Source organism: Tetrao urogallus, assembly GCF_951394365.1.
Source record: "Tetrao urogallus genome assembly, chromosome: 1".
Taxonomy (NCBI): Eukaryota; Metazoa; Chordata; class Aves; order Galliformes; family Phasianidae; genus Tetrao; species Tetrao urogallus.
This window is the reverse complement of record NC_136813.1, coordinates 88,043,007-88,114,722: the sequence shown is the minus strand read 5'-3', so window position 1 is coordinate 88,114,722 and position 71,716 is coordinate 88,043,007. Positions and strand designations below refer to the sequence as shown.

Here is a 71,716-nt window from a genome sequence, read left to right as displayed (position 1 = left end):
ATTTTACAGCTTAAGAAGAAAATGTATATTAGTGATCAGGTGAGGGAGCTGGTAAGTATTTTGGTGATTCATATTCCCAGGTTTGCTTTTTTTGCCTGCTTTGTTCCTTCTGATACATTTAATTTGCTTATCTAGTCTTACTCAATTTCTGATTTTTTTTTTTTTTTTTTATTAAAAACTTTGGAACCAATCATTCAGCCTAAATATTCAATCCAGAGAGGATATTCAGTGATATAGTACCTTGAAGTCTACTTGCTGTCATATGGAAAGCAAGCATCTTACCACATCATGCCCATTTTCCTTCTGTTCTTCTCTAGATGCCCTGAATGTGCTGTTTGCAGTAGCTGGCATCCTTCTCCTTCCCATCTGCACCTTGTCCCACTCCTCTCACATGGGCAGATGCACCATCACTGGAAATTAGGAAGATGGCTTTGCAAGGAAATCTGAATAGTGCATCATCTTTGCAGTCTCCTGTTGGGCCATTGAAACACCAAGCCATCATTTTAACTTCTCCCTTCTACTGGCTTTCTTCTGCAAGTTCTCTTGCCCACACAGAATTCCTGCTTGAAGCTATTTCTTCAGCATTTCTACAAAGTTATACATTATGTTCCTCCAGAAGGTTCTGTGGGAATTAACTTTGCCTCTGTCCTTGAGCCCATTCTCTACCTGTTCTTACTGCTGTCTTGTTCCATCCTTAACAAATGTTCATTAGCCATATACGTGTAGAACTCTGTAATCTGTCTCTCCATTCCTGTTCTCAGGAGTCTGTCCCTAGGGTGAGCTTCACTAAAACAGAGATTCATGGCCCATAAATTTAAACAAGATTTATATTTAAATGCCAATTTTTTTGTTACGAATTCAGTGGTAAATTATTGAAAGTCTTTCTTGTGTTTCTCCTTAGCACTGGAAAACAGCTCTCCAAAAATAGCAATGCTATGGTTTTATGTATAGCTTTAATTTTTATGTATAGCTTTAATTTTCCTTCTTGCAGCTTCTGTGTTTTTGGGTTTTTTTTGGTGTGTGTGTGTGTGATATTTACAAAAGCCATAGTACTGGATTCCCATGTTCATATTGAAGCCTTACCTAACTTAACAATACTGCTGCATTGTTTCATTTTCACTTCATTGTTGTTGCTTCTCATTTTATAATAGAGACTGAGAAAGTTAAGCTAAAATACCCAAGGTTATAATTTGAAGAAGATTATTTTGATTGCTTTGAATCATTTTCTGGCATGTGCTCAGAATTTAGATGGCTTTAATTTATTTTGATTTATTCCGCTTTCCTTATAAAAATCAAAGGTTGAGCTAGAGTTAACTATGATTGGCTTTGCTGAAGAAACAGATGTTGAAGAACCTGAACAATAAGAAATAGTTTACCTTGGTATGTAGTGAAATGCGTGACCAGAATTCGTAGAGGAAGACTGATGAGAAAAAGGGCAGAGTACTGAAAACTGAGTTGTCAGTGGGGAAATAGAATTTTGCAAAAATAAGATCAGCTTAAATATGAAGCACTTCAAATAAATATCCATTAATTTGAAATCTGATGAAATCTGATTATAGTATGTTGCACGGTAATTTAGTGTTGTAATATTTAGAGAAAGCATGAAGGAGAATACATTCTCATGTAATGTGGGAAAGCGCCACTTGAAACTGCAAGTGCTAAAAAGGAGTTTCAGAATGTCTCAAAGATGCAGATAATTACCCAGCAAATCCTTTCTTTAAAATTATTTGTTTGCAGTTTATTAGCTGTTTTTCCCACATGAAACAGAACTCCACTGAAGCACAAGCTGAAGAAAATATCTCCATTCTATTGTCCTATTGTCTAACAGAACATTGTTTAATTTTGAGTACTCCAGCAGCAATAATAATACTCTTCCTAGGAAAATGACTGGAAGCTGAACTTTCATAAGTATCTTAGCAATTTAGGAGCTTAAGAACTATTGAAAATTATCTTCCCTTTTGAAATATTAAGTGTGTTAAGATAACTAACTTTTAAACTTTTTAAACACTGGAGTTTGTGGTGCTAAATAATCGAAAATAGCATTTTGTCTATTGCAAGGTTACTTCATTCTTAAATGTCAGAGGAAAAGTGAATTTTTTTAAAAGAATCCCATGATTCTTTTATATAAGCAAATTTTCAATGTTTATCTGCTGTAGTGTGATCTTTGTGGTTAACAATGAAGAACTATGGTTATAGAAGAGATGTGATCTGAACACACAACAGAAAAATATCATCAGTTTTGGCATAGATTCATGACAGACCATTTCTGTGACTGAGTAACCTCAGTTTTCAGATGAGCGTTTGTGCATACTCCTGTAGTGCCATAAAAGTGATGTTTGATGTATGCTTACACATGCTGCATGAAAAGGTCATCAGGGACCAATGGAGCTGCACACTGTGATTGAATTTATGTGCTGCAGTTCTGCTCCTATCGGCAGGCCAGATGAAAGAGATAGTGAAGGCAAATAGGACAGATTTACTCAGCATTTCAATGATTTTCTGATGAAACAATTGCCAGATAAACCAAGAGTTAAATGCAACTTGCTGCTAAGGAATGTAGTTTGCCTTCTGCTGAGGTGAGTAGAATGTGAGTCAACCAAAGCATTCGGCTACGGCCCGCTTCCAGGTTTGAGGCTGAAACAAGATACTAGCTTGTCTACACCTGCTGTGCATCCATCATTTCTCGAAGTGCAGAGCCTTGTAGGTACACCACCTACAGGTGAATGGAAGCTCGTGAAGACACTGCTTGGTTTTGGACAGGAATAGGAAGAAAACCCAGATCCACTTGTACTCATGCCAACTTCAGTTAATACTGTAAAATTGTGAAACATTATGTTCGAAGTACGTTGTTTTTTTTGTTTGTTTGTTTTGTTTGTTTGTTCGTTTTCTCCTGGGTCCTGGAATTGCACAGGAAGTACTCTGGAAAACCAAAGATGGAAAAATGGAGCCTGTATTCCAGGCCATGAACTAAAGGCTCCAGGTCTTTACTAAGCTCTGGCCAATAGCTGGCTGTGCATTTGTACTTCAGTGGATTAAACACGAGCAAATAAAGTCAACAGAATGCCCAAAGTTGGTTTTTGTTTGAGAGGAATTTATTTATTAACAGCCTTTTTTATTTTAGATTAGGTAAATAATTTTCCTATAACAATAATTTCTCATATATATTATTTAAAATTTAAATTAGTTGTCTGAATACAGGATTTTCTTGTGCTTCCTTAGTAAATATGCTTTCATCATTGCCCATTCACAGGTGCATTGAATTTATTTCTAGGGAAATGCAGAAGACTTAAAGGTAGGTTAATAAGCCAAACTATCACTTTTTCATACATATCTCCTATCTTCTCTTACTGTTAGAATAATTAAGTAGATGTGATTATGAAAACAAGTAGGTAATTGAACTTTGTAAAGATTGTTTTCCTGATTTCTCTTTATTTACCGACTAAGATGATTTGTGCATGCACTTATGCAATTTTACTAATTTATTCATAACATTATATGTACGTATTTTAGGGTAGGTATACATTTCTTACTTACTAACTCAACTGTGTTATCATTTAACTTCCATAGTCTAACATTCTGCAAAAATGCAGAATGGCAGGCAGAAATGCAGACAAAAAGTACTTGATATTTCAATAAAAAGATGTAACTGTGCCTTGGAGTGGTTTGGAAAAAATCTCTTTACCTGTTTGTTTTGCTTAGTAGCAGGAGTGAAACACTTTTGAAGGTTACAGATGTCTCGAAGAGAAGAGTTGTGGGGCAGCTTTCACTTTTAACTGAATGAAGTTTCCATTTACACCATACAACTGAAGTTCTGACTGCGGTAGTATTTCTTAATCTGGAATTCTCTTTAATTCTCTTAAACTGGAAATTATATTTCCGATTTGAGGCTTTGAAGAAATTGGAATTTGTAGCTACTGGTAAAGCAATTTCTAAATTAAGTCAAAATGTTCAGTCACGTTTGTCTAAAAAAAGTACTTTAATCTGTGTTCTTCCATTTGCAAGATTAACTGGAAAAAGAAATGGTAACAGTTCTCTCTCAGGCTCTGTCTGTAGCCATTAATGATTTTAAAATATAATGTTACTTACGGGAAACTGTATAGGCTGTTAAAATGCTGTTATTTGGTGGTTCTGATTACGGTTAAAATATAATATTGATATTAAAAATTAAGATTCCTTGATGATTTTTGTAAAGTAGTGGTACTAGAGAACAGAAAAACAGTTTTAGATAGTTTTATGAGTCAAGTGGACATTGCTGATTCATGTCATAGTGATTTTTAGGCTTATGAATTCGAAAATTCTTGGTTTTGTCTTTATTGTAGTCATGTAAGATTTGTTCTGTGTGGTACAGCATGGGAAATGCTAAGTAAAAGCAACTGGTGAGTCAGCTGCCTACCTGCAGTGCTGGTGACTGGAGGGTCAGCAAGCTCAGAGGAAAGTGTTCCGTTCTGAGGGCTCAGACACAGACTGGGATTTCCAAGAAGAGTGCAGAGTATTTGCTGCCAGGTAGTTGAATTGCCAAGAAAAAATCTTGATAACAAATTCAGAATTTATTATTGCTGAATGTTTCTCTAAGGTACCCTAAGGTACTGCTGGAATACCCGGGTATTTCCATCTCTACACTCATGTAACCCTCTCCTTTTCACCCATTGCTTAAGGCTGTCAGCTGTGATGGTGTCTTAATCATTAATTTCTTGGACAGCTATTCAGTTATTTCAGGTGGACACCTTCTCAGGCACAGCTCCAGTTTCAGTAAGTTACTTTGTTTTTGAATGTGAATTTGGTGGCAAATATGTACAGAACTTTTCAACTCACCTCCTTCCCGCTGTGTATATAGATATATATAAGAGATATGTATATTTAAGAGCTTTTTGGAGTTCACAACAGATTGAACTGATAATTCATAACCTGATGGATAGAAACTGTAGAGGGAGGAAGGAGATCTGGGAAGAGCTTTTGCAATTCCGTATTTGAGATTATCTGAGATTAAAAATTTTTGTTAAGAGTCAGTTAGGGAAAGAAGTTGAGTTTACAATTACCAAATCCCAGGTAGGCCCGTGACATTTTGGTATGAACGCTTCACTAGTCAATTTTTATGGAAATGTTCAGAATGCCATATTGGGAAAAGCTTTATTTTAGCTGTAACGGAGTCATGGTAATAACTGACTCATATTGCAAGGGAAAAGATGATGGCAGCTCACTGCACTGCTAGATATCTCCAGCACAGCTTTATTTTATTTTTTAAAAATCTCTTATCTATTTGTTTTTACTAATTGCCCACACTGACTGTCGGTGAATAAACTGACATTAATGTGATGATCTGAATTTGTTCATTACCAGCAAAGATGTCCAAAAATTTTTTTTAAACCTATTTCCAGAAAATATCCAGCTGAACAAAACATCTTGTTCCACTATCTGAATGCTTTGCTGTGTTATTTTGGAAATGCAAGAGGAAAAAACTGTGAAAAGACAATTCTCTTCCGATTTATCAAGAAGTCTTTTTTTAATGTTCATGAGTTTTTTCTATTAAGCAGTTCACTGTATTGATCTAGTTCTAATGAATTCTTTTTGAGAGGTCGTTTTTTTATGGCCACAGGTTTTTCGTTTGTTTTTAGCAGATCTGAGTGTTGGCACAGAGAATGAACAATCATTGAAAAAGGAAAAGGAGATTCTTACTTAAATATTTGAATTTGAGCCACATTTGTCTGCCATTATTCAGGAAAATTTCTTTGCAGTTTTTCTTCCATTTCTTCTCTGGCAAATGAGACACAGCAAAGTTTGACTTTTTAGTAACAGTAATGTAGTAGTAGTAATGTAATAGTTATTGTATTATGTGATCTTGCTGGGATTTTTCATGTTCATTCTGACTTAATGTCTCCTAGGGCTAAAAGCTTTTCTAGAATCAATACCATGGGTACTAGCAGCACACAGCTGATTTCTTCCTTGTCGCGTAAATAAAGGCCAAAGATCCTAAACAAAGTCTTGAAAATTTGCAGTGTCTTTTGTGCATTGAACATCTTCTCCATTTCTTTTGAATTCAGTAAGTTTAAAAGGAATGTTATCTTTTGCTTGTATAATGCATTTCTAAAGAAGTAAGTGATAAATGTGATTCGAGTGACGAATTTTCTCCCTTGTCCTTTCTCATTATGCAGATTTCAATTTGATGATATGAGTAGTTAAAAAAAAATATTGAACTTTAAAAGCAGTGGTTTTGGTTATGCATTGCTTTACAAATGATGTTTTATGATTTTATATATATTATGTGTCTGAATGAGAAAAAGATGTGTATGTATAAAAAATAAAAAAATGGCAGGTAGCATCATTTAGTTTTCAACATGTGATTCCTGCCCATTGGCCAAGACTTCTGTTGGGTTTTTTCTGTATACTTATATGTATTCCTTATACTTATTTGTATTCCTTCCATTCCCTTTCCAGGAACTTTTTGTATTTGCTATGAACATCTTCTGCTTTTTGATAAACGTTAACTTTCTAAGAACACAGATTATTTTCTGTTCTTCTAAAAATGAGCTCATTAGAAATGAGGAAGGACTGTTGACCTTTCTGCTAAGGGCTGAATTACAACTTTCCCTACAAAAGCTGCAGCATAAGTACAAACTGTGCAGCTTACTTTTCTTGCCTCGCTGCTATGCCTTAACAACTTTTCAAGAAATCTGCCTTTGTTTTATTTGATTAGAGTTATGTTCTTGGGAAGATTTCTTTGGTATTTGATGAACTCTGCTAATGGTGCAGTTGTCCAGCACCACTTCTTCAGCTCAACAGAAGGTTGTGCCTGATGTGGATCTAAGTGGGTCCAAAGAAGTGGATCCAACATTCCATACTGCATTGCCATCCTTCCTGAACTACCACCTCATGCACCACATTGTTTATCCTTTAATACAGATATTTCAGGGAGAAATTTGGGTCCTTCAGGTTTCTATGGTGGGGAAGCAGGCAGGGTGGGTGGCTGAGAGGATTTGTGCTCACGTGCCACCCTGTGTTTTTGCCCGAGCTGGAAAAAATTCAGAGGACTCCAGTCCAACGAGCTTGAAAACCACATAGGGGAAACTGGTGAAGTAACAGCTCTCTACCAGTCCTTCCAATTTAAACCTTCCAGAAAAGTTATTGCAGTTGTTTGAGTAGTTTGAGGAGACTTCAGTGCAAACGGATAGCAAGATGGTGCTCATAACTTCCAGAGGGATACCCAAGACCTTTAGCAGAGGATTTGGAGCTCCTGCTGCCTTCTGAAATAATAAGAAGAAAAAGAAGAAGAAAAAAGAAAAAGAAGTTGAGGAGGCTTCTCCCGGTTTTACTCCAAGAAAAAAATCTCAAAGCAGCTGGTATTATCTGGAAGTCCTGAATTTATATACTGCGTGGATGACACACATGTTAGAGGGGATGAAAGAAGAACTGTGGTTTATACTTGTGAATTCGCTTGAAATAGAAAACAGATTTCACACTTGAGATGAAATAGCAAGATACACAGGTCTCTTTGGAACACTATCTTTGTGTATGATTTCTATGTGCTGTCTACATGAAACTGCATTAGAGCACCGGCGTGTAGGCAATAAATGGAAGAGTGGCAAGTGGTAAAATAAGTACTCTGTTACACTGAGGTTAACACAAGATTAACGTTTCTGAAAATCTAGGGAAGCTGAAAAAATAGGAATGAGTGGAAATAATATTGAACCAAATACGTAAAATGAAATGTACTCTAGAATGTGCAATAACACCCCTTCTCTCCAACAGGCTAATCCTAGAAGTTTAAAATTAACTCAGGAAGCATAAAAGAGAATCATTTATTATAAGTAATAAATAGATTTCCTGTCTTGTCTTTATAAATTGGATAGCAGAATGCTGCTTTCCAAGTAATTTCCAAACAACACGTTTATGAGCTGAAGGAACAAGAGTGTAAGAGAAGCCAATGTTTGTTCTTGTTTACTTAAATCTGATTTATAGGCTAAGTAGTGTCTGAATGAGGTAATGTAGTTTTTAACAGGGCTGATATTCTGAAAAGAAGTGTATTTTGGCAGACAAAAATTACAGTAATAGTAAGAAGTGGATGCTTTTTGGTGAGAATCTGCTGTTAGCTAAAGTGTCCTACCCTCTCATTGTCATATAGACATTACATTTTCAGCTTTAAGCCTCTAATTCACTTCAACTTCAAGTATTAAGAGCAAATGGTATAAATTCACCATTCAGATCTCAACAAGCCAGAAATCCCATGTACCCCCTACCTCTGCCAGGAAGGTAGTACATCCATCCATCCTTGTAAGCTCTGCACCCGTCTCACGGTGAAGCTGGCATGACATAAAATGACTTGGCTTTCTTCCACCTCCCAGGAAGGCTGCTCAGGTAAGTGGTGTTCAGAATGCATCAAGCCCAGACCTTGCAGGATTTGGGGCCCCAGGAGACGTGCAAGCTACTTGCATTCAGAAGCATAGACAAAGGCTGTGGTGATGCACCTCTGCGGAGGGCAATTGACTGCTGGACAAGGTGAGAAAAATGAATTGTGTGCCTCCCCTAGCCTGAGGATTGTACCTTTATCTGACACACAGCCAGGCATTGCCCAGGTCAATATGATAGAGCCTCATAGGGAGTGAAGAATTTTCCATTCTTTTGTTTAAAATTTATGAAGGAAGGATTTAAACTTTCTTTGGTCTAGTGAAAGAATTCAAGTATCCATCTGACCTTGGCGTGGGTGTTGGGACTTTGCTGTTATTATTATAGCTAAGTTTGTTTCTTGGGAGACGTAGGGCAAAGATTTGAATTTCCCTGTTCTGAAGAAGGCACTGAGTCCAGGTCTTCCTTTTCCTCAGTAGTCTAATGCTACACAGTTGAGCAAAATAGGAACTTGTGCCATGTTGCTGAAAAGAAGATAGATGTATTCCCTGTCTTTAGAAGGCCTGAGCTTCTTCTTTACCTGGAGCAGAATATGGGCAACACCAGAACTAGGCACCTCTGTGCACCAAAGCTGGGCATGTAAATCCAGAGCCTGTCATGAGGTAATTTCAAACAGCCCATCAAACATTTTCCCTTTTGCAAGCACACTGTACTGCTTGATTTAGCAGCTGCCTGCTGGGGACCTTTCTATGTCATAACACGTCCTTCCTCCATGTGGCAAAAGATTCTCAAAGCTCTGCTAACTCAGGGCTGTGTAGTCCATTCTGCATGTGCTGCAGGTCTAGAGACGTACAAGCTTGTAGCAAGGCCATTCACAGAAGCTGACATTTCACTTTGACCATCAAAGTTACATTTCTTGGGATGTCTCACGTCAGTGGTTGTAGTTTTGTAGAACAAAGATTTAGGGAGATTGAGAAGAAGTAAGAGATGACTCTGCAGTACTATGCATGAAGTCTGTATGGATATCTGCAGCGTTCTTGTTTGTAGAAGGAACCGAGTGCTAAAGTAGATGGCTGCAAGTTCACATTTATCTCTGGAAATTCTTTTGATCCTGCAAATTATGAGATACACTGAGACAAAGACATCAACATGTATGAGTGAAGTATATGGAGATATAATGGATCTCGATAAATTATGCAGCCAATTAAATAAAAATATTGCATTACTTATGTTCCTTAAATGTGATTTGCCAACAATATTCCCATGGGGCACTGATATTTCAGAGTATATTGTTTAGGGTTAGGAGATGAAGTTCTCAGGTTGTTATAATGAAAACGCCACTCAGCATATACGGCTTGAAAATCCATTGTTAATTAACAGCATTCAATTCTTAATTGTCTTTTTACCAATTCAGTTGAAATCATTGACACAAAATACATTGGTAAACTGCTTAATCAATCATTGTAGAAAAATAGAGGTGTTTGATAGGGACATTCTAGTACAAAGTTTATGTGAAGCTTCCTCATTGAAAGCTTTGGAGGCTTCTGTTTTTTTAAGCTTATCTTACAAAAATGAGATTTCATAAACTTTACAGTCCGTGCTACATGAATACCAAAGACATTAAAATACAGAAGGGGAGAGGAGAGAAAAAGACAAACACATACAGCTTAAGCTTGAAGTGCCCTATTCACAAAAATATAGCTTACACATGCGCATGCCCCAGTGGCTTAAAATCTATTTTTTTTGTGCTAAAGGACACAAAAAAGGTTTCAATAGGGCCCTGAGCTGCTGTTCTAATTAGCACAAACTTTTCTTAAACTGCAGCAATGAATTACGGAGAGGCCCGGTATATTCCGAGAGCAAAAAGCAGGTTTATCCTCAGAGGAATGGTTTGCTTTCAGCTCATGCACCTTTTGCCAGGACTCCAGACTGACACACATAGGCTCTTGGCTACCCACGTGCTATCACTAGGTTCTCTGCTGCAGAGCTCCTGTCTTCCAGCAGAGCTTTGAGGTGATCCTGCCTTAGAAGCGCTGGGTGATTACGGATAGGTTGTGGTGGGTCAGCAGGAGGACTTGGCTTGTTCTTTTGTTGGGGCAAATGACCAAGCTTTAAAATGTCTGCAGCAAGTGAGTTACATATCTCATGAAACATCGGTGTAAATAACCCTTACCGAGTTGATAAAATCAGCCGTCCTGGGTGGATGGAACAAAGATCCATTGCTTGTGTAATCCTGCTCTGTGGAAGCCTTTACAAAGGATGCTCAGAGCTGAAGCAAGGCTTCCTATTCAACCTGCCCTGCCCATCCCCAGTGTGCAAACCTTTACCCTTCCCCTGTTCTTCCTCCTTGGCATTAAGCACAGAGGGAGGACCTGCAGAACCCCATGGATTAGCCACACCTGGTGAAAATTAGCAAGGGGCAGTTGTTTAAGCAAGAAATAGGTATGTACTGGAAGTGAAAGCTATATCACAGTGCAAAATTTCCACCTGCCCACTGAGTTTCTCCTGAGGGTTTTGAGGTTTTTTTTGTTTTTATTTTTTTAAAATTTTCTTCCCATTTTAGTGTAAATGTTTCTATACAAAAGATGCTTTGGACTCCCTTCAATATGTTCCTTCTTTCCAGAGTAGGCAGGTATAAAAGTAAAAAAAAAAAAACAACAAACAAACAACAAATTAAGGCTGCAGCTTCCTTTTCCTTCACTGACAGAAATGTAGTTGCGGATGGGCCTGGAGAAAGCCAAATGAGAGCAACATGACCTGCATTGAGCAGGTGGCACTTAGCACACACAGGCCTGGCATGACCCACAGATTGAATGGGTTGGCTCTGCTCTGGATGCAGACATTGCAGTGTGAGCTATGCAAGCTGTCTTTGTCCCGTCAATTCTGAAGTCATTAAGTTGGGGTGTATAGGATTTACAGTGGTTTATGGCAGGCAAGGAGCTGACGTAGGGACCCCCCCTCTCCTTAGCACAGGCGGCAGGATCCGTGTGTTTTGCTGAGAAGCCCTGGTGAAGCCTGTCACCCAAAGATGGCACGCGGTTTGTGACTTTTTGGGACCCACTAAGCACCGGTGCTGCTGGCGAGTGAAATTCTTCCAATGCAGCTTCAGCTGTTTCCTTCCTGGCTGGGTAGCTGCCATCTGCATGCGACAGGCCCACTCGGTTTCCAGTGGCCTGCGCTGTTCGTGCATCGAACCGCTTAATTGAAATCCCATGGTTTGAGTGGGGAGAAGGGAGATGTTTCCCTAGATATTGCACATAAAGGCTGATACCTCTGCATGAAACATGCTTGCTAGATTAGGAGCGCGCAGAGAAATTCTTGTTTGCCACAGTCTAAATTTAGGTCGAACTGCTGAGAAAATACCCAGGAATGATTTGCCTTATTTGTAAACATTTTCACAGTATATCAGTAAGTATGTTACAATTTTTCTACCCTGCCCTCTCCCAGACTTATGGCTTTTTAGAGTCAATAAAATGACCTGTTTGGGAAACAGTGAGGTACTCTAAAATAGCTGCCAGTCTGGTACACTGAAGAAGATGTCATGCACTAAAAGAGCCATAGATATAAGGGGGGAATCAATATGACACTCCGGATATTAGAAGAGAAGTGCTTACTCAAGGGGTAGCTTGTATTTGCATCCCAATGTTTCTAGAACTCATTTTCTAAACCTATATTAATTACACATCTATGTACATTATTTAGAAGTTCTTTACTACAGTACTTTTGTACATGCTTTGTTTATTACTAAATGTAAAGAGAAAGTAATTACATAAGGCATATGTACAGTATCATGTTGGGGCGCAGATCCCTCTGCTCACCATCCTCTTAAAGCTGCAAGGCCCGTTTTACAAAGGCTTGTCATCCAGTTTGCAAAGCTGTCCTGAAATGCATAAAAAAAGCCTGGAGCCAAGGCCCATTGCTTTGATGAGCATCAATTAGTCCTTCCTTTTTATTTACCTTGTTTATATTCTGATGGTTTTTTTTTTGTTACTTTGAGGAAACCTGGAGGTCTGAACTCAGAGAAGTGCAGAGGAAGCCAGCAGTCGTTACCAGGGTGGGGATGGAGATTCCAGTGTATGTAATGGGTATTGCAGCTTTAACCTACATCTTAACTTAGTCTGTGAAACTCTTGAGTTTGAACTGGGCAGGTAGATATTTCACATCTGAACTATTTATTTTCCCAGAATTAATAATGACAAGAAAGAAAAATAAAAACGTGAAAGAAATAAAAGGGGAACATAAAGGGAAAAGATAAAGAAGGTCATGTGGCCCTTACACCTCTGGTTCTACACTTTGGACTCGTTCTCTAGGTTTGCCACATCACCATTTCTTTCATTTTGGTCTTCTTGATTCTTCTCTTCCTCTTCAGTTTCCAGCTCAGCATGCTGGTCCAGCTTGCTGGAAACAGACCAAGTCAGGGGCAGTTCTGCTCGGCTGGCCATCTCTGCCAGCTCTTTGGCACTGTAAACTGGGGTGTTGGTCTCATATGTTTCATGAAAACTATTGTAGTCAACTTCATAAAATCCATCCTCCAGAGTGAGGACAGGGGTGAAACGATAACCCCACAGGATCTCACTTGTAACATATGAACTTCGAGCTTGGCATGTCATTCCTGTAACAGAGAAGGAAGAAGTGCTGTTATAACGACCCACTGCTTTCCCAAAACCTTAATTATTTTTTCAAATAGGCAGAGAAGTGTATGTAAAATGACACATGCCAGAAAAGCATTAGGCTGGACCTCATATGAGGTTGAGCTTAGAAAGTAATTTTTATGGTGCGCAGCCTTCTTCTATGTTCATGTATAATAGCATGCAGTACATCTGTGACCAAAGTCTTAATGTTTTTTATTAAATGCAGTTCTTCTTCCTGTATTTAATCAGTGAATGACTCGCCCACTGCTGAATCTCAGACTGCTTGTTGAGAATGTGTATGGCTTCCTTTTGTCATCCTTTTGTTCCCTGACAGGTGACTTGTGTAACAAACCCACACCACCACACTCAGCAGTTGCCAAGGCTGAGGAGCTTCTGGAAAATCTTTTCTCTGTTGGAGCTAAGTCCTGATCCTGTGATCCACAGATTGACTTGGTTTCCCAAGGGGTTGGAGCAACCTTTTAATTACGCTGCTTTGACATTTGGACCGGTGGTCAATGTACAAACATCAGCAAAATTCCTGGGGGACATTGTAATAGTATGTGGGGTTGAATTTAGATTAGTGGGGCTATCTTCTTTGTTACCTTCCTATCACAGCTCTGCTGAACATCACTCTGGCAGCTGCTGTAGTGCAACAGGTTGGTAAGGTACTAGATTGCATTAAGAGACATGAAGATAGGCAGCTATTCTGAGTTCAAGGTCTAATTCAGGGTGTCTTTTGGCTGAAAAAAAATCTGGACGTGGTGGGGAGCTGTAACTTGGAGAACATGTCCCATCTGAAGCAGACAACTCAGGGAAGCACAACAATAAAATATTGTTGCTCAGTAATGGAGGAGGAAGCTCAGCAGACTAGGAAGAAAGGAATTCATGAAGCAAATGCATATTCTCAACAAAATGTGTTTACATAGGGAGGATGTGATGGCTTTCCTTTAATTATTTGTACATTATTAGCTATGTATTCCTAAGAAAACCTCAGTTAAGTACTGTATGTCAAATACTTATTAAATACTGATATATAACCTCTGGATAAGTCTCCCACACATCACGTATTTACAAGGTAAACAACAAAATCTTTCATTTTGTGGATACAGATGACATTCTATATAAATGAATGTTATTTCTCTACCAACTCCAAACAAGGAGAGTTTCAGGAAGAACAAATGCAGGTAGCTTAATGTTTGGTCTTTTTCAGGACTGTATTGATGGCTCTTGGTAATTTTTCCCTCATCCTCTAGAACCATTTCTTCAAACTCAGGTAACTCATTTCTGACGGGTGAAAGCTGCTGTTCTCAGTACTCAAACTTTTGCATTTATACCATTATATTTACAATATTATTTGCTGGCTTTTCCCACACTGTGGTACTTCTCCAGAACTTCTCTCCACATTGCAGACACTCAGGAGTGGTGACTAAAGCTTTAGCATGAAATCCGCCTCACTTTTACTACTTGCTAGAAAAGTGAACATACTTCTGCTATGCTTACCAATCTTAACTTCTCTTTCCCTGACTGGCCTACTCAGGCCTTTGTTTTTCTTGGTTTTGCAGCACAGGTCATGTTTGCATTTCACTTCTCAAATAACGCACAAACGGAAATATAAAGGTCTTACCGTTTTACTGTTCATTTCACAGGTGTGTAGGAAGGAAGGACACCAGATGTCGTATGACAGAATTACGCATAGCGAGATTTCCTGTACGATTTTTAGTCTAAAGGAGATCATCTTCCACACAAAATGACAGAGGAACTTGACAGCTCACATAGCACTATACAAGACACAAATGCACTAGATGTGCAGCACCTTCCCAAAGCACCATTTCCTTAACTAGAATTGTTAAGGTTGGAAAAGACCTCTAAGGTCATCTAGTCCAACCATCAACCCGTCAACCCATTGTTACTATGCCCACTAATAATAATGTCCCTGTGCAGAATTCTGGAATGGATGCAGTGTTTGATAGGACCTCCCTGCCTCAGAGATGGTGGCATCACCAGACTGGAGGCGGAGAGGGCTGGGAGCAGCCAGTACTGATGTATTCCTTCTGTCTCAGATCCATCTCTGGTCTGGCTTCCCACCAGATCCTTTGGCATGATGAGACCATTTACACCTGGATGGGTTGTTCTGAAGGAGTGTGTCATTCCTGACATTCATGTGTTTCTAATTCCTTTTCTGGAGAAATTTAACTTTAAAATGAGCAGAAAATCTGGAGTTTTCATTAAAAAGGCAATAAGATTAAATTAAAAAATACTAAAGTGCCTTCAAAACAGTATTACCTTCCTGCATTCTAACCAAGTACACACTGTTCCTGCTGTTTTGTTTAGGAAACATTAATTTGACCACTGAAGAAGAAGGGAGCAATTTTCTGCAGAAGTCAAGAAGATTAATCAAAATACGCTTGAGTTACAGTTCATTAAAATCTAGCTGAATTTGAAATTTTGATCCATCTCTGCATTTTAATTTAGTCTCCCATTCCCACAGTGATTTAATACCTGTTCATTTTCCATAGCTAGACAAAATAATTTCAGAGCTGGAATGAAAAAGTCAGGACTTTTGAAGCAAGCAAGTTCAAATCAAGAAAAAGACAAAATCAATCAACGGCTGCGTGCATGTGAAAGTCTTTAAAAGCTTAGATTGCTATTACAAAAAAAGTCTCTAAGCGGACTACAGTGATTCCAGAACAAAATGTCCCACAGTTGCAGAGACCCTTGAAGTAATTGCCAGTGAATCTGCATGCATCTGGAGGCAGAACAAAGATCTTTCTGAAAGGCTACATTGCATGGGTTTACCAGCTTGTGTCTGTGCTGGCACAGGTTTCCTTAAACTTGTTCCTTTATCATATACTATCTAATACACACATTTTCATTTTATGTCATCATTTTAAACTTTGCTAAAAAAGAAATGTGAGTCTTATGATTTGCTCTAAATTCTGAAGTTTGTGGATGAGGCAACATCTTGCTTGAGGGTGTTTTAAGACTTTAGGCTTACAAGTACTGCATGGTTTATTCGGTAAGCATGTGGTTTATGTGTAGCCAGAGATCTGGTGTACAATGGCTTTAAAAATAACTGTGATTTGACATTTTGACTACTGTTTCACTTCAACTGGATCCCTTCTGGGAAGATGAAAACTGGATGCAGAGACTCTGGAGCTTCTTAGCTCAGCATTAATTGGACTTCTTCAAAACCAGCACGAAAATTAGGAGATCCAAATAATTCATTTTAGATTAATTAAAACTCTAACTGGGAGGAGTGGTCTGTTCAAGAAGGAGCATTGCAAACCAGTGAAGACCTTGAGACTGGATGCTCAGGCCCTGCTAAGTCCCCATGTCTGAGGGGTGTCAAGTGAAGCCAGGGTGTCTGATGGTGACCGAAGGACAATCTTGGCTTCATGGGGCAGCTGCCAGCCCCTGCAAATCCTTATGAGGCAGCTCCACAGCCTCCTGCTCCATCTGTCTCTGTTCCCTGGCATGGTAGAAATGCAGAAGCAGGATTAGGTTGCACTGCTGTGGGCTTTATCTTGCACCTGTTCATCTAGCTGCACACTGGACTTTCAACACTCTTTGAGCTGATAAGACCTCTGATGGTTCCCCTTGGCTGTCTCACTTCTCTAAACTCAAATAATTGGCCCTTGTATATGTTGAAACTTTCTCTCAGGTCTTAATAACAGTGTTTTGGTCCATTTATTTAATGTTTACACTGGCTGCAGCATCATAACTGAGTGTTGTCAGGCAAATTACCTCTGAAGTAAAATTAATAGCCATATTACATTATTATGATGGTTATTATTAAATTATGCTTAATGTGCAGTTAGAACCTGGTGAGCTGTAGACACAGTCATAAAGACTGCCATTTTCTTCTGAAAGAATTGCACTGTTGTGGATGCCATTCCCATGCTCTCTTATCCCATTTCATGGGTCAGAACTATGCAGTGTCACAACTGAAGTTTGGTCCTTTTTACATTATAATGTAAAATTATGGGTTTTGGTGAAGGAGGTTTTTTTTTTCCTTTTTTTTTCTTTTTTAAGTATACAAGCTAACACTGCAGCATTTTCACAGTTTTGCTTTAACAGGAACAAAAAGATCCTGCTGACAGTGCTGGGATTAGTTCCACATATCTGAAATCAGACATTAGTTACTATTTTGGATAATCCCATTACCATACAGCCAATTCACCTAACATTTCATTTATTCCCTAAATGCTTATTATTCTTATTCATCAGGTGAGGAGCTGAACAGCATGAAACCTTGAGCTGCACTGCAAAGTGAAGAGTATCTTGTGATCCAAAGGCAGTTGACACAGCTGTGGCCATAAGGTATCTGTGCCAGGGTGAGGATGCTCTGTATTTATTATAGACTCATGGAATCATGGAATGGTTTGGGTTGGAAGGGACCTTTAAGATCATCCATTTGCAATCCCTGGCTACTGGCAGGGACACCTCCCTCTAGACAAGGTTGCTCAGAGCCCACCCAGTCTGGCCTCCTGGCCTTGAGTTCTTTCAGAGAGGGGGCATTAATGAGTAAGGCTGTAAAGGGCTTGCTCACATCCATAGCATTACATCCAGGCAGCCTGGACAAGAAGTTGGAACTGTGTTCTGGCACCTGACAGATGTTCCTCTCCAGACAACCTAGGAGAGAAGGCTTTTTTCTCCGAGGTCAGGCTCTGTTACGGGCTGCCCAAGGAGGGGTGGAGTCGCTGTCCCTGAAAGTGTTCAAGAAACATTTAAATGTTGTACTGATGGACGTGGTTTAGTGGGAAACATTGGATAGGTGGATGGTTGGATTGGATGATCTTAGTGGTCTTTTCCAACCTTGGTGATTCTATGATTCTATGGACAGGCTCAGTTTCTGTGCATCCCATCAGTAATTTTTCTTGCAGCTAGAATGTGAGGTTTTATAAAGCTTATTATTTGCAAGTGCAGTCTACGAAAATGACAAAATAATTCCCTCAAGCTGTTGCTGATATGAGGGTAAGGTTACAACCCCACCTTTCACTGCCTAGAGTTAATAACAAAATTGATGACACCTCCACATTCATTACTCATAAAGTTGCCCTGTGCAGTTATTTTGAGGTTACAGACTGTTTGTGTTGTCTGCTGCTATTTGGGCTTATGCTTACCACTGTCTTGCAGTGGTATAAAAATTTGGTGTGGTAACCCAGAGTGACTTGATGCCTTTCCTCACAGCACTTTTAATTTAAGATTTCATGATCACTTACACAATGATATGTTGTGTCGTGTACACTTGCCATATATTATTTTAGCTTGTGATGGGAGTAATCAAAAATAAAACACTGTCAAAATGTTAAAGGAAAAAGAATCATAGAGTCAAATACATGTTTGGTCTGAAAAACTGCAGTATTCAGCTCTAGGTCAGCCTACTGCAGATTACCCAAGGGAACAGCCTCCCTCAGCTTTTGTGCTATTTGGGCTAGTTTTCATGACAACAGAACATTTTATTTTCAAATTCTGCTCCTGTGATAAAAAATGACTTGTAAGTTATGTGATTAAATGAAATGGGGGAAGTTGCAATTATTGCAGCCAATTTTTGACTGCATCTTCTTGGCTGATGGTCACAATGTCAAATAGATTGTAAGGTCCAATTTAATGGGGATTTCCTCTGAGGCAGACTTCCTACTGAACAAGATTGAACCAGATTCAGTCTTTGCATGGGAAGTTTGCATCATGGTTCAGCTTGGAGTGAGATCTCAGCAACACAGGAGTGGAGCGTCCACAGAATATAGTGGGGTGCCCCCCATTTCTGTGGTGAGGAGAGTTTTGCTCCTTTACATGAGTAGTGAATTTTGTACAAGGTCTCAGCTGGGAGCCGAGACTTCCAGGTGTGTGTGGAATGTTCCTAGCACATTACCTTCAATCTCTGTTTAGCTGTAACATACTCTTCTGAGTATTACTGTAGAGATTTCAATTTACTTTGTCTAAAAGTTCGTTTGTGCAACAAGAACCTTTTAAAACCAAACACAAACGTTATAAAATTCTCTACTCCTTGAGATTAACTTTTGTAACCTCTATACCAGCACTCATGATGAAACTATTGCTGTAGGAGTTATGAAGAAATAGGGGATTCTGACTCACAGCATCAGAGCCAACTTCTGCACCTTACCTTGTGCACAGGTCAGAAAATGGGTGAATTTTGCATAAATACCTTGATGATGGTACTAATATTGAGGTAATTAGATGAATGTGCACCTAATGTATTAAACTGTGGTGTGGCACAATGATTTTCTGTGCTTGTGCTTGAACATTGCTCCTGTGTTTATTAAGTACCGGCAGTGTGCTACAAAGAGAGATTCCTTTATTCTAAATTCTATACGCATTTCATCTTGGATCAGTCAAAGCATCCTGCTTTCATTCTGACTTTTCCAAAATTGATGTATTAATAGAACATGAATTGGTATAAGATGATCATATTTTAGTCTTTTTCAAAATACTAAAAAAATGCACATTCTTTTTCTCCCAGTGGGGGATTTCAATATGACTGAGATGATATTTTCCAATGGAAAAATGGTCCACTAGAAATATTTAACTTTGTTAATATTTTCCTTTCAAAAATTACAAAATCATAGGATATCTTGATTTGGAAGGGACCCACAAGGATCAGTGAGTACATAAAATTTACTTCACTGAATATTTTGTATCTAATTCTTTGCTTTCTGATTACATGTATCTTAGTCTGAGGAAGGTAGAAAAGCTTATCCCAGTCAATCTCCAAATGTGCTGCCAGTTCTAGCTACAGTACCCATATACATTCTCAATAAACATCTTCTCAGAGACACAGTAAAATTACTATTCAGCCAATATTTAACCTTCATTTAGCTTTATATTCAGGCCATGCCCAGCAAATCAAGCTTCCTGATGTGTATGAATTTAAATCATTTTTTTCAGCTGTGCTTTTTCAAATGGACGATGATTGCTTTTTTTTTTTCTGCTGACTAAATCTGGGAAATTCAGTATATCAAACAATGCAGCATCTGATCATAGGGAGAAATACATGGCAGAGGTGGCTCTCAGAGTTCTCCCTTCTGCTCTGCCCTCATGAGGCCCCATTTGGGGGCCATTTTGCTGTATTGAGTCCAAGCCTGTGGCCCCCAGCACAAGAACATGTAGAGGTGTTGGGTCCAGAGGAGTGCAACAAAGATGATGAGAGGGCTGGAGCACCTCTCCTGTGAAGATGCTCCATCCCTGCAGTCGCTCAAGATCAGGTTGGATGGTGCCTGGGCAGTCTGAGCTGGTAGGGGGCAGCCCTGCCCACGGCAGGGGTTGGGGCTGAGTGGGCTTTGAGGTCCCTTCCAACTGAAAACGGTCTATGATTCTACGAGAGCGGAGATCCCAATCAAGCATCATCCCACCAGCATGTTGCGATACCATGCCACAACTGGTTACCTGCAGCATGGCCTCAGGCTGGGAGGAGCAAAAGGGAGCCTCTCTTCCTCTTAGAACTCTGAGTCCCCTGTTCTCACCTGTCTAAGGGCTCTGTAGGAAAAGCTAGATTTGGATAACAGAAAGATGAAGAAGCCACTGTCTGAGCTGTTGCATTACTCATTTTGGGGAACAAAGAGTAGACTAGACTAGCTCAGGTTCCTCACTGTTCTGGAAAGACTCAAAAGCTGAATGAGATCACCTCCTAAACAGCTGGTTCCTGTCTCTCCGCACCTTGCTGAGGAGGTAGAAGATGGAAATGGGAGGGGTATGAATCCCAGGAAAGAAAATAAAAATGCATCTTCTAACTCTTCAAAATCTAAAATTTCTTAAAACCCCATCCATTTTTGAAAACTCTAGCTTTTATATGCAATTTCATAAAATCTGCTTATTCTCCAAAACATTCAGGCTAATGCTGCAGGCATCCTTCACAGACGCGCTTGAAGCAAGCATCCTGGGCCAATGCTTGAAGGTGGCATTGGACAGAGATGGATGTTCTGTGGGCTGTCTGCTGAGAATGTGGATCCTTGTGCTTTGATTCAGAAAGTGGGAAAAGCACTGTTTATCTCAGAGCTCTTTCAATGTGACATCCTTTAAGACATATAAACAGGGAGGCAACACTATGGAAAAATATAGCTCACTGCTATATTGGCTCTATGCTAAACAATGCATAGCCTATGAAACACCCTCAAGGAATGTATATTTAGCACACAATAGTAACTAGGACTGAGAACAGACCGAGACATGTTTGGACATTGCTGAAATCCCACATCACCATTATGCCAACGAATGGCTGGGAAAAATAACAATAACAAAAAAAAACCCCACAGTAAGAATGATGATTTCTGTGAAAACAACATTTTTATAATGGATTGTATCTGCTGCATATTTGTGCTGTCATGCCTTCAAGACAAGAATTTTGTTAAAACGCAAGTGAACTTGCTCACCTCTTGCAACACAGACATCTTAAACATAATTTCAGTTTACATGTCTGGATGTTTTTTGTTTCTCTTCTTAGAACGGTACTTAAAAAAGAGTAGAACATCCACTCTTTGCTCTGTGGTAAAGATTAATGACTTAGAGCTTTTTGTAAAAATGTCACATTTTACAGTGGAAATGTTTCTGAACCCAGGATTGCAGACAAAACACTGTGAGCACACAGCGTGGCATGCTGTAAAATGTAGGAAACAAGAAAGATCACTAGCTTTTTGACAGCAAAATATGAGTCACCCACAAAGTATTTGGTGGCTCTTTCTAGATTTGTGGCTAATGGCATTGCTGAAGCCTGGTTTAGCTGTTGTGAAGCAGGAGGAGGAGATGAAAGAAGGTTGGGGTAAAGCACTTGTGTCTGCCAGGCAGACGCTTGTGAGATGTGATGTCTGTAAATGCATCATTAAAAAAAAAGAATAAAGAAATAAACGATGTTCTTTCCAAAATCGCTTGGATTTTTGGTAAGCAACAAAATTTGCTGGTAGAATTGACTGGGTGGTTTTGTAACAGTGCATCCTTTTAGGTGGGCTGGAAAATAAGCTAAACTAAACATGGGTAGGTGGTACTTGCTTTTAGCAGAGACAGCTTGAAGAAATCAATTTCCTAAAAATATCTCAGTTTCAGGGATGGTAATTTCGATTTATATTTTACCAGAAAGAGTCCCAAGAGGACTTGTACAGATTCAGAGGTGCTCAGTGGCTTTCATAAAAAAGCTCTGGCTCTTGACAGGACCACTGGAACTGTCACATGTACTGTTTGAGAAAGCCAGATGGGAATGGAGATGTGAGGAACAGAGAGTTGAAAAAGTCCAACCCTGTACTCTGGTTAATAAAAGCACAACTGCTTTCTCATTCTTACAGTAAGTAAGTAAGCAACTAATGAGCTAATGTGACTGCTTCAGGAGGAGGAGGAGAAACACCCGAGTTAGTGTTGTTAATATGGACCTTCAGTCCTTTCATTTACACTATGGGAGAGAGTTAAAGCAATCAAATAATTGTTAGTGCTATTATTTAGGACAGGTTATCTCCTTTATAAAAATCTTTTAAAGGGAAATTGTTAAATAAATTAAAGTTAAAAATTAACCTGTCATAATGATGATTTTATATTAAAGTTTAACTTAGTTGTATGGATTCAGTTGTTACATTATCGCAACAAAGGAACCAACCAACCCCTGACTGAAAGCAGCCCAGATTTTTGATGAACTTTTGCTGTTCTTTGCCCTTCTGGCTGTTATGCGAAGAAAATCATCTGTGCTGTTAAAATCCTCCCACTGAATCTCAAGTGAGTTTTGATTTTTTTCTATTTTTTCTTCAGTTCATAGGATGAGACTTAAGATAAGTTGATGCTTTCAGGTTAATAATGTCGGATATCTGTCAACTTTAGCAGCATATTTTGAAATTCAGTCCCGAGCAAAAACTGGTTGCCTTAGGGAATGAGATGCAAAATCTTTCACTTCTGAAGCACTGTTTAATATTCAAGTTACGTCAAAACCTGTATTCATATTTTAGCAGTGTGGCATCCTGTCTTGTAATAGGTGCTATTAATGTACCTGCTAGAAGATCAATAATCGTTTTAGAAAAATTAATATTTCATTTGGTTTTAATTGACTTTGGCTTTGTTTGAGATGGCAAGGATGGAGCTGAATCAGATCTTTAATTACTGTCTAGAATTTAGCAATGAGTCCAATAAAGGAGGATAGCAGCAGTAAAACTGGGATTTTAGGGAAGCTTTGGTACTACTCTCCTGATACTTTTATTCTGGGGAAAAAAACAGAAACCATAGATTTCAGGCTCTAGGGTTTTCAGTCTAGCACTTTCCTCAGTGCCCAAATTCATTTAAAAGGATTTTAAAAAAAGCAGAACCCAGCAAAAGGGTATTTTGCTCCATTCCCTGTTCATGTGTTTTAAATATTTAAACTAACTGTCTCTAAGTGAGGCAGATAGATCAGTCCATGTGCTGTGCCTGATTTTGTGGCAAATATTTCAAACTAATGATGGAGCATGAAAAATTTAGTTTCTTTGACTTTCATACCTCATTTATGGAAGAAACGAAGAATCCTTAGGACTTTCTACCACCACAAAAATTCTCCATAGTCTAAAGAATATTTATCTAAGCTGGTGAGAAATGTTAAGTGTATTAGTACAGAAAAATTACTAGGCTTGAGAAGAGGTGGGTAGAAAGGGGGTAAGCTGTCGGATCAAGAAAGGAGAAGATGATGTTTGCACCCAAAATTGTACAGTTCCTAGAGGAGACGTACCTAAGATCCTGCAGGGGAGGATCAAGCACAATGAACAGGCTTTTGACACACTTTGTCTAATGGCCTGCATAATTTCATATGGTTCTACTGAGGGATTAATTTTTGTTTAACGTTGAGGTTAGGCTTGGTCTTAAGCAAAGCAAAGATGCTAAGCTTTTTCTATGAGAATAATGGTAGCAAAGCGCTTCTACAAGGAGTACTTGTCTCAGGATGCTGTGGTGCTGTGTGAAAGCTGATAGGAATGGAGAGGATGGGCTATTGCAGCCCTCCCTGACCACGTGAATGCTTTCTGCTTTACCTCTTTGGATTGTTTCATTCCTCTCTAGCAGTCATGAGGTGGCACTCTCTTACCAGAAGAGATAGCTCACAAGGATTATGCTGTATGCATGTATTTAAATGAAGAAAAACAAGCAATGCCTGGAAGATGTTGTTAAGAGGTTACTGCAGAAGATCTTTTTGAAATGTTTGGGCAGGCAGGCAGTTGACGTACCAGCAGAATGGTGTGTGTTTGTGGCAGGAATCTAGTAGTTGGAGGAGGAATCTTGCTAACTTCTAGTTGAGCTAGAGGTTAGCAGCCTACTCAATTTTCTTCTGACTCCCATATAGATTTGAGGCATTTCTGTGCACCAGCTGCAGACTATATTCTTCTTCATGACAAGCACAATTACATAGTCTCTTTCTTGCAGCTTTTTTTTTAACTGCTGCCAGACCACTGCTAATTTGGAGCACTTCACAGATACATGGTTTGTGTAATGAGTGCTTGGCTGAAACTGGACATCCTTCACTCTGATAATGTCACTCAAAAAATAAGCTAGAACAAGCTCTTAGTTTCAGAGGCAAAAGGGAGAAAAAATGTAGTCTGGGCATTGCTGGCTAAAGAGCTCCACTCTGATGTCTCGTATGAGTGTTTAACATGAAGTTTTAAAAAATGCATGCTGCAGCAAGTGAAAAACACAAAGCCAGATTCCAGTCTCAGTCAGAAGCAGTTCAAATCAGGAACAGCTTCCACCAAGGTAATGATGTTCCAGAATGCGGACGTGACTCACATCTCCAGTTACAGACATTCATGGGATCCTTTCTAAGTCCCAAGCAACAAAGCAGATGCTTGTTTGTGAGCCATCAGCCCTGGGCTCCTACTGAGTACCTAAGCAATCTTAGGTACTTAGCCTCCGGGATGGAAAAGAGAAATAGCAATTGGCACAGTCCTTTCGAAAACTTACTGACCCCTTCTCTCCTTCACACTTGCAGTGAACCAGATTTGGGTACTAGGAGAGCACAGGGATGACTTTAAAGTCACTTGTGCTTCCTTTAAAAAATGTATACGTATATCACAAAACCTGGGAGGAAAATGCAAGAGTTTGAAGATAAAGCAGGCTAGAAAAAGGGATATGTGTTAGGGAGTTCAAGAAAGCATAGAAGGAATGCTGGGTCTAACCAGACCTATGCCATGTCCTTCTCTCCCCTTGTTCTATGATGAACATTTTTCCTGGATGTCTAATGAAGTACAGTGCAAGTGTCTTCATTTCATACTCCAGGCAGAGCTTTATTTTTTAAAAGAGAGAAAAGAAGCAAAGCCCTGCTCCTGGGATGAGTGGTACTTTACTAGTCCTTCCTTGACTCCTTTCTCTTGCCTCTCTTCTGAGTACCATTGTGGATCTGAACCTTGATGTGGGGGGGGTGCTCATCACCCCCTCAGGCTAAGCTCCTGACTGTTAAATATGAAGTCAGCTTAGGCAGAACCCCAAAAAGCCCAAACCCAAATATTTCCTGAAGAAGTCACTTAGAACAGGCACAAGCTATGCGTGTATATGCTTAGAGCATTAGATGCTATTTGCTTGGTACAACCAGGATGATTTGCTGCCTGTGTTTCCTGTCAATTTTTAAATCACATTTTTGATTTTAAAAAACTGTGATTTTACTGAAAATGCAGGCCAATGCAAATACAATAAGACAAGTGAAGAATGAAAGATGCCAGTCAATTTGCATTCCAACCTAGAAGCTCAGCAGGTAATGAATTGCTGAGGCTCAAAAATAGTAGTAAGTAGTAGCATTTGGATATTATTTCTGTTTATCTTTTATCTGAAAGTCTCAAAGGAAGGGAAAAAGTATTTCTTTTTTTTGCAAATGAGGAAACTGAGGCAGAGAGCGGTGACTTGCTCCAATACCTCCAGGAAGGCACATAGTGAAGAAATACGACTGTAGTGAGAATACATACATTTTGACAGCCATGTGGGGACATGCAGGGTATCTGCTGTCCTTTGATGTGAACCAGGAGGGTTTTTTTGGCTGAAGAACCAATGCAGTTTTCATGAAGAGCTGTTCTGGAACAGCATTCTTTTTCTGATCCAGTTATTTCAGCACAAAGCAAACTTCTGCTCATTTTCAGATTCTCAACAGAGCTCAGAATCTTTTCTAATACCATTTTTTTCCCTTTGCTTTAAGCAGAGAAGGGTATAGATGGTAAAACTGGGGAGGTGATTGTTTTGGATACAGAAGCCTGATGAGATGCATCCAGGCAAAGAATGTGAATTCTGGAGTCATAATTCTGGTTCCTCAGCCTTTTCCTTTTTTTTTTTTTTTTTTTTTTTTTTTTTTTTTTTTGGCACTGGAATTCTCTCATTCTTTTAATTATGTTTTAAAACATATTGACTGTCACCAGAATTATGGAGATTTTGCTGGCAGGTGCTATGGTAACATGAGGCTATGACACTCAAGCACTCACACATACAGATGTGCAGAGATGCATAGAGATACTGATTTTGCAGTTCTCATACACTCAGAATAACAATTTCTTGATGTGTGAGCCATGGAAACCCTTGGAAATGCTTAATGAGATAGGTTGATTATCATCAAATGAAGATTACTTTTGTTGTATGAGGGGAGGAGAGGAGAATTTAACTGCGAGCAGTGAGAAGACAACAGACATCAGAGAGGCACTGGGAGAGTTAAAACATTGTTACAAGATAATAACTAGGAATTGGTGTATAGATCAGGCTATTTAAATCATATAGTGAGAAGTCACAACAAGCCACCCCAGAACATTGAAATCTGTTATGATGGGATTAAATCAGTTGACAGTGAGTGAAATGCCATTGTGCCGTCATGTCATGGAAGTGTGTGTGTTCAACACATTTAGAAAAGTTTAATGGCATTTCCTCCCTCTTCCCACACTCGCTGCCCCTCCATAAAAACATTTGTAGTGTGGAAAGTTTCACTTCATTTCTAATTTGTGGAAATGCTGTAGCACAACTCATAATTCCTTTTCTGCACAGTTTATTGGGTAGTATTACACGATTGGCTGCAAGAAAGTCCCTGAGTAAATGATAGCTGTTAGCAGTATGCGGTCCAACCATCTTGTAAATGTTCCTATAACCATTGAAAAATTGAAATAATTTGGAACCGTGCCTTTACACATTGTTGCTCTGATTTCACCAGGCATGAAAAAAAAACTGTGATACTCTCAAAGGCCAGTATAGGGATAGAAGCACAGCTAAACATTTGCTGCTTCCATGACTGGATTTCAGGCCCTATAATTCATGGAGCATTCCTCAAAATTTGATTAAGATTGAAAGTTTTCATTTAACAAATCCCTTTGTGAGCTTGGCCAGGTTGTTTGTGTACTGATGTGTGTCTGTGAGGGAAGAAGAAGCTGATTAACATCTTGTACATGTTCCCAACTGATAATGAAAAAGAGGAATATGATGAAATCCCCTAGTGAACTGACAGCTCTAGCTGTAAAATGTGCCTCTGTGCTTATCAGTGGTCCCATTTCTACAGGTTTCTAATCTAAGGTGAAGGTCTGTTCTAAGCTTCACAAGAACCAAAAGTAACTTCTTGCTGCATTTTGGCTTTTGGAATGAAGTGTATTCAAGTCCAGATGGAAGATGATTTCAATGGTCTCCATAGGAATGGCACTGTGCTTCAGGATCCCTGATCTTTGGGAACGTTATCCAGTTTTTCATGTGACTGCTGAATACCAGGAATATTTGTGAATCAACCTGTCACAATACATAGGCAAGGACAACAAAAAAGTTCATTCAAATGAAATCATCCCAAGATAATGAGAATGTCATGACCTGAGTTGCAAGTATCATAGAATCCTGGAATCATCTAGGTTGGAATAGATCTTCAAGGCCATCAAGTCCAACCATCAACCTGACTTAGTGACTCCTGTCACTAAACCATGTCCCTTAGTGCCACGAAAAGATATAATTCTGCTTCATGAACTTTTGCAATAGCTAGCAACAGTATGACAACAGATTTCTATTATGTATGGTGCCACATTCATGCCAGATCAGGCTGGCCTGCTGTTTAGGTTATTGTTGTATCTTGAACTAAATTGCTGTGAGCACTAACAACAGCATCTCAAAAGAAGGAGCATAATCAGAGCCCTGATTTTGCGCAAGTGCTGAATAATGCTGTAGCTTGCAGCTCTGTTGCTAACAGGAGAAAGATGAAGATTAAGATGGCATCTGCACAGAAAAATTCACTTTGCAGCCTTTTTACATTATCATATTTAAGAGATAAAGTTACAAATATAGCTACTGAGGTATGATGATTTAGAGGAGGGTAGTTTGGATTTGCAAGAAGCTTTAAATGTCTTGTTTTCTCACAACTGTTTCCATCTCCCTTGGTAGCTAATTTTAAAAGTTAATGGACTAGATCCTTCAACATGTTAATTCTGCATTGTACTGCTTCAGTGGTGAGAAAGAGCACTACAGAAATCTTCTCCTGTCACTAGAGTTTTTCCCCTGTTCCAAGGAACTGATGGACAGTATGGGTCAGCCCTAAGAAATCGTCCTTGAGCCCTGGTACATTTGGAACAAATGCTTCTGGGGAAGAAGTGGGGCAAGAGAGGTAATCATATACCCAATTTGGAGTGACTACTGCCTTGGGACTGTATACAGGCTGAGAGAGAAAAAACATTTTCGAGGCTACTGATAGAGCAGATAATTCCAGGACTGCACGAGTGCTGAAAGCCTCCAAGCTGTATATTGCCATGCTGCTACTTCTCTAACCAATGTATATTAAATGTGTATCCATGCCATCTTTGACTGCATATTTGGAAGAAGGCAGGAAAAATCGCAACAGATAAATGATTCCTTGCAACTCTTTCCCTCTTTCTCTTAGCTGTGCTCACAAAACAGCAAATACCCACTTGGCACTCTGGCACCTGTCAGTGCTTGATGCATGCTGTACGGGGTTAAGCTCTGTGATCTGGGAAGTTATGTTGATCAGGGGTAGCACCTTCACAACCACTGCGTGGAGTCTAAAGGTTAGTGCTGTGTGTTGAACATCACATCCAGGAATGCACCCACTTAATAACTCTGTGCTTACGTGATTCAACCCATGATTTTTGGAAGGTTTTGTAATGATTCAGGTAAACCACTGGGTGCAGGAGAGATGGTGTTCATTAAAACAGCCCTGGCTGAGACAATGTTTGTCAGAAAGAGGAGGCTGGCAGGGAGCAGTAACAACCTTAGCAGGACAGTTTTAATCTTCTCTCTTAAGTCAGTCTGACTCCAGCTCAGGGAGAGATGCTGAAGCGGGGGCTGATTGTATACACAAAGCTGCTCTGTTTGCCTCACTGTTCTCATAGAACACAAGTTCACACTAAAGCAACCTGAGCAGGGCATATACAAAAAGTAACAACAGCAAATAGGCAATCAACTTGGTTACTGTTACAACTTGGTGCCATCATTAAGCCATGCTTAAAACTTACTGCAACTTTATTTTTATATAGTTCTGGGAGTCATAAGAGAGGAGAGGAGAGGAGAGGAGAGGAGAGGAGAGGAGAGGAGAGGAGAGGAGAGGAGAGGAGAGGAGAGGAGAGGAGAGGAGAGGAGAGGAGAGGAGAGGAGAGGAGAGGAGAGGAGAGGAGAGGAGAGGAGAGGAGAGGAGAGGAGAGGAGAGGAGAGGAGTTTGCTTGAATGTGACCTACAAAGATCAAGTCTAGCTTGAATGAACTCAGTGAAACTAGTCCAAAGCCAGAGATATGAACAGGCCTAAAGCACCACTGTTGGTTCTCCTCCATTACAGGTAAATGCAGCATGAGGATAGGACATGCTCCATTAAGCCTATACCCACACACATTTATCTGAGGCAACAACCAACCTGAAGCTAATGATGAGCAGGAATAGTATTGTGTCCTCTAAAATGACTGTGAATCCTCCAATGGTGATGTATGTTGCACAAATGCTATCTGCACATCAACTGGTACGCCTGCCTAGGCCTTGTGTGTGTACTATGTGTGCTCAGTAAGTGTAACTACAGGGACATCAGGTGAGTCTTTCATTTTGTGTTTGTCATGCAGACAGCAGAATACGCCACAGAGAAACCAATTTGTGCACTGTCCCTTTCTGTTAAACATCCTGCTGTTTCTTTTGTGAGGAGAGAATAGTACCTCCAGGCTTGCCTGTGCTTGCCTCTGGGAAGTCCATTTCCCTGCACAGAAGCATGGGACCTGTCATTTGATCTGTACAGCAAGAATAAAAATGTGCTTATTTTCAAGACACTCACATTGCTTGAGAACAGAGTAACTGTGGACTACTTCCTTCTACAATAAGAATAGTTGAAGTGGAAATTTTCTGTTTTAACAAAAGCAAGAGAACGGGGAATAGACTGCAGAGATGATTGAATATGTTCCTAAAACTCAGTAGTTTTCATTTGAAGAGCAAGGCAAACATTTTTGACCTTGTCTTTTTAATGCAAATGCAGAATAGCAGCCATGGCATCTGACATGTTTCCCTTGATGCAGGGATGGGAATAACCACTTCTGATACATTCCAGTGGTGTTGCATAAAATCATCAGGCACTGAAACAACAGGGATCTGTCTGAGAATGGGACAAAAACGAACTCCCTGGGTAGAGAGTAATGAGATCGACAAGGAACACTTCTTCCTGGGAAAAGCATTACTTATGAAAGGACTTTCGCTTGCCAGAGCAGTCAGAAAAGACTTGTGTGAAGGGAGACAGCACTACGAAATCTGGATGACAGAATAGCACAGTTGTATGATTCAGCATTTTGAGGTATTCAGCTTGGGTGAACCCGAGATGGATGTGAATCTGTGCCCTGTGAGGTGAATCTGTCGTAAGGGAGGACAGTGGAGGAAGATAAGAAAACTTCAGTTTTCCTGTTGTCTATTATTTTCTATTTCTCTCCTTGTCAGGGAATGACAGATGCCTGCATGTCAAACTGACACAGTGTCAAGTGTAATCTTGAGCTGAACGAAGGCTGTAATTTTTTTTAAAGGGATCTGACAGGTTTTGAAACAATGCAGGTTTTAAGACTGAGCCAGGAGGATTTTGTTCATTAATAGTGTAGGTGCTGCTAACACAATTTTCATAAACCTTTCATATTGCAGTGGCTGAAACATCCCTCCATCCACTCCTCCTGCTGATTTCAGAGGTACTGAGTGGAGATGAAAGATCTGGGGGAATGGACAGGTAATGAAGTGAAACTTGAGGGAGGTTGGATTCAGCAAATGAACACTTGTGGTGATTTGATGGCTGCTGAGAGAGCTGTGTGGAAAAGAAGCTGAAGCTCTCACAAAACACATAACTGGTTTGAGATTAATTTCGCAGCTCTCAGTTCAACTCACCGTCACAAAATTAATAAATTGGTGTCTTTCAACAAAGTCTGTTCTTAAATGTGGGAGTGGGTATAAAACTAGTTACAGCTCAGTAAAGTTGATTAAAGTCCATGATGCTGTCAGCGCAGATACAAAGCTTGAGGTGAAAAGCTGTAGGCCAGAACAGAAGAGATTTTTCACTTACATTTTCTCAGGGATTATTCCAGAATAATTTTACTGTGTCCTGTATGAAAAGCTTGGTAGCTGGGTGGGAATCAAGCACGTGAGTCAGATCAAATTGCTCTTAGCTCTGACAAATCAGGTTCACTTGTACTCTGGTTTGCATACAGGCTGATGGATTGGCGTTATGGAACCTCCGGGAGAAAGCTGGGTTTGTACGCTGCCCATTGTCCTTTAATGTTTAGGTTACAGGTCTTCAGATGAAAGCAATCTGATTAAAATGATGTAGTATTTTTCTGTTCTTCACCCTCAGAGGAATCCTGTTTCTTTCTGCTGTTATCAGGAGTAGATCACTGGGATGACAAAGGGACACAGGCTTCTCTTCCTTGGAGACAGACAAAACCTAATAAATGAAGGCTACTCCTCTCTAGGAAAATCCGACCCTCTGTTAGAAGGGGAGAATCTCTTTTCCATTCCTACTTTAGTAGAACCTACACAATGTTCCTTGTATTGGTAAGTTAATAACTTCACTTGAAAATCATGCCTTTTTGATGGCAGTGGAAATAACATGACTTTCAAACAAGTAGAGGAGACTGTCATTGAAGTTGAGCCAGTTATGTGGGAGTCAGATGATTAAGGTAGATATGATGTAGGAGGTAAGAAATACTATAATTTGGAAAAAAAATTACTGTATTTTGAACAGGTTTAATGTTCTCTTCCAGGAAAGTAGGGATGTTACTATTAAGTGCATTATCAACATTAGATGCAGGGCTTGATTCTCTTTTGATGTGCCTTCTCTGTAATTGTTCACATCCATACAAATAGCTTCAAAAATGAGTCTAACTTGTTACTCCATAGTACAGCTGTAGTCTAGAGGAACTGTGTGCTCCCATTTTCAGATGTAGAGACAAAGATGCAGAGAATACAGTGAGAAGGAGTTGCTCTTTCATTCAGATCATACTGGTGTCTGCATGTCTGTAATGCTAAGGATCTGCTTTCCCATCTGTTCAGATGGTACCTTTTCCACCCCTTGGTCTTGCATTCAGTTACACTGAGCTGGAGAAAGAGGGCTGGAAGTAGAAAACTTGCACTGAAGAGCTAATCAATATGGCATTTGAGATAGATTTAGGGTAATACCTTGTGTTCTGGATGCAATAAAATCTCAGCGTAGTGATTATGCAAATGAAATAAGCCCTTGTAATGGTGTGGTTAGTCTTCACTCAAAGCCATGTGAATCCTTCTGTTGACTTCAGTAAACTCAAGGTGTTCTCACATTTTAAGGTTCCTTCCAACCTAAGCCATTCTATGATTCTGTCGTTCATATTGGGAGTTTCCGCATTTAAAATACAAACAGGTGCCTTTTGAGTAGCAGTTCATAGCATAGCAGCTCAAAACAATATCATTCTGAACCTTTTTGTTTTTTCGTGTGTGTGTGTGTCGCAAACAAACCTTTTCCACAATAAAACTTTTGATTCTCCTCCTTAGAGGAGAAACTTGAACAATTTGAAGCTGATAGAAAATTAACATGAAATGCTCTTTGCTCTCGATGCTTTACACCACATTTTGGAGTGCAGCTACTTTCTTCCCTCTGAGTTTGCAGTGGAGAAGCTCACTGACCCTGATCTGTAGCCTGAATGGTTACAGCTCAGCCTCTGAGCCCACAAGACGTTCTGCTTTAGCGAGTATGTTTTGATTTGCATGAATTCCTCCACTTTTCTCTATCCACAAATGAGCTAGAAGACCTTGCTACACATTTTTCGCTTTGCTTGGGATTTCAGTGATCACATACATTTGAGTAGCCTCTGCCCAGGAATGTCCCTGCTATTTCTTGCACTCTTATAAACTCAGTGTTTTTTAAAAATCCCTCAAGAAAATTTTGTTTTTCTCCTTGTCAGATTACAAATACTTACAGGGTCCCTTTAGCACCAAGCCTCCAGACTCATGATAGTGAAAGCTGAAGCTTTTACAGTGTGGAGTACAGAAGTTTACTACCCCAGCACAGATTTACTTTTACAACTTTTTCTAGAATGAGATTACTGTAATTACAAGGAATATATTGAAAATGCTGTTGCTGCACATTACCACCACTAACTTGGAATATCGTCCTTGTATCAGCATGGTTCATTATTCAACTGTTGTGTGATGCTAAAGCATTTAATGGTAATGACATTATGCCACATGATAATGTACTGAAACTTATTGTAAATGCTAATAAGGGTTTATGCATTAACCTACAATGTTTACTTTCACAGCATCAGTTATATACTAAATACTAATCTTCTGCCAGCGCACCCACTGGTGCTCAATGCTATTTTCTTTTCCTGTTGTTAAACAGCATACAGGTGTGTTACATATTTTGCCCACTTAAGTAAGTTACATCCATCCTTAAATTAAATATTTGATTATATTAAAATTGTCTTTTCCTTCTGGTATGCACTGTACTGTTGCTGTTTATCTTGCTCCACAGCTTCTGCTCTGAACAGTTTTTCTTGTATTCCCACGTACTGTTTTTACCTGAAAGATATCTGTCTGGAGTGTCCAGTGACAACCTGGTGCAGGCTTTCTCAGGGAAATGAGGATGTTTCTTGTTCAGTGGTTTAAAATGAAGCATCCTCAGGATTACACAGTCACCTATGGCTCTGAGAGACACCCTGAGAAGCTGATTCAAGTCATGCTTAGCAGATGACAGCACTACAACCAGACTCCTCTGTATACACTCCTTTCCCTGCTGGCTCTGGAGTGGGATGGGTGATAAAATGGGGATGTCTGCCTGACATCCCCAGAGTCCATGTTAGAAGTGGCCATACTGAACTGCAAAGAAAACCCTGTGTGAGGGCTGAGCAGATATTTGTGCAGTAGAGTGATACCCTACCAGTGTACAGTCAGGAGAAGACTCCAGCAGCCTTGGGACTGCCTGATCCTCTGTGGGGTCCAAATGTGTGATGCCTCCACACCCCGTGTGGAGCAGCACACATTTCTTGTTGTCCTCATATTCTCACAATTGCCTGGGGAGAAACACACTGTGCTACCATGGGTCTGGGCTGAGGACAGTGAAGTTCTATTGAATAAACTACTGAGAGGCAAATCAGAACTAGAAAGCTTGACAATTTGAGCCTTTATTTTCATACCGATACTGCTATATCTGGCCTTGCTCAATACCTAAGCTCTTTCCTCTCAGGTTCCAAGTCATCAATCTTTGAGTAAGTGCAGCATGTCAAGGAAACTCTCTGAGCTGGGTGTCTTTTGACATTAATGCACTGAACAGTCTCCTTTGCATCGATCAAACATTCTGAGCAGTAGTTCTTATGTGGCTTAAAGAGCACTGGGTATTTATTTATTTGGTTTTGAGATGTGAATTTTTGATCTGTCTTTATTATCCCAAAGTTTGTGGGCTCTGAGGTAGGCTTGACATAAATAACTGCTGAGACAGCAGAAGGAACAGCATGTACTAGGAGCCAATTTAGTTGAGCAGCTTTCTCATCCTCGGGGTTGGATCTTGATACTTAACTTAAATATTTTATATTTTCAACCACCTGTTTTCTATACATACACTTTACCTGTAATAGTGGATAAGATGTGGCTTTGCCATAGAAAGTTAAAGACATCACTTCTAACTGATGCTTAAGTGCCTGTCAAGTGCCAAGAGCCACTTTCCTGTAATTCATCATCAACCACACAGCAGTCTTTCTCAGTCACACAAATCCTCTTCCAGCAGTGCAGCTAGCCTATACTTGCTCACATCTAGATGCTGCTGATATTGCATCACTTGAGATTTTCCTTATTGAAAGGTATCCCCCAAATGATACATGTGGACATTTTGTGTGACCTCCATATGGTTTTTTCTATGTCACAATGTTGCATTGCATAAAGCCAGAAGAATATGGGAACAGGAGACTATAGTGCACACTTTCCACTCTGCAGTGCTCAGACGGAAGATGCTGTATGGGTTTATGGATGTAAATGATTGTGATTATTTATTGCTTTTTTTTCTTTCTTTCTTTCTTTCTTTCTTTTTTTTTTTTTTTTTTTTTTTCTCCATGTATTTTATTTTGGTTGCTTTACAGTCATCAGAAAAACTTGTCTGCTGTCATTTCAGCATCACAGATTGGGCTGTTGGGAACACACTGTTAACCAGAGGACTATTTTGAAATGTACATATTGTTTGGCTTGTTGGATCCTTAACAAAAAATAAACAAACAAAAAAAAAGATAAAAAAAAAAAGAGCAGATGAGGAACAAGGCAATGCTAAAACAACAATGTCAAGGCCTTATATCATAAACAAGTTTTTGTGACCAAGGAACCTCCTGAGCAGGGCTTTATCAGGAAAAAAAGGTTCCATAGAAACTCCTGGAGGTGGTTTGGTTTTATTCTTTATCAATGTTCTTCTGATCTACTTGATAAAATACTTACCTAGTGTAAAGAAAAGTCTTAGGAGGGATCTGATCTCGGTCTTGGCTGCCATAAAGAGGATCAGCCTTGAGAGCTGTGTATGTTTATAAGAATCTCTAGCTCTCTGTTCTAGTTCTGTTATAATTTAAATGAAATCATTAGCATGTATTTTTAATGGACCAGCAATATCTGATGAGATTTTGGCTCTTTTCTTTTTTTTTTTTTTTTCAACAGATCATGTACTGAACTGTGTATGGCAGATGGAAAGCTTGGTAGGAGGTAGTTGGGTACATAAGAGAGATAGGGTAAGGTGTACTTTCATGGACCAAGTGTTTTCACATGTAGTAGTGTTTGTATTTACTGTGAACAGTTTGTATGATAAAATATTCAAGATTTGTTCAGGCTGTCTTTGTAGAACAGCTTGTTCCACACATATGCAGAAAGAAAAGTGACTCTGGAGAACAGAGTGACTGCAGGATTGTTTCAGTGCAGTGTGCCTGTGGGGAAGATATCCTGTCTGAAAACACCATTTCTCCCATAGGTATGTAGTATTCTCGAGTGTCGTAATGTCCCCTTCTAATAAACCAAATTTCCCATATGGGCACTTAATCTAGATTATAAACATTTATCTGCTTTAAATCTTTCATTTGTCTTTTAATTAGTCTATTAATTGATTCTTCTTTGAGGCCATCAGAGAACTGACAGGCATTGCACAGCTCAATTTATTCCTTTGGGGTCCTAATTCCAAGGCCACCAGAGACTGGGACCTACTCCATGAACTTGGTGAAACAGGCTCAAAACTTGTATAATAAATATTTGATACATATTAGTAAGGGGTATTTCTGCACTGGATTTCTATCACTGATGGCTTTTGAATTCTCTTGTACCATTTTATATCTCCTTCAAGCATAAAAGAGTGTAAATGTGGTAAGGTTAAGATTCATTTTGTGTGTTCTTCTGTCTCTGGATTTTTACTAATTTAACAGGACTTTAAAACTCTATTGCATCTATGTTTAGCCCCTGCAGTGAGAGTCTTAAAGTGGAGTTTGAGTACCATTGTAGTCCTGGAACATAAACATGGAATTTTCTTTGGACTTTTCCTAATTCATTTGCAAGTTGGAAAACTACTACTGGATCTATTTTGTTTTTGAAATGAGTTAGACCTTTGCCTCATGATTCTTTGCTACAGAAAGAAAGAAATGCCAACAATTTCACTGTAAAATTTGGACCAGTTGTTGTTCTTCAGGTAAAGAGGTGGAGTAGGCCATTTGTGAACGGTGGACTTGTAATCTTTCCACATCTGCTTCTCTGATGTCTTCCCAAAGGATGATGCCTGTTGTTGCTGGCCCTACTTCCTGTCCTTCTTCACACTGCAAATTATGATGGAAGTGCTGCAAATGAATATTTTGCATTGGTCTTTACACACAACTCTCATACTACTTATAGCTTTTATCTCTAAAAGGAATACGCTGTGGAAAGGTGTGGAAAAGCTTGAGTTGCTGCAGTAAGAGTGCTCATCATAGGCCAGATCCACAAATGTCACCTGAAAAGCACTGAATGTGATTAATTAGATGCTGGTGAAGTGCAAGACTGCTGTGATGCAAAGACAGATGTTGGCTTTTGCCTTCCCAAGAGATCCTGCTCTTGATCTGTAGTAGGAAAAAGATATTTTCCTCAGACTGCCAAAACTAAACCTCATTCACTTCACAGCTGCATAGACACAGGTAGTGTGCTCAAGGATTTTTGACCAGACAGAAGTCTGTAACTGACTCGGAACCTTTGGCTTTGAACTCATCTACACTTTTTCACAGCATCTATTATAAACATATTGATAGTTAAAAACTATTATTGTACTTACTAGAAAAAAGAAAGAAAGAAGAGCTCCCACTGTAATTAAAGGACTAATGGAAAAAGAAACTGAAAAAGAAATGAAAGGAACAGGGGGACCTTTCCATTGTGGTGATCTAAGTGTAGTAAGTTAATACTTCTTATCCATCAGTGAACCTTATGTCTAGTTAAAAAATAGTGCCAGTGCAGTTTAATTGGACTGGCTGAGTCTTAAATCTTTTTTGCTATGGTAGTGCCTGGCAGCTCTGCCATAGTCAGATTGATTTTTCTCCTTTAATGGTAAGCTCCTGTCTCTTCAGTTTGCATTTGTCTGCATCAGTCAGAAAGGTGGAATAAAAGTTGTCAACCCTGATGTGCCTTAGGGCTCACCCAAAGATAAATCTTAAACCACTTGACACTGTTGCTAGATACAAGGCTATCTGCTGTGATGATAACAGTGATGATGATAATAACAATAACAACTGTAGATTGGTAGATCTCTTGTATCCCATTTGAATAATACAAAGACTGTCCAAGGGAGAGAGAATCAGAGAACTGAAGCAAGGTTCAATACTCATCTCTCTCACAGTTTATAGAGGCTGAAAGATGAAGAAGACTCTGGCAAGGGGAATGAAAAAAATCCAGAAAAAAATAACGAACACTGATTTAGTGCAACCTTTGGACCATTCTCCAAAGATTAGTTGTCTGATGAAGTGCTGCCTCACAATTTTGAGATGTTCTCTTATAGCAAACCTCCTGGAGCAAAGCTTGGTTGCATTGACTGACTGGCTGCTTGACCAAAGCAATGGACTCATAGTCCTTACCCAGTTTTCAGGTACGTAAAACACAATTCTTAAATGGTGACATGGGAGAGCAATTCTTTAGCTGGGCTAATCACTTTTCAAAGCAATCTAATTCTTCACTCCTATCACATGCTAGTAGAAGCAGACTTTGAGTGCAACAAGCAGTGAATAATTTAGACTGGAAGACATCTGTAGAGTCAATCAGTCCTACATACTGCTTAATGTGTAGCGAAATAGCTCACATTGCTCAGGGCTTATTCAGTCAGGTTATGGGCACCAGCAGGAATGGCAGTTCTATCCTCCTGGGACCCTGCCTCAAGGTATGATCAGCCATATGGTAAAAAAGGCTTTTCCTGATGTCTGATCATGTACCCATTAATTCTTGTCCCATCATCCTGGACCTCTGAATCATGCCTGTCTCTATGCTTTCTTTAACCTTTTATTAGGTCTGTTCAGATAGTGGTAAGATTCCCCTGGAGGAAAAGGATCTGGGGGTGCTGGTTGGTACTGGCCTGAACAAGAGCCAGCAGTGAGCCCAAGTTGCCAAGAAGGCCAATGGCATCCTGGTTTGTATAAGAAATAGCTCAGCCAGTGGGAGCAGGGAGGTGATTGTTCCCCTGCTCGACATGGGTGAAGCTGCATCTCAAGTACGTGTGCAGTTTTGGACCCCTCAGGACAAGAAAGATATTGAGGCCCTGGAGCATGTGGACAGCAAAGCTGTGAGTGGTCTGGAACACAAGCCTTATGTGGACCTGATGAGGAAATTGGAATTGTTGTTCAATCTGGAGAAGAGGAGGCTCTCGGGAGACCTTATTGCCCTTTGCAGCAACCTGAAAGGAGGCTGCAGCAACATGGCTGCCAGCTTCTTCTCCTGTGTAACTAGCGATAGGACAAGAGGGAACGGCCTTAAGTTGTGCTGGAGTAGGTTCAGGTTGGATATTTGGAAACATTTCTTCTCAGAAAGAGTGGTGAGGCACTGGCACAGGCTTCCCAGGGAAGTGGTGGATTCACCAACTCTGGAGGTTGTCAAGAAATATGGAAATGTGGTAGTTAAGGACATGGTTAGTGGACATGGTAGTGATGGGTCAACAGTTGGACTAAATGATCTTAGAAGTCTTTTCCAACCTCAATGATTCTACGACTCTATATTCTGTACTCAGGCCCCCTGCCATCTTAGTGGCCCTGTTCTGAACTTGCTTCAGTAAGTCCAAGTCTTTCTTGTACTGGGGCATCTTGAACAGGACAAAGAACACCAGAGATATCGTCCCAAGTGGTAAACAGAGGAGTCCAATTGCTTTCCTCAGGCTGATGTATATACTTTCACTACCACAACCCAGTAAGCAGTGGGCCTTGTTTGTCATAAGGACTTATTTCGATGTGTGCCATTCACCCTTCTAACAGTCTGTGCTAAAAGCTATAGTTTAATAAATTGCTTAGCACTGTATCTACAGAGACTTTTATTCATTTTACTCCAGTGAATTTAGTACGGTCAGCAACATTCACTGTATGTGTGAACCTGAGCCCATTCACCTCCTGGGGAAACCTGCACCTGAGAGCTCAGGTAGGCAGATGTGTTTGACAGCTTCCTTCCTCATGTGTCTTTTTTTCTCTTTTATACTTGTCATAACTTTGGTGATATCAAGGATGTGCTGGCCTTTTCCAGCTCTTTTTATTAGCAGGTATAAATTCAGTGCCAAATCCCTGGATCTTTGCCTCCCTTGAGTTAATTAGACCATTGCTGTGAGCAATCCTGAAGTAGATGACATGGCTTCAGTGCTCCCTTCCCTTGCTACGACAGGGGGCTGCATTCACACTGTCATAACTGCATGACACCTGCCCTCCTCTAGTACCCAATACGTGAGATATAGTGCTAATCAATTCTGTCTTGGGAACCTATTTGTACAGTTCCTGGCTTTGTAGCAGTGAACTGCTAGGAAGAGATTGGAAAGCTACAGCCTGGCATCATTTGCAGGACAGGAAATCCCCTGGAGCATGTTTTACCCTTCCCACTATTTATTTCTCATCAGTGGAGCTGATCCAAACATTCCCTCTAAATATTGTCATTAACTAAATTTTTATTGTCTCTCAGAAATCTTAAAGATGTTTCTGATAACCACTGGAAACTTTTTAAAAAATAAATCTCTGATGTTTAATGTATTTTCATGTTTTGAATGTTTCTTAAATCAAGTTTCTTTATTGGAATGAGTTGTTAGAATGGAATATCTCCAATAATTCTATTTTTATTAGAATCCCATATTTTTAAACGAAAGTATTCCAATCCACAGAAATACCAAAGAATGAAAATTGTCCAAACCCAGAAGAACAGAAATCTTGAGAAGCTTTTTGAATTTTTTTTCCTGTAATTCTCTTGGGAATGGCAAGAATGTATAAGCAAGTGTAACCACAACCACATTTTCTCTTTTTCCATCTCTTTTAGCAATGCAGTAGGTCTGGAGAGGGCAGGAGAGGAGTACAAGAAAGGTGAACATGGGTTGCCTGGCAGTCATACATGTTGTCAAAGGAAGAAATGTTTTTCTTTTTTTTTTTTCAAAATCAGCCCTGCTTGTTCATCAGTCTTTTAGGGCTTTGCAGTTACTACTCTATTCAATTTTGTGTAAACTTTCTGTTGAAGATGAATAACCAATTGGCTCATGTTCATCAGGAATTGATATAAACATCTACAAATTTGGAGAGATCTTGCTGTTGTCAAGAGATGTAATGTAACACATTTATCCTTTGCTATAATTCAGTGAGACTGAAGAGGAGAAAATAACATTATACAGCCAGGAATAAATAGGCACCAAAGGGAAAAGCGAAAAGATCTTTTAGAGGTATAGGCAAAACACAGACTTTGCCAAAATACATCCCAAGGTTTTGAACTACAGGCTACTTAAATATGCTCCATATCTGGAGATCAAACACAAGAGAACAAGGTGATCAACATGAAAGAATCAGTTCATTCCAGAAAAAGTTTCAGGGTTGAGATACTGCCCTGATTCAAATCAGCGTGTGCCCAGGATTTCATCATGGTGCTCAACAGCCTTTGTTTTCCAGTTGATAACTACCTCAGATGATCAAAAGTAAAACTCAAAAATCAGAAATGATAGTTACACTTTTTCTTTTCCAAATCACCTGCTTCCATGCTGGCTCCTCATTTACATCATTCCAAGCCCAAATGGACAATCCAAATAAGCACAAATTAATAGCCATTATCTTTAAATGTGCTCAGAAATGCGGAAGGCTCTTCATAGTTCTGAAACAATTCTTAGGAGTGTTCAGAAATGATGTCTCCACTTTGGAAGCATGGGAGGTGTTCAGTTAGCTAATTCTGCTCTGGGAATTCTTTGACTCAAATAAAATGGCTGCTGTGCACTTTGTCTAACATCTTCCACTTCGTTTAGCAAGTAGAGATCTTTCTGGTCAAGACTGTGTGCACATAGGGGACATCAAACACAGTACAGTGCAGTTCATCACATGCATGCTTAGTCCCCTGAGTTATGCACATGCATTAGGGTCTGATCTTAGCCTGAAGACCCAAGAACTCCATAGAATTCATAGAATCATAGAATTGTATGACTTGGAAGGGACTCTTAAAGGCTGTCTGGTCCAACTCCTCTGCTATGAACAGGGATGCCTACAGCTCCATCAGGTTGCTGAGAACCCCATCCAGCCTGACTTTGAGTGTCTCCAGGGATGGGGCATCCACTGCCTCTCTGGACAACCAGTGCCAGTGCCTCACCACTCTTATTCTAAAAAACTTCTTTATATATAAAATCTAAATCTTCCCTCTTTTAGTTTGAAACTATTTCCCTTTGTCCTATCCCAACAGTCCCTCCTAAAAAGTCTGTCCCTTTCATTCTCATAGACACCCTTTAGATACAGAAAGACTATTTTTGGATCTCACTGGAGCCTTCTCTTCTCCAGGCTGAACAGCCCCAGTTCTCTCAGCCTGTCCCCATAGGAGAGATGTTTAATCTCTTAGATCATTTTTGTGTCCCTCCTTCAGATGCACTTCAACAGGTCCATATCTCTCCTGTACTGAGAACTCCACATCTAGATGCCTTTGCACATTCCTTGCTTTTCTGTTGAAACGTTGAAATACAGTGTTGCTTGAAGATTTGCTGGAAGTGTCATTGTTAATTGCCCTTCTGCTAGAGATGCAGCAACATGGCCAGTGTTACACCACAGCTTTGTGATCCTATGATTCCTTTGGCCATGGAGATCATAATTGCTGCAAAGGATAGTGTATGCAGGGCCATGATTAAGAAGGAATAGTGAGTGCAGAAAAAAAAGTGTGTGTCTATTTCTGCTAGATACTGTCCTAGGAAAGGAACAATGCTGACAGTGGAGGTCTATGAGAGCAGTCACTGCATTGGAAGTGCCCCTTTCCTGTGCCCTAACACAGTTTGCAAGAGTACAATGTACAAAATGAAGCTCTTGTGAAAGTTTGATTCATGTTCAATGAAGTTTTTTTTTTAATAATACCTGATTTGTGACAAGGATTTATTTATTAACTCAATATAGCAGGGTCTGAAACTGCCTTTTAGGGAGCTTACTTGTTAGCATCTGACTTACTGCTTGAATCTGAGTATCTAAAGGTTTAGGGGTAAGGGAGCAGCTGCTGTTGTGACGAACTGAGCAATGAATTGGTAAGAAAGATATAAAAGAAAGATAATAGGCAGTTATCAAACTGTGTAAAACGTTTGTATACTATCATAATTCAGAGAACAAATCTGTTAGAGAAAACGTGTGATTCCTTTTCCATCCCTGAAATCGATATATGCACTCGCTCCAAATTTCTGTTTTGTTCTAATGAACTCTGTTCCCTGACTTCTTCCCATTTTGCATGTTGTTTTGACTCTTACTGTGAAACTGTAACTGCTCCATTTAAGTCTTATATTTTCCTTCAGGAAAGCTTCCTGATAAGAAACTTTGTGATGAAATTGGAGTGGATTTCTATGCTGACATTTAGAGCTCCAGCTCATGACTGCAATACCTTCTGCTAATAGCCCTAACTTTCTGCATTAAAATTAATAATAATGAAAAATACTGGTGGAATTTTAAAAAAAAGTAAATGTGATTAAGGAACATAAGTGAAAGAGATTTCTTGCAAATGCTAGGGAAATGGGTAGAGGTGCAGATGAACTTAGATGTCTAAGCCTAACACCTCACAAACAAATGATGCCAAAATAGAAAGAAAAAAATACAGCCTAAAGGCTGAAAAGCTGTTGTGTTCTGACCATTCCTGAAATGGTGATCATGCAGTGTAAATATAAGCCATTTATTCTTAAACCTGTTTAAATTGCATGTCAGTCAATGTATGTTTGTCACATCCTGGAGCACAACAATCTAATCTACTCTAACCAGTTGCCTTGCAGAAAGACTTGGGTGTGAGAAATCCTGATTCCTTTTCTGCCTTTCATCTACATCCCCTTAAGAAGTAATTTGAGAGTATAAACATCTCTTCTTTGAAGAGCAATAAAAAAATCTGGTGCAAAACTGTAACCCGAGCAAGGCTTATTTGGAGAGACAGAGAGAGAACAAGGTCTGCTGAGATGTTTTGAAAGGTTGGAACTGCTAACATTCATATCAAAAGGACGTATTTGTTAGGATTGGGCAAGGATAAGGGGTAAATTTTCAATTCAGTAGAGTGAAACCAAAAAGGCAATAAATCAGTCAATCAAAGGGGCTGTAGTGAAGAGTGGGAACAGTTTTATACAATGTTTGTCTAATCAATAGCATCGTTTACTATATAAATAACCATCAGTGTGAACATTTTATTGTTTTCTACACACATTTTCCACAGCGTGTTTGTTTATGATGAGCCATTCTGCAAATACTGCTCTCAAGCAGCCCGTGTGTCAGAATTATAAATGCACCCCATCAGAAGTTTATTGGTAAAATTATCCATAAAAGCCTGAAGTTCTATGCCTAGCTTTGTAGCTTATTTTCTTGACAGTTATAAATATGCTGATCTTTTGTTTTCTTTCTTCTTTTTCTTCGATAGTGTTTCATGTTTTATTTTTAGGCAGAGGGAATTCCCAGAGTGTCATCTAGTGCACCCTGCTGGCTGGACACAACTTCATCAGGTTTGATGGTCTTTCTGGCTAAAGTACATTGAAATCCTTTATAATACTTTCCTGAGATGAAAAAAGTTATTATTATTATTATTATTTTGTAATTTAATGCAACTTTAGATGAGAGTTTTAAACCCCACTGTTTACAATTCAGAAACCACATTAACATCAAAGCTATGGGCTGTTTGGGACACTCCTCTTTCTCTCTCTCCTTTTTTGAAAATTCCTCTGAATTTTTCTGTCCCCTCCTGGTTTCTCTCTCATCTCATATATTTCACTTTCCCACTTCACCTCCACATCAAAAACAGACTTCACTTGGAGAAAAAGGGTTAAAATTGTCAAGTCTATTGTAGGAAAGTAGCTGTTAACTTGACATAAAATATGTTAATTGTAGATTTCATAGAATCACAGAATCATAGGACTATTTATGTTAGAAGGAACCTTGAAGATCCTTTAGTTCCAACTCCCATGCAATAGGCAGAGACACCTCCCACTAGACCAGGTCCCTTGGTTTTTCTTTAAATTTGAGAGAAATATATAAATTATTCAGATCCAAACTTTTGTGCATACTGTTTAAGGGAGACAGGGTTCAGGATCTGTGAGCCTCTGTGTTCTGTTTTTCATAGACCAAAGGACAAAATTATTTACTCAAATTCCACTGCAGTAAAACTGCATAGTCTAACAAATATCTTAATTGATCTCCAGAAAAAAAAAAAAAAAAAAAAAAAAAAAAAAAAAAAAAAAAAAGCAATGGCACTTTAATATAAACCAAGTATTTTCAATGCCAGATTTCAAATGCTGAGGGATTGAGATTGGTGCATTGGTCTTGTTCTTTTCCGTTAGTAGATTTGCATATAGTGTTGCAGCTCTCCCATAGGGAGGGAAGGGATGCTGGAATCCTGTAGTTTCAATGCCACTGCTGTATTCTGAAACTAAAAGATACAAAAGTACTAAAGATGGAGGTTATTTTTGTTATTGCTGAGTTTTATTGATTCTTGCATCTTCCTTGCACTCTCACCTGCCTTTAGCAAAATGGGAAGCAGAACAGTGGCTGTAAAAGCTGGAAGTAATGGATATGTCCTTTAGATAGGGTGATGTTTGGTTGGACTTTTGCCCCCCCCAATCCTGAAGGATTGTCATTTGCTTCATAATGGCCTGACGTACTTCACAGGGTAGGGCTGTGCAAAGCTGATCTCACTTCACCTTGAGGAGTGGCAGCATGGTCCACCAAAATGAGAAGTGTGAGATACTGCATCTTCAGCTGAGTCACCAACTCTAGTGGTAGGTGTTGCAGTAACATATCTGCTGTGAGCACTACAGAACAAGTTCAGAAACACCATTTCTTTTTTGGGTGCTTGAGAGACGTGTGTTGGTATTAGAAAGGCCATAGGAGTGAACCTTTGTGAGAGTGTTATCCTTTGAACACAGAAGGATTGTTGAGTAAAGAAATAAGGAAAACTGCATATTGAAAGGATCAATAACAAATATAAAGGATCAGTGTTATTTTCAGTTCTTGCTGATATAATATGAAGAAGTCAGATTGACATTGTATTTTGTTGGAAGTGCCTTTATGAATCTTCTGCCCTCAAAATAACCCTTATGGTAGAATTAATGTCAATAGTAAAGGTGTAGTGATATTTTCTTGGCTGACATTTCAATATCTGCCTTGGCAGACATATCTACTCCATTCTGTATCTCAGAAAGTATGGTGATGTTTCCAAGGGGAATTTGAGTGTCCTTGATTTGATGTTTCTCCTAAATTTTGATTTGGTTAAAAATTTTCATTTCCTTTCAAAAGATGTGTTATTCTTCATTTCTATTCCTAACACAGTGCAAAGTTTACATGATGCTACATAAGCAGTTATATTTCATACTAGAAGTAGCTGAGATCTTGAATCCCATAGGGTGGAAACTATTATATAAGGTGATATTTTCTCAATAAAACTTTAAACAGAATAATAGCAATAATTGATAAAAATAATAGCAAATGTTCATACTTAGCAGTTTGTACCATATTACCTCTCATAAAAAGGATAAATGTAAGAGTAGAGAAGCTCTGAAAATTTAGAAAGGATTTTTCTCATGTGGTCAGAATTTGGAGTGACTTTTTCTGATGCACAGAAGATAATGCTGTCCATCTGTGTTTGATGCATGCAAAGTGATACTCAGTGATGATGCTGCTATAGCTAAGGACACAGTTTCTTAGCTTCATTGCCAGTATTTTTCTATCCTATGTCTTCGAGCAGTACTGGAAGGTACAAACAGTAGTGTGCTGGAGATTTCTGCAGTGAGCAGCTTCTCTTGCTGCTCTCACTCTACATTTGATGTAAGAAGGAAAAGTGAATATATGATGGCCTAAATTTTCTTTCAGTATTTGCAAGAATGTAAATTAAAAAAAATCTGTTGAGAAAAAAAAAAAAAAGGAAAATGTCTAGTGATGGTAGAATGTTGGTTTGGTTGCATCTTCAGCAGAAGTAATCCAGTGCATGTGGACTACCACACAAACAGAAACTGTACTAGTAATTATGACATTACTATTCCTGATGATGCAGTTAAGTGATATTATATGATGCCCTCCCCTCATATCTCATACAGCTGCATGCTAAAGAGATGGCCCCAACAGAATGAAATGGAGCAGCTGAATATGTGGCAGGGTTACACCTTTATCCTGGGCAGCTTCAGCAGGTTTGCAAATAGTTACATCCAGTCTTTCTATTAACTATGAACTTATTTCAGAATTATTCTAGAATTTTAACATTACCTTGTCAGCCCAAACACCCTCACTGGTGGAAGATGATAATGACTGAGTAGAAGGTAGGATCAATATGTCAATAGAGCAGCAAAGGAGAGAACAGAAGGCTGTGTAAGTGTACTAAGATCAAGAAGAAGTAGGGATTGGAAGGTTAAATAGTGAGAAGCTTGAAGGCTTTAAGACAACAAAGCTACATTTGATGTACTGCAGAAGTATACATACAAAGTATACTGTGTGCTGATCTTTTACATTTTTTCAGTGAGATGCTATTTACATAGATTGCTCTGAAAGTAATGCCTCCTAACTATTTCCATGGAAACAACAGCTGTTACAAGGAGCACAATTGCCCTATTTGATAGAGCATATTCTCAGCTACAAACCACTATTTTTCAACACAGCCATCACCACTAGCTATGTGTTTTTGCCAGTGATAAACAAGAGCCTGCATGTCACACTTGAAAAATCTGCGCTGGACGTGACCCATTGTCGCCATTGGTGAAATGCACCACCCTGCACCACTCCTCACTGTACTCACTTCCACTGTGTGGAAGTGTTCAGAAAGTGTCAGTGAATGTCAGTGGGTGCCATTTTTCCCACATGGAGGAATTAAATGGCATGCCTTTGCTTCATATGAATTTCTATGTCAGATGCCATTTTGTCAATCACATGGCTACAAAATTTAATGGGATATTGACTGGAAAATTCAGTCTCTGCTGCCATTCCACCTGCATCCACCTGTGGTTTTGTGGAGCATCATAATAAAATGGGAGGTGTTACTTTCTGAGTAGCCCTCAAATGTTACTATTACTTGCCAATCTTTTTCCTCCCCACCCCTTTTTTTTTTTTTTTTTTTTTTTTTTTTTCCTTGAAAACATAGTATTCAATACATCTGAAAAAAAAAAACCAAAAACCAAAACAACCCACTGTTCTTTTGGATGTCAAGTTCATCTAGCTGCAGTTCAGAAATTTCAGAATGTTTTCAACTAACAAACAGCAATTTCTTCATCTTCTCATCCAAAGGTGACACATGTTTGAAACCTCTATACTCACTGCACGTATCAGAAACACTAAACATTTCATTTCCTTGATTCCTCTTCGTTGCCATCAACTTTCTGGAAAATGTGGAAGCCGTGCATTTACCTCTTCAGACTCTCTGCCAAGTTCCCTTGACTTATATTTTTCTTCATTTTTGTCTCACACATTTATTACATGGTGACAAATGCAATTTTTTTCTGACACCACATAATAGATGTGTGAAACACACACACATGTTCTGGTAAGAGATTGCTCTTTATTTCCTGGCTCCAGTTGCAAAACATGAGTCAGGGTTAGAAAGGTTGTACTTGTGTCAGAGAAGTGTAATCTGCATCCTCAAACTCTTCTAGCTTTTACAGTAGTAGGGAAAATGGAAAATCTGGTTGTTCTATTTCTCTGCTTGCTATTTTCTTCTACCTGAGCACATCCTTTCTTCATTTTCTAATCACCATTTCCTTGTATTGTTTATGTTTATTCAGTTCAGAATTTGATGCTGTCATTAGCAGGAAAAACATCTCTCCTAAGCTAAGTATACCAGCGCTCTGACTGAAGTAGGTGCATCATTTTTAGACAAAACATCCTCCTACTATTCTAGTTTTAATGCAAAGAAGAAACACTGCTAGCCATTTACTGTGAATTCCAAGCGGCATTTTCTCTGTATAGACTGCTATTGATGTTCTGCTGTATAATTATAGTTAATGACCAAACAACCTCTCTACAAGACTTTGGTGACGTTTGTGCCTTATTTATATATACTTGCATTAAGTGTTCTGTACACTTTTGCAGTGTGTAGGAGAGATAAGTGAAATACAAAATCTGATAGATTTTTATGAACTAAAGTGAAACAAGTTCCAAGTTCCAAGTTAAAACAAAAGCAGGTAAACAGTGAAGTAAAAAAGAGAAAACTAAACACATCATCATTTCTTACTGGATCCAAACAGGCTTGGAGTTTAATGTGGCAAGCAGTTATTTTGCAGCTACCCATGGGTGATTGGAAGCAGCAGGAACTATGGTACTTCCATGTTAATCATAAACAGAGTTTTGAATTGATATTTTTTTTTTCTAAAACATTTTATCCCACAGGGTCCTAGTAGTTGAGTGGCTCCTGCAATAGAATGACAAATAACTGTGTGACATGCTGTAAAAAATTTAGAAAATGAGAAAAACTATCCCATTTTCCAAACAGAGCAGAAACAACACTAATTTCATTAGGCAAGATGGAACAGACAATTAAACTGGGCACGCTTTTAATTTTGAAGCTAACCAGATAACTGATGCCTTTTGCAAATGTATCAACTATTGAAATTATTCCTTTAAACTGAAGCAAAACCACTGATTTTCCTTTCTAATATTAAAGCATTTACTTTACACAAAGTATAAGAAATGTTACCTGTTGCCTCCACCATTCCTTCTAGGATTACAACAATTTCTAGCTCCTCTTTGGGCAACTGGGCTTTGGAAATCTCCCAGAAAGGACTCTGCTGGTTAATTTCATGGCTGATGATCAGTGGTGAAACCAAAAAGAGACGATCATCCCCTGTGTAATAACCTACGTTGATATCTGTCTGGTTGAGCGGTATAAATTCCCCCTCCTTTGTCTGTTTGGATTTGATCAACTTGGCTCGTATTGATGCCTCTACAATGTGTGAATTCCTAAGGTCTCCTACTCGAAACATCAGACATAGCTTTCCGTCCCGCATGGAAATAACTGCATTTGTAGAAAAAACCAAGGTTTCTGCCCTCTTCTTGGGTTGGGATATTTTCACAAACATACAGCCAACCATGAAAGCGTTGACGATAGAACCTAAAACAGACTGAATTAAAAGAAGAACAATTCCCTCGGGACACTTGTCTGTGATGACCCGGTAACCATACCCAATGGTAGTTTCTGTCTCGATTGAGAATAAAAAGGCTGAGACAAACCCATTGAGGTTGCTGACGCATGGAGTCCACGTGCTGTCCCCTATATGATCCATATCTCCTCGCATGTAGGCAATTAGCCACCAGATCATTCCAAAGAAGAGCCAGGTCACTGTGTAAACCATGACAAAAATCAACAAGTTGAACCTCCACTTCAGATCAACTAAAGTAGTGAAGATGTCTGTCAAGTAACGGTAGGTCTCTCTGACATTCCCGTGGTGGACGTTGCATTTTCCATCTTTCCTAACATACCTCTGGATTTTTCTCTTGGCACATTCTTTGTTTAGATTTTTTGGCAGATCCTCTCTAGCTTGTTTGGGTAACTTTGGCTGATGAATAGTGACAGGGCTCTCTATGTCCTGCTCCATTGAGTCTTCTTCCAGTACGTTAGCTGCCATTGAAAGCAAACAAACAAGAAAAAGGCAGGCATTATTTTTCTTATTATTTCCCAAAGTTAACACATAACTTCTTCCCATATTGCCAAAATGATATCACTATTAATAAATAATATTATTGTCCTCATTATTTGCTCACCTATTACATGAATAATGCAGAAGTCAAATGATGTCAAGCATCCTCATTTTATTACTAACTAGAAATACTTTAAAAGCAAATGCTCTTTTTTCTTATCTATCAGGACATCCAATCTACACCCATATTTAAATTCTGCAAGATGTATTCAAATAAATCTTTCTATCCCTCTGTCCTCCTTTACAGTTTAATAAATGAATTTTTTTTATGCACCAAGAAAGATCTTCTGGGAGATAGCTGATATAAATGAGGAAATGAGTTTGCTTGAGGGTTTCCGTGAAGATGAGCAGAGAAAATGAGCAATTGTTGAACTATTTTTTTCTCTGAATTGCATTGCTACGGGGAAAGTATTAAAGAAGTTTCAGAGGTTTAAAAAAACAAACTTTTTTTTTCCTTTTTTTTTTTTTTCCTTTTTTTTTTCAGAATGAGCCAGTCCTACTCCTGTTGAAGGAAAGGCAGAATTTCATGTAATATATACCAAATCCAATTCAAGTGCATTTCTACAGAACATCGGTGTCTCACTGATACTGAGACAGGGAACTGTGTGTCCTTCTCCCAGCAACGTAAAAGATACAGTGCTTCAGAACATGATTTCATTTGAATTTGTTATGCCTGTGGCCTTTAATTCAAGTGTTCCTTTCTAATGACATCATCCTACAGAGTGTTCCCTATTTAAGTGTCTTATATGAATATAAAAAACAGAAACAACAGTAACTGTCTTTTTTCCCTTTTGCTTCCCAGCCTCTTGAAATAAATAGCTTCATTAGTTTATGAGGTTTAGCTTATATACAAGACAGCAGAAGAAGAGTGGCCTCCTCCAGGAAGCCAAGGACCTTGAAGAGGTCTAGAATAAGTCTGTCTTTTTATTGGAAAGCCTTCTGCACTCTGAGGCTTCTTTCTATCAGAATTTCTCTTGACTCCAAATTTTCTCATTTTTAGATCCTATCTGATCCAGTAGTCATGTCTCTGGCACTGCACAGGCTTGGGGTCTCCACTTGGCTGTCCTGGGCAATAGACTCAAACCCTTTCAATGTCGAGGAGTGGCTGGGGATGTCCTAGACTGGAGAGAGGACTTGCAGAAGGGACTGCTCTGAATATGTAAGTACGGCTTGAGGAATGTTTTGGCCTTTCTCTCTCTCAGCTGTGCGTATTATATGGCAGACTGTAGAATCTCACGGTATCTGTAGATTTTTCAAGACGTGCAGATTCATCTCTGCAGAGAAAGGGCTCTATAAAAAAGTGACTTTAGGAGTGACTGAAACACCAAGAGAAAAAAATGGGTTGTAGAGTGGTTGTCTTACATCCTGTCCTGCTTCACTGACAGCCAAGCTTCTGTTCAGTCCCATAGCCTTTTCCGCGTTAAAAGTAAGGCTCAAAGGCTGACAGTAGCATGGAAACATGGAAGCAGTTCTATATTTTAAACACTACACTCCACCCTGTGTCAATTTTTTAGTTTGCTACTGTGTCTTGGGAGCATTATTCAGGCTGATTGTAGTGGCAGCACTTAAAATCGTGTCCCAGACCAGTCAGTTCAGGATGAACTTATCCCAGTTGGTGACAGTGTGCCTACTTGGATTATCACTAATGCTATATAATGTATGACAAAATAAACACAAGAAAAAGGCCTTAAAGGAACCTTGTGAGACAGACTAAAGAAAAAGGCAGAAAATTTGAAGTTAGGGCTTCACGCTTTATGCTTAACTCCATTGTGCCTAAGGATATTTCAGTCCAGAGGAACTATCACACTGCTGCAGTAACAGACCCCTCAGATACTCATGAACAGCCTACAAAAGCTCTGGCTTTTAAGAACTTAATGCAATGTATGTTAGGTGAGCAATGCTGGTTTAATGTGTTTCATTATATTTAATGCATTGTGAATATTAGTCTTTCCCTTCCCTGCTAGAGCACAAAGATAGGATGCAGGTGTTCCCTGTTGCATTTCAGAATATATCTGCTGCTAAAGGCAGCCATGCCCCAGGCCTTCTCACTGGAACATCTCTTACCAGAAGGTGCGAGGCTTATTAAAAACCTTAACAGGATGGGAAAGGGACACAGGCACTAATTTTATTAGCGTCATCAGGAGAAATCTGAAGGGAGGCAGCTATCTAAGGATAGCTACCTGTCATACACTGCACCCATCTAGCCTGCTCTGTGTTTGTTTCTTACAGAAATACTCACTGGGAATGAAGCATGTTCTATTCATACAGCAAATTTTTAACAGAGCTTTCAAAACACTTTGTGCTGATGAAGCCCTTGTGCATCATAGCCAGCATTACTTGCCTTTTACAATGCATGTACTGAGCCACAAGCAGAGCTAAGGGCCATGTTTTCTCAAGCAGCTATAGGTTTTGTAGCAGGAGCAAACTGCTGCTGTGCTCCCAGCACATGGTGGTGGGCTGGCTCTGTCACTGTAAGTGGTTTAATGTGTGAGAATTTTCCTCAGCCTTGGGAGGCGGCACCAGAGCTGGTTCCTGCGTGGATGTGGAAAAAGGCAGCTTTTAACAAGCAGATCCGATGGCTGCATTTAATCTAAGTCTCTTTCAGTATAGCACCTCACTAACACTTGCAGACATTGTAATCTCCCTGGAGGTATTTGGCCGTTTTGTCAACTCTTCAGGCTGTTTCCAGTGCTGTCATTTCTCAACTCCCAGGCAGTCTCAGAGAAGAAAAAATTAGGCAGATTTTTTATTTTTTTCTCTTATGCAAGAGAAAAAAATTTTACACTCTCCCTCGTCCAAATGCCCATATTATAGGACCCCAAAAATACCAGTATGGGGAGATATCTAGATCAGAATTATTGCCCAAAACTCACTTGGGCTGAGCTCTCACTTTAGAGTGAACCCGTAGCTCCTGAAATAAGTGATCCAAGGACTCTGCATCTATGTGTTTCCATGGAAATGCTTGAGGAATAAGTTTTAAACACATGGCCAGATCCCTGTTCACCAGTGAGGCTGAGGAGCTGCCACATATTGATGGTGCTTTTTGCCACAAAATGCTTTGACTAATTATATTTTTACTTGATATCAACCCAATTAACTTATGTTGTTTATTTCATGCAATTTTCTTTTTGGTTATATAATGGCTGTCATGGTTCCAGGAACAGGGGAGTGAATAGCAGCTCTCTCACTTGTGAGCTATTTTTACTATCTCTGTTTTTCTTCATGACAAAAATACATACACATTATTAATTTGCACTGAAAAAAAAGAAATCAGCAACATTTGAACATTTCCCCCTTTCTCAGTAAACATTGTGTTTGCTTGAACGCGATGGTCAGGTGTGAATACCATGCCAATTTAGAATATTCTGTTCAAAATACTTGTTCCAATGAGACCTTCAGGCAAATACATAACACATGTATGGGATTTCTGTGACTAGCTTGATTTTCCATCAAATGACAGAAATGACTTCTCCAAAACAAGTCCCTGAATTTGTGCTTCATCATAGCTGTATGTACTGGCTATGTCAGCATATTAAATGTGCCCAGGTCTATTCTTTAGCATGAAAGCTAAATGGAAGGGTACAGCCCGCACTTGTACTATTTATTCCCATTTGTTTTCAAAGCAAGGTAGACTTATACAGTCTGCTCATTGGAAACAGACTATGTTCCATAATGACATAATGACACCTGTAATGTAGGCAGGAACTGTCTATACTCAGTTACACAGTGGCCAAAACCATGGCAGAGGCTTTCCTTGGAATTTTACCACACTGGCAGCAGGGTGGTTGCCCTCAGGATCAAACGTCTTATTTTCTAGTAAAAACGCAACCAATGATAGTGCTCCAGTCTTGTGAGTTTTAGGACAGATTTAGAAAGACACAATTCAATGTCTCCAAGCACATATTTTTGTTTAGAGTCTGTGGAAAGACATGAATCAACAATAAACTATGAGCTGTGCTTCTGCTTTCATGACCTTAAGTAGTTGTGTACATAATAGGTTGTTATAGTCCCTAAGTCACCATTTTATAATCAAATACGTTTCTTAATATTTTGATAGTCCTTCAGAGATCTTGTCATGGTACTGTACAAGTACAAACCAAATGGAGGCATGCAAAGGACATACTACAAAATAATTTGGTGTTTTAACACAGAATACTGCAAATTGTAACTTGACCCTTTTTTGATAGAATCTGATGTAGGGAATTCAGCGAAAGTTTCACTACAATTTAGTAGATTGATTTTCTCTTCTAACACAGTTGTGAAGGATTTGTGTGCAAATTTATTAAAATATGACTAATTTCAAAAAATCGGTTGTAACTACTCATTGCTCTCATGGCATTTATCATACAAATACAAATGTTGTACAGATGTAGTTTTGACTGTAATTTCATAGAATTGTTAAGGTTGGAAATGACCTTTATGACAACTCAGCCCAACTGCCAGCTCACCCCACCATGCTCACTGCCCATGTCCCTCAGTGCCACAACTACATGGTTCTTGAAAACCTCCAGGGATGGGGGTTCCACCACCTCCCTGGGCAGCCTGTGCCAGTGCTTAACTGCAATTTCTGTCTGCAGGTTGTTCCCCACTTTCCTGTTAGGATGAGTGCAGCTTTTAGATTAAGCAGCTTTTAGATTAAGTAGATGTTTGCATGGGTAAGGTCCAACCCCGTCCTTTTGTGAACTCTCTTCAGCATTCACCATTTATTTGTTGTGATCATAAACTTTCCTGACACTGAACTCACTTATGGAATATTTGATAATGCCAGGTGGATATTTCTGTTCCCCACTACCTCTGGAAGGTTGTTGGTCTCTGACACCAGGGGAAGAAGTCATTGTACTGCACAGTACAAGAGATTTTCTGCAATGTTCAAGGTCTTTTTGTTTCTTTTCTTGTGTAAGATGCGAGGAGAAGTCAGACAGAGGAAGCAGACAGGGAGCTTTTGAAACGCTTTGCCTGAACTCTGGCTTGTTTTATCCACTGTTTCAGAGCTTTGTAGAATCTCACTCTAATGAGCACTTAGGGCACAAGAACAGATACTCTGAGAATAGAGGAGGATTTGCTTGTTTGATTAACTTGGCCCATATCCCTCTCAGTGAGACCAGGTACTGTGAGAAACTATATATTATCATTATATATATGAGGAGGAAGTCTTATTTACAGAAAAAGAAAGAGGAGCTTTTTGTGATCATCTAACAATTGTAAGCAGTCATTATCACAAAATGCAGATTTTCCTCTGAAAATGAGAGAAATTAGGATCTGGTCTTTCACTGTTGAAATCAATGAAAGACTGCCTACTCATTCAGCTGGGAACATTGTCTAGTTCTCATTTGGAAATGTAGAAGCATTCAATAAACACTGACTTGTCAAATTTCTTCAAGTACCAAATTACTTATTTGCTCCCACAGAATCATAAATATAAATTCAGAGAAAACGAATGTGATTTAAATTTATTTCAGCTGCAGTTTCCAGTAGAAAAGAAATGCAAATTGAAATACATTTATGATTAGAAAAGTGGATGTAAGAATGATGCCTTGCTTTTTCATGCTACCTGCTTCATTATTACATTCTTATCTAATCCAATAAAAATAGTTTCCACTATTTTTATTTCTTTTAAGCCTATACAGTTACAAAGAAAAAAATCAATCTAGGTAACACTTTGTCTCTCTGCAATACAAACATTTTCATGAAGTTCTGATTCTTGGCCCTTTGAAAATGGAGGATAGAAAATGATGCTTATATGTAAATTGTAAAAAAACATGACTCTATTGTTGGTAAGCATTTGACCTTGTAGATTTTGTTTTGGATTTTACCCAATTTCAACACAGAATTTACCACTACAGGCTCCAGTATTTTTTACAAACTTTTACATCTGCTTTGCTCCATATATGTTCTGCTCTCTAAAACTTCCTGAAGGGAGGTTGTAGTGAGCTGGGGGTCGGCCTCTTCTCTCGTGTCAGTGATAGGACCAGAGGGAATGGTTTCAAGCTACAGCAGGGGAGATTCAAGCTGGACATGAGGAAGTATTACTTTTCAGAAAGGGTGGTCAGGCACTGGAATGGACTGCCCAGGGAGGTGGTGGAGTCACCGAGCCTGGGGGTGTTCAAGGAAAGGCTGGATGTTGTGCTGAGGGACATGGTTTAGTGGGAGCTATTGGGAATAGGTGAACGGTTGGACTGGATGAGCTTTTAGGTCTTTTCCAACCTTGGTGATTCTATGATTCTATGATGCATGTAGATTCATTTGCAGCACAAGTGAGGCAAATAATCTATGTTGTATTATATGTGTGGAGAAGTGTAAGAAGGCTACAGACTTTGAACCTGCAAAAATGTCTGGAGATAGCTAATTATCATCATCTTCTCTAAATGGAGAATCTTGAACTAGAATATGAAACTTGTTTACTACCTGAATTCTGAGTGCTTGTGTAAGTGTCTGGCATAAAAAATAGGTTTCTAGAATAAGGAGATTTTGCTGTTACATATCTTTGCTCCTCTCTGATTAGTCTAGTTATACATGACTTTTAGCAGACATTTGGCTTTTAGAAAATCTAAAAGCATGTAAAGTTTCCCTGTGGGCAGTGGTCATGGCCCCAAGCTGCCAGAGCTCAAGGAGAGTTTGTAGAATATCTCAGACAAAAGGTTTGGATTTTGGGTGGTCCTGTTTGGAGCCAGGAGTTGGACTCAATGATCCCTGTGGGCCCCTAACAGCTCAGGCTTTTCTATGATTCTATGATCTACACAAATTAACCTAACTTTGTTTGACTTCAGCATATATTCTCACCACTGATACACTTATATTTGTGGCAATAATGTCCAGAGCCTTTTCTGGGGTCCCAATTCAGTGCTGTCTAGATACTGTTCTTTAGAGAAGACTCAGTATGGTTGTGGGCTATTGTTGATATTGCACATGTGCTATGGCTTGTGTTATGCCCTTATTCATCAAATTCCCCTTGATGGTACAAGTCATCTTTGTCGTAAACTGTATGTTCAACTCATGAGTCCCTCTGATTTTATGTCGCAGACAATCTATTGTCTTTATCTAGTGCTCAGTATCTCTTCATGCTCACCCTTCTCATTTGTGTAACAAGTGAAGTGCAGATAATGGAAGGCTATCAGAAGGCAAAAATCAAGATGACCAGTCACAATAAGTGTACAAAACTGGCATTGAAGTCAGAGACTCTGGCATGCAAATATTCATAGTAACATACAAAAATGTCAGAGGAGTACACGATCGATCTATTTGGAAAAAATCAGACCTCATTTTCTCTTGCTATAGTGTTGTCCTATCTACAGCCAATGCAGAAATGACCACCTCAGAAGCTGTATTTCTTTAGAGAAGGTGAGAAAGATAGAAAGAAAGCATTTGTGCTTTTGTGTGGAAAAGCTGCTGCAAGAAGTTAAGCAAGGTCAGTGGCATAGAGAATGTAGGTGTCCTTCCCTGAATCATGCCACCATTCATCATCAGAACTCGTATAATTTCTACTGCATGGGGTAAAGCTACTGACAGCTGCTGTAGTAGAGATAATAGGGATCATTAATGATTCTCAGTGCTGACAGGCCTTAATAGCTGCTAATGCTGGCCACATGCTTCCCTTCTGATACCTCTGCATCAGATGCATGTCTCCCTGAATTACTGTAAAATGTCATTGTCTGATGTGCCCCTTGAGAGATTTCTTTTTTGTAGTTACTCAGCTCCAGCTATTTCTGCCAGTTACTATGACAGGTACTAATGCCAAAATTTTTACTTTCCTGTTTCAGCAGTTCTTTAGACATTTACCAAGAAGTCAGTTTTACTTCTGTGAGGTGTACCAGTAACAGGAGATAGTATAGTGACCTGAATATTACCAGTTTAAAACTGCGTTCACATGTTCTAACTGCTGGAAATTGGATAAAAAAAAAATCAAAACTGCTTAATATCATAGAATATTTTGGGTAGGACCTTGACCAACAGATTCTGCCCAACATAAGATCAACTTCAAATGTGGATCATAGTTCTCAGGGCCAGGGATGGGAATTTCCCCAGCCTCTCTGGGCCTTGTCTCAGTACTGGGGACATTTTTTTTTCTTTATGTTCCATTGGGATTTTCCTTACTGAAACTTGTGCCCATTGCTCCTTGGTTTTACCGGTACACCTCTGGGAAGAATCTTGCACCATCTTATCTATAGCTTCTCTTTTGCATCTTGGTTGTTGATTTACTGCTCTGCCTTCCTGAGAGTTCCTGTGAGGGATGATTAAATTCTGTTTTCTCCACGTTTTTTTTCCTGATTATGCTGAAAAAGAATGTCCTCAAGTTTTGTGAGCAGAAATGAGGAGAATTAGTTCCTTCTTCTCATGATCTTTTTTTCTGTTAAAATTTTCCCAATTGAAAATTCTAGAAATAAAAATTAACTGATAAGCTGAACATTTTGTATGCATAATTCTAACTCATTTAATTCTGCACCTTTAATGTCACTAATATCTGCAGATTTCTCTTGGTTGCTCCCAGAAACCTAAGTGTAAATACGAGCATGGCTGTCCTGTCCAGCCTACAAGCCTATGGATGTGATAAGGTGGATGTAGTTGTCAAGCCAACTCAATCTCCAACATATTCAAAATGTCATGGCTATCAAGTGAAGCCTCTGGTGACTGGAAAAAAGGAAACATCGCTCTCATTTTTAAGAAAGGGAGAAAGAAAGATTCAGCATGCCATGGATAATCTATACCTCTTGTTTTCAAAGCTGCAGAACAATTTCTGACCTGGTTTTATTTATCACTATAGGAGTAAACAGGATGGTAATGGGTCTAGTTCCTATTCCATGTATGTGAAAAGTTTAGAACTCAGGCAGCTGTTGCTCTGCTCAATGTCTATTTGTCCAGCTAGGTCACTGGAGTAGAGATTAAGAGAGTCTTGGAAAAGGAGTTGCTGCCATCAGTTTTCCCACTGTCCCGCTGACAGGAGAAGCCAACACTTTCATCTCCCAACTTTTGGAGACAATGTTCTTTCCTCTTCCTTTTCCTCACACCTTCATTCCTGGGACAGACAGATACAGTTTTTGCCAGCATTGCTGAGCAATAATGAAACAACTCTGTACCTGAATATTCATACAGCTTCTTGGGCAGGTGTTGGAACCATCTTGACTACTGCACAGACATACCCTGACAGCTTATTCTGCTTTGATCAATGAGCTATCATAAATATAAGGTATAGGAAGAATGAAGAAGAAATTTTTGTCAGAAAGAAAGAATTTGGTTCAATCAAATTGAGTCAATTTGGTACAGCTATGCTGTACCAGACCAGTGAAGTACATAACTTATGCAATGAAGTAAGCCTTCAGACCAAGCACAAGAATTAATAGTACTTTCCTCCAGAAATGGGCAGAAGACACCATACTATTGATTCAGATTTTGGATTTGATCACGTTAAGAATAGAGGATCTGAAAAGAATTTAAGAGTGCTTATTTTTCCTCTGCAAAGCATCACCTACACTGAGTGAAATCTCAGTTGGTCAAGACAACTTTCTGCTAGGGAGACAACAAGCTATGGGCCATGTGTATGTGTGCTATGATACAAAGTGGACTGACTACTACTTTGCCGCTGATTTTGCCTACCAGCATCATTCTGGAGAAGCCAGGCTTTGGGAGAGCATACTGAAAACCATCAGTAAAGATGAGGTGTTTATGCTAGAACGACTGTCACTTGCAACTTCTGCTTATCCAATACAGACTGTAGAGAACAGAGTGTCTTTGAAGTGCAAATAACTGATTCCCTCTCTTTGTCCTCAAGCTTTCAAAAGAAGAATGAAAACATGTTACACACTTCCTTCCTTAAATAATCTTTTCTTTCTCCTCTCATTTTACATCCAGCTATACCCCAAACAGGCTGCCCTGGGTCACAGACATTGCCTAAGAATTTATTGGTTTTCCTTCTGCTCTTACTGTTTCATGAAGGTACAGAAGAAGCTGGAAAGATGGGAAAAAAGTGAAACAGACAGGAATGTATTTTGCTTTTTATTTGGTAATAGAGATGTCTTGCTCAATAATTTCTCTGCAGGCAAGGGAAGACTTAAGTGGCTTTTGCTTCTAGGCAACGTGCTTCATAACAGGAAGGCGCTCCTCCCTTAAAAAATCGGGCAGGATTTTAATTTAGCTTTATGGCACACCTAAGAAAAATAATTACTAAGATCATTCTCACAAGCTCTTTGCAACTGCAGCTCTCTCCTGGTGGTGATTTGGTGGATATATGCAGCTTATTTGTTGGTTAAGATGAGTGATGTTGTTCATATGGCCTAACATACAAACCCAAACTCTTGCATCCAAGCATTGCCACATTAAAAATATCTTGGGTACCTGCCACTCTTGCAGTCTGATAAAATTAAAGATTAATTGAGGTAAATTGAGATAAACTCAATTTATCTGAACAGTTGCCATGTTCTTTCTGTTTCTTACTGCAGTTGATACCAGGGCTCAATCTGCTTTCTGTAAGTCAAATAATAAAGCCGTCACTGCCTGCATCGTCTTTCTCTTGTGAAGTCTCAGTGACAAACAAAGACCTAGTTTCTCGTGATTGGCTTCACATTTCTACTCTGTGCAGTTTATAGTCCGCAGAGAAGAAACAACTGAGAAGTAGGACTGGAAGAAATACTTAAAAAGACACTAAAAAAGTAGTTTTCTTAGAAAACTTCCTAATTTCAACTGGATAAAAGTTTTGTTTCAGGTTGTAGTGTTTTGAAAACCTAGAATCAGTGTGTGCAGAATAGTACTTTAGAAATGTTTTCTATGGAAATGACCCATATCCACTGCTCTGTCTGGCCTCTTCCGAACCACCTTTGAAAATCTGGCTGGTATTTAGGTTTTTAGATTTCTTTTAGGTCATCAGTTAGATTCTGAAAGATAAGCATAGTAATTTTTGAAAAAGTGTATGGAGGTCTCAGGTTCTTGTCAGAGCCATGAAAACAGACTGAATTAACCATGTTATCAGATGCCAAAAAATTTGTATGGGAGGGATTTATTTATTTATTTTTCCTATGTGAAATTGCTTTCCTAACTACCCTTTCACAGTTGTTCATTTTTTCAAGTAACTATTTCCTACAATCTCACTGTGAACTATCTTCAAAAACATTGCTCCTCCTCTGTGTGCAGGCGAAAGGGATGCACACTTTTGTTTTCATGCAGTAAGAGTGCAGCCACAGATTGCATCTGCCTTATCTCCATGTTTGGTAGAAAATTTCCATGTTCAGCAAGATTAGTTTAGATTGGAGTTGGTGGGTTTGCCTACGAAGAAAACTGAGTACAAAAAATAAATCTGACTCAACATCATATACCTTTTTTTTTTTTTAAAAGTTATTTAGTTGAATCAGAGCAAAAGATTGAATGAAGGTATGTTTGATTTGAGTTGAGACTTTTCTTAGTTTTGTTTATTTTGAAAGAAAAGCCACATGCAGTTGCTGTTATGCATCAGCTCTACAGGATTTTTTACCCATTTACATATGAATTTGTTAAAAAATATATTCAGGCTACAATCTCAGACCCAATGTGACTGAAAGTGCAAGTCAAAAACACACAAAAAATTATGTTTCCATGTCAACAAATAGCAATTTTTTTGTGTTGGAGTAATAGTTCTGTGGTGCCTAAACTACCAATTACTATTTTATTTGATTTAAGCTACATAATAAAATACAAAGGTGTATAAACTTGTTTGAAAAAGGAATCGAAGAAGTTGGTGTGAAATTGTCATAACAGCTATAATTGCTATTTTTTTTCTACATGGTAATATGTAACAAAAAGGAATCATAAGCCCTGAAATATTTTGTAAGTTGAATTCAATTTGGCCAATGGGATTTTACAAAATATTCTATGATTGAAAAGATATTTCATTCAGAGTTTCAAAAATACAATATTTCGTATCTGAAATACTTAAGTGAAAAAACATTTCAGAAACAGTTTTAGAATTCAGATTTTCACTCCTTTTTCACAGTAACATTTTACCTTGCTTTAGGCAAAAAATAAGGCTGTTCAAAAGGATTAAATAAATAACCTTAATACAGGAGAATTATATGGAAGATTTTGTAATGCCTGTTTTGGATTAGGAAAGGCTTCACTATGTTTTTGTTTGTTTATTTTTGTTTTTTTTTCTCTTATTTTGTTAAAAAAAAAAAAAGGTACTTTAAAGAATTAAGAACTTTTTGATTTGCTCTTAGTTTTTCACATTAATTTTCTTCCAGTTTGACTGAAAACTACCCATGCTTCATCAGGACTGCATAAGTCATTAGATCATCTGTTTCCTCCCTTAAAAATGATGTACTTCGAGAGTAAATTGAACCGTCCTGAACAAACAGAATGAGTTGACAGTGCTGGGTTCTCCTGCAGTTCCAGCAGGCTGGATCACTTCATCCAGTTTCTGTAAATCTGTTAAGGAACCTCAACAGCATTTGATTCTGGATGGCTGAATTCAGACTTTAATAGAAAAATCAAACTGGATTTAAATTTACTTTCCAGAGTATGCATGAGTCTTTCTAGAATGGGCTGAACCAATATTATTTTTTTTAATACTGGATGTTTTAGATGGTACATTAGCCTTCTGCCAATAAAGCCCATTTATCTTCGCTGGAGACAGCAAAGCTCAGTTTGACACAAATAATTCAAAGCTTTCAAGCCTTTCAGATGTCTTGAGAGAAAAATAGTAGTTCTGCTTTTCATACATTCCCTGATTTGCACAGAGAAACATTCTGCCTATGAAATATACGAGCTTTCTTTCAGGGATTTGCTCATAGACATCAGAAATACATGTGGCTCTTGTTAGTCCTACTACATGAAGCAATACATTGGAATAAAATGTGAATTCTGTCTTTTGTAGTCAGGTACATGTAGCTGGACTCACTTAAAGAAATAGTAGATAAAGAAGCTGACCTTTTTAAGAGGAAGGAGCTCCATGCAGTAAACAAATGTATTGAGCCCATGGAAGAGAGCTTTTAATAAATGAATAGATTGGTAACAAGAACACACTTCTGGCACCTCCAAAAGCAAAATTAAATGGAAAAGTGAGATAGTAAAAATAGAGCTTGGCTGCTTCAGAAATGTTTTCTATGCATAAAATGAGCAGAACATTTACAAACAAATGAGCTTGTGTGTTGGAGAGATTTCTGGTTTCTTCTGCTTAGGGCTAACTCAAAGCCCATTTGTGAGGCTGAGGCCAGTGGCAGAAGGGTAAAATTTTGCTAGGAGGGAGGCAATAGTTTAGCTGCCCACTGGGAGTTCCCCCAGCAGTTCCAGCACCATGAAAGCCCAGCTGGCTGACCTGAAGGATGTGATCAATGCTTTTATAGTGATAGTAGGCACAAGGGAGGACTTTCAGAGCAGAGCATGTTAAGTGGGGGAAGTATGTATGGATTAATTTTTAATGAAATAAAAAAGGCTTTAAAGGCCCTTCCCCAGAAGTCCAATTCTGTTGTCCTGCTATGAGTGCCAGTATGGGAACACCAGAGGACACACATGTGTGGGAAAGGTAAATGAGGAGTTCATAAGAAATGTACAGATGCTAAGGAAGATATTTTATTTCTATACTGATAGGATTGTTTTCTTGTTCATGAAAATACCATAAATGGATAACATCGAAGGCAATTGGGCCTTACTTCACTGCAATAAGATGATCTCTGAGTTCAAATACAGAGTCTTAGACTTATTTTTTTTCCTAGCCTTGCTAGTTTCCAAGGAGATCTAACCATGTAGATTGTCTGCAAAGGTGGTAATTAGCCAGCAATGAACAAGATGGACACAAAGCACTTCTTGGCAAAAATCAAAATTTCAGAGTAGTTCCTTTTTAATGACTAGTATGCAGAAGCAATCTGATCAGTTCATTTCAGATTTTGAAAAATATCCTTATTTATCTTCACAATATGGTTTTTACACAACTGTCTTTTAGATCAATGGCTGAACTGAAAAAAAAGGAAAATGTCCTCAGACTGATTTTGCGGGGATATTTTTTCACAATATTTGGCAATTAAAAATAGGATCTGATGAATTAGTATGCCTGCCTATAAATAATAACTGTTAGGATTTATAACCGAGTGTTCAGAAAAACGAGAAGAGACACAGGGCAAGGAGGAGAAAAGACAGATGCCATCCATGAAGCATCTCCCTTTTGTTTTTGTACGTAGACACGAGCACTACATGGGGTGAGAAGTCTTGGATTTGTTTTTGAGTGAGGCAGAGACAGGTTTTGCACCTGGATTGTCCCTTCTGCCTGGTGCCTACTACAGGTGCCTGGAGTGAGGTAGGGTGAAGAAGAAATAAGGAAGGTATTCTTAGGAACCTAACTTCTTTGGAATCCCAGTATCATTTCTCTACTGATCTAATCCACAAGTATAGTAATGATTCTACATATGATATCCATATCCATATCCACTTCACTACTTGGGAAAAAAGTTTAAAAAAGTAGTTGAAAAATATTTAGCCAGTTTCAACCCATATGTAGAGATTTTAAGCTAGAAGAATTAAAACATCATTTGTTCTGTCAGTAAGCCATTTACAATAAAAACACCTCATAACCTCTGCATCATTGTGATTTTCAGGCACATTTAGGGTAATGCTTAAAGAGAAGCTCTGGAAGAAAAGTCCTTTGAAAAATTAACTGTGGAAGCGTCAGTCTAGCTGAGAGTTATCCAGACATATTGTGTGAATAGAAAAGTGGAAAATCTGCCATTGCACTGAGACCTTGTCATTTTTGAAAGTTTTATCATTATTATTATAACTTTTATAAGGGTTGGATTAAGATTTTGAGCTTGTCTCTCTTTCACAACTCCCATGTATCCCAATACAGACCTTATTTGTGTTAACCAATGTGTATTTATTTCTATCTACACCAAATGTGTGGGAGTCATGTGTGAAACGAATAATGAAGACCTGAGATACTTGGAATACAAAGCAGTGAGTATGCATTCAGGAAGAGTGGGGGAGATGCACAGGGACCTTTTCTCATCTGTATACAAACAATTTTTTTCCTGTCAGATACTGAGCTCTGAAATGATGACTAAACCCTTTATTTTGGGGCTGTTACTCCTCCTCCAGCTTGCACAACTGGTACTTAACTCTGGAAAGCTGGTACATGAAGCTGCGTTGGAAGATCTTTTTTTAAGGTTCTTCCCCAAGTAGGCAACAGGGAGCAGCAGCAGAGCAAGCATTTCCTTCTGCCTGATGTCTGTGTCTGTCAAGCAGACGGAAGATAGCCCCCAGCTTACTGCTTTCCTCTGAAGCCCAAGAGAGCAGTGAGTTTGTAAATCAGCATTCCCAGAGGAAACTGAAGTAATCAGCAGCTTGAAAAGAAGGTGGAAGAAGCAGTATATGCCCCAGCCACAGCCAGCATCTCTTGGTGGGGGGGGTCCAGGGAATGAGCAGATAGAATTTAACTATTGGGAAGGAGGCCTGGATAAGGGCGGTATAGTAATGCCAGTAATATAAAAATAGAGATAATGTGACACATACACCTTCAGAAAAAGCCAGGAGACATATAATAACTGCACAGTGGTATTAACTTGTGCAGGAACAGAAGAACCTGCAACCCCTTTTCCCTCTTAACTTGCACTGAGCCAATGTCCTGATGTGCCACACAACTGTCCCCCAGCACACAGCAGGCACTACATCTTTTTTGTGATGAAGTATTTATTACCAGAGTCTTATGCAGAGCAAGCTCTGCTAGCAACATCTGGCAAGCCATTAATAACAGCTGACTGTGATAAATGTCTGTTAGTTACAACTGATTTCAGTTTTTCCTGGCTGACCTGAGCGTAGGCAATCAGAGCGTAATACTATTCACATGCAAATTAAGAACAAGTTCCTACTGCAGGGATGCTGTGGCTAAATGGGCAAACCTCTTGTTTTTCATTTGCGATCAATTTTAACAAATTGACTGACTTGTTTGCTTTCACCTTCTCTCTCTTGCAATTACCTTGATTATTTGTTTTTATATTTAGCATTAGTGGATGCATTGTCTCTGGTAAAGCCTCCTTGTCAAATCAATGAAGAAGAGCTTCTTCTCTCATCCTGCCTGTCCTCTCAGTACTGTTTAACATAATATACTGATGTTATGGAGCCCAGACAAAATCAATAAGAGCTAAAAAATGCAGCTAGACATGTAAGTAAGTGTAATTGTTGGAGGTAGTAGTGCATAATGTTATTGCCACATTGGTGGGGGAAAGGCAGCACACAGTGATCTTCACAAAATGCTCCCTTTCTTTGGCAGGCTGGATGCATTTAATTATCTGTGGTATTATCTTAGGAACATTAATGCAAAGAACGGCAGCCTGGAATTCCCCTGGGAGAGCTTATAGCTCAGGTCAGAATTGCAGGGTGAAATTCCAGAGACTGTACTGTGCTGGGCTTCAGGTTTAGTGGTTTTAAAGGACATTTTTGGACTTTTAATTAAAAGGAGTCCCAGCATTTATTCTTTTCCACCTCCTCATAAAGCTGTTATTGTTATCACTCTTTCTGTTTCATTCTCTTTCTACTTGAAATGAAACTGTTGGCCTTTGGTCAAGAGACTTTGAGCTGTGGAATAAGCCTGTGTTCACATGCAGGAAGGTCTACTTCTGGCTGTAATTTGTGAGTAAAGCCAGGGCCAGTGATTGTGCAATATGAGATCTATGACCCATCAAGGCACTTGAGGCTGTACTCAGCACTAGCCTCAATTCACATGCTACACAAGCTAGGTCTCAGATCCTTGCCAGTGTGGGATGAATCTCCCCTGGAGGCTCTGTACTCCTGGCATCTCCGTGCTTTCATCCAAGTGGCTCTTGCTGAAGTGGGTCTGGTTCTTTCACTACTGACGTAAAGGGGTTTTGCACTGACAGATGGGAGCCAGCAATTGTCAGAAAGGATGAGCTGAGGTTTGAGCTATAACACTCCTGGTTTGGGAGAGTGATTTCTTCTTCTTTTACAAAGCACAACTGCAGAGGACATAGAATGTAAAAGCTGTTTCTGTAATGTGGTAAACTCCACAACAGATTATTTTCCACAGCTAAGTCTCTGCCAAGCTCCCTGCTGGAGGTTATCCAGGTGCCAGTAGCTGCTCCTGGTCTCACTGTGACTTCTAATTTCAAGCAGTGTATTTGAGGGCCAGTGTGGTTTGCAGAGAAGGAGGTGTGGGAAGCTACTCTCCTACAGGAGTGATGCATGTGGGGGTATATATATAATGGAAGGACTCAGCAGGAGACAAACATCTTATTAAACAGTGAGAGTGATTTTCTGTATCCAGTTGGCTTGTTCACAAATGAAGGCTACAGGGAAATAAATGGAATGACGATGTGGGCTTTCTGGTTGTACTCTGAAACACTTGCAGCACTTCACTTCTTCCATATGGACTCAAAAGCACCCATGCTTCTAACTGCCCCTCTTCAAAGTCCATGAAGTAACTTTCATGGTGCCAACCAAAGGGAAATGCAATTGAGGAAGGATGGCTTACTGTTGATGTAAGTACTTCAGTATTCAAAAGAGGATAAGAATTTACATCCTGTTTTTACCATGGATACAAGTAAAAAGATCAGGTTACCAATATTCCTGGTGATTATAATGTTATAGAGTCTTGAGCATGTATGTTTTTTAGATATGTAAAAGTAACTGATTCAGTAGTTTCACTAATTTTAATGGACATGTTTATGTTTGTTTCTATGTTCATTTTATAGATCCACTGTAAAAGACAATCTTCCTGCTAGTTGCAAATTCTAAAGAAACCATTTGCATGGAAAGGGATATTTGAACTATTGGATGTATAGCAAATATTTTGTTTTTCTCCAGAGCCTTGGAAACACCAGTGTGTGAGAAGCATCCTAATCCTTCTAGTTGACTAACATTCTTTCTTTCACTGTCTTCCTGTTGTGGTGGAGTATACTAGCTACTTGGAATGCAAAAGTGAGAAGCTCTGAAAAAAGGAGACTGTCTGTTATAAATGGAAGGTTTCAAAGAGGGAAAAACCCTAAGTTTAATAGAGGTGGGAGATAATAATACGTTCATTGCAATGGAAAAAAGCACCAAAGTATTCCCAGATTGTGTGCTGGGATTTGTTTTTTTTATTTCTTTTCACTAGGCTTTTCATCTTCAATAACATTTCTGTCTAAAATAAAAGAGAAATACAATTGATTTCCAGGTTGCACTGGGATGTCTCTATATGTACAATCTAGGTGCTCTGATTTTCTTTTCTCATGTCAGTTTTTCTTTGCATTTTTATAGCTCCTTTTGATTTTTAGAGCTTTGTAGCACAGGTTTTAGTTACTGGAATAGTGGAAATCAATACTATCTTTGTATCTTGTATTTTCATGGTCTTTTCTGAGTCATGCACTATTCTCATGTTTCCAGCAGAGTTGTCAAGGTGCCAGTCAGACTAATGCAGTTTATCAGAACAAGTACCCTGAACACTTCGAGTTACCAGATGTTATACTCTCCTCACCAAACATGCTAAGTAATCTAGCAACTATTGACCTTTGTACATGTGGGTAGAAAAGGATAGCTTTGAAAAACTTAAATCTCTGGGTTGTAGAGGGTGTTAATCATGGAGGATAAATGAATAGCAACCAATGAGAAATTCGAGAAGTCACAGCTGAGATATTGGTCTGCCTTTTCAAATACAGTTTACCATCCAGATGCTGTCTAAACAATGTCTTTCAGCAGTCAGTATCTAGCATTAATGTAATTATTCATGCCAAGGTGGTTGTTAACACTATCAGTATTACCTCTTATTTCTATTGTACAATCTGTCAGCCTGCCATAGCATTTAGGATGAGGGAGTTTGCAGCTTTACATCAAATCTTAGCCTAGTGTGCACACTATAAATTCGGTCAGCTACTCTCAGGCATACTCTTTGAAATAACTCCTTTTCAGTAAAAAAAAGAAAAGAAAAATCTCCTTTCCCTAATGCAAGCTCCATTTTTTCCTTCTTTTTCTTCTTTCTTTCTTCATCTTGAATATTTTTTAAATTGAGCTCTCCCCTGCAAAAGTTCCAACAGTAAGGATACCTTCCTGACTGAACATAAACAAGACATCACTGAACTAAAAGAGGGGAGATTTAGATTAGATGTCAGGGAAATTTTTTTTACCAAAGGAGAAGAAGATATCTGAACACAAAACTGACTGGAATCAAAAAAGCTGAAAATCTCACCGGAGAAATGGAAAACTAGAGCACTTGGATTTTTGTTGTGCTGTGATTTCATTCCATAGAAAACTGATGCAATGGAAAACTTGTGACCTACTTAAATTGCTCTGAAAGTAATGCATCCTTTTTATTTCCATGGAAATTACAATAGCTACAAAAAGCATAGTAATACTATTTGATAGAGCAAATTCTCAGGTACAAAACACTATGTTTCAATGTAGGCACCACCTTAACTCTGTATTTTCACCTGTGACGAATGGGAATCTGTATGCTGAACACGATAAAAATCTGCTTGGCCACCTGGAATGTGGCTTGTCTTTCGTGTTGCTATTACTACTGCTGAAATGCGCCACCCACAGCCTCACTGCACTCACATCCACTGTTTAGTATCCATCAATGTTTAGCAAGCGTTGACAAATGTCAATGGGTGTGGTCTTTTCCACATGGAATAGTTCAGTGACACACCTTTGCTTCATGAGCACTTCCATGCCTGATGCCATTTTGTCCCCTCTTCTTTTCTTTTGCCGTCTGTCACATGGCAACAAAATTCCAATAGATATTGGTGGGAAGGTTCAGCCTCTACTGCCATTTCACCAACATCTGTCTCTGATGTAATGGGCCAACATAGTAAAATAGGAAGCATTATTTCTGGAGCAGCCCTTATATTTTGCAGTTTTGAAGCCTACTGTAAAGAAAGAGGAGATATATGAAAACTCAGATAACTGTATCCAAAAAAGATGCTAAGAAGAGAAGTAGGAGTCCTAGGTCACGTAGTAGGTAAGGGTTCAACAGGTTCACCTGCTACGAAGCACTTATTCAAAACTGCACTTGGCCATGTAGTTGCTATTGGGAAACTGACAAGAGTCAAATTTCTCATGAGTAGAATTTTTGGGGCAAGGAACAAAGTCTTATGGTCTGAAAATTTTTTTACCTAAAACTGAAGGTTCCCTTGAGTATCACCAGTTTTTCCTTTACAGATCCCATGCGTCTTCCTTCTCAAAGAATATTTAACATTTTTTAAAGCTTTGTTTCAGGTGACTTTAGAGAAAACAAACTTCTCCTATTGTGAAATTACAGAGTTAAATGTTTTGACATCACTACGATTTGATTAACTGTGACTATTTTTACTTCAATTTCAGATTGCTATTTTTTAAACCAGAATATTTAATCCTTAAAGTTTTGTGTTTTCAAGCACATCCAATGCTCATCTTCTATTACAATTTCCAGCTCTACCAGATCAAGTTATCTATATAGGTCTATAAACACATTCACTGTAGAACACGGAAAGTGGTTTTCATGGTTTTCATGGTAAAAGGTAAGATTATTCCTGGGAATAACTGTATGTTTTTGTTGTTAAACCAAAACCTCATCCTACCACTTTGTATTCATTTCTTTTAATTCTTGAATTGGAAGGAAGTACTTGGAAGAAGGAGTCAGTCCAATTACAGTTTCTCCTGTCTAAGGAAAATACAGAGCTTTCTCCAGCTAGAAAATTGAGCGTTAGTATGAATTTAATTATTACACTCTGCTCTCAGAAGCATTCCGTCTGCAGAACACCCTGGCAGACCTCTTCTTTTAAGAAGTCTTTATGCTTCCCTGTTTTTCACATTTGATGTTAAAGTTGTATCACCGAATCTGAAGGTTGTGTACAGGTACTTACTTTTCAGGTAGATCAAATCTACACTGTATCTTTGTTTTTCATTTTGCCCTTCCAGAGGCTTAAGATAATCAGTTGCACTAAAATTGATTACATACGTGGTGTATTGCCTTCTGCTTGTGTTTTCACGTCTGCTCTGGCTGACTATCTCCTGTCCCCTCTAGTGGCTGGACGGTGAAAACAGCCTACCTGTAATCCATGTATTTGATGCTTATTTTCTATTTTTTAGAGTAAACTTCTCATATTGGATCTTTGCTGAGACTCTT

General features: G+C 39.0%; 1 protein-coding gene across 1 annotated transcript; it reads right to left on the bottom strand.

Annotated features, from left to right (window-relative positions):
* Nucleotides 1-12,623: 12,623 nt before the first annotated feature.
* On the bottom strand, nucleotides 12,624-50,592 carry KCNJ6 (potassium inwardly rectifying channel subfamily J member 6; the record flags this gene model as incomplete). The annotated part of the gene is made up of 2 exons (XM_079538131.1): nucleotides 49,680-50,592; nucleotides 12,624-12,949 (listed from the first exon to the last, which is right to left on the bottom strand). The coding sequence occupies exons 1-2, from the start codon at nucleotides 50,575-50,577 to the stop codon at nucleotides 12,624-12,626; spliced, it is 1,224 nt and encodes a 407-aa protein (XP_079394257.1). The 5' UTR covers nucleotides 50,578-50,592.
* Nucleotides 50,593-71,716: the final 21,124 nt, after the last annotated feature.